At 35.0% G+C, this 72,089-nt stretch overlaps 1 protein-coding gene and 1 pseudogene across 1 annotated transcript; both read right to left on the bottom strand.

The window, feature by feature from the left end:
- Positions 1–14,289: 14,289 nt before the first annotated feature.
- On the bottom strand, positions 14,290–14,618 carry LOC123813542 (annotated as a pseudogene).
- A 39,927-nt stretch (positions 14,619–54,545) lies between these two features.
- Positions 54,546–64,381, bottom strand: NTS (neurotensin). The gene is made up of 4 exons (XM_045830623.1): positions 64,226–64,381; positions 61,979–62,040; positions 57,080–57,292; positions 54,546–54,825 (listed from the first exon to the last, which is right to left on the bottom strand). The coding sequence occupies exons 1-4, from the start codon at positions 64,296–64,298 to the stop codon at positions 54,673–54,675; spliced, it is 501 nt and encodes a 166-aa protein (XP_045686579.1). The 5' UTR covers positions 64,299–64,381; the 3' UTR covers positions 54,546–54,672.
- Between the last annotated feature and the right edge of the window lie 7,708 nt (positions 64,382–72,089).

The raw sequence follows: 72,089 nt of genomic DNA, 5'->3' as shown, positions 1-72,089 counted from the left end.
ATAAAATGTCAATGGCATATTTCACAGATCCAGAACACATATTCCAAAAACATATATGGAGCCACAAAAGACCCTGAATAGGCTCAGCAATCTTGAAAAGAGAACAAAGATGAAAGTGTAATATATCATTCTGGGTGGCGTGGGCCCAGCTGCCACTCAGAGATGCACAGGACCCACACCCATGGATAGGTTCTCCTGTGGGGAATCAGGCCATCCATGTACCTAGGAAGCTATGAGTCTTGCTTTTTGCTAAAACTCCTTCACCTTGAATTGAGGACATTTACTGCAAAGCAACTTCCTAAAAACCATGCTAAACCTTCCAAGGATAAGTATAACCAGTTCAACCACTTTTGCCTTTTTATTTGCAAATATCCCTCTTCTGTGATGTGATTACCAGCATCTTCTCCTTTGTTTTCTGTAAAAGGTAAACACCTAATGCGAACCTGGCATAGTTAATGAGGACCTTCTTGTATGTTCCCAGTAAGACAATAAAAGCTCATTGGAGTAAGGGCTGAGGCTTTTGCTCCTCTTGAGAGAAAAGCCATGCTGTCCCTTTTCCTCCACCGGACTTGGTAGTCCATGTGAATGTCTCATTTCATCCATAATGACATAGACACTGTGGGCTGGTATCTGCATCAGAAAGTATCACACTGCCTGATAGCACAGTATACTACAAGTCTATGGTAATCAAAACAGCATGGTACTGGCACAAGAACAGGAGTATGATCAATGCAACAGAATAGAGAACTCAGAAGTAAACCCAAGCCTTTATGGTCAATTGATATTTGACAAAAGAATCAAGAACATACAATGGGGTAAGGATAGTCTCTATAGTGAATAGTGTTGGGAAAATGGGATCGATACATGCAAAAATAAATAAATAAAACTAGACCACCAACTTACATTATACACAAGAATAAACTCAAAATGGGTTAGATTTAAATGTGAGTCATGAAACCATAAAAATCCTATTAAAAACCACAAGAAGTAAAATTACAGACATTTCTTGTAGCAATACTTTTGCAGATATATCTTTTGGTCAAGGAAAACAAAGAAAGAATAAACAAACAGGGCTATAATAACTAAAAAGGTTTTGCAGAGCCAAACATGATAATTAAAAATATGAAAAAGTAACAAACTTACTGGGAGAATATATTTGCTAATTATATATCTTATAAAGGTTTAATTTCCAAAATACATTTAGAACTCATACAACTCAACAGCAAGTAGTCAAATAACCCAATTAATAAATAGGCAAAAGACCTAAACAGACACTTCTCCAAAGAGGACATGCAAAGGGCCAATAGACATATGAAAAAATGCTCAATGTCACTAATCATCAGAGAGATAAAAATTAAAACCATAATGATATTTCATCTCACACCTGCCAGAATGCCCACCATCAATAAGTCAACAAACAAGTAATGGGGAGGTTATGGAGAAAAGAGAACCCTAGTGCACTATTGGTAGAAATGCAGACCCGTGCAGCCACTGTGGAAAACAGTATGGTGTTGTGTCAAAAGAATAAAATTGAAACTGGCTAATGACCCAGCAATTCCATCTCTGGACATTTAGCTGAAGAAACACAAAATAATAATTTGAAAGAATATACATGCCCCTATGTTCATTGCAGTATTATTTATTATAGCCATGATCTGGAAGCAGCCTAAGTGACTGACCATCAGTAGATGAGTGGATAAAAAAAACTGTGGTACATTTACACAATGGAATACTACTTTCCATAAAACAGAAGAAAATCTTACCTTTTGTGACAACATGGATGGACCTATAGATTATTATGCTAAGTAAAAGTAGACAATCAGAAAAAGACAAATATATGATCTCACTGATATGTGGCATCTAATCATAAAAATAAACACAAACAAAATAGAAACAGAGGCATAGAACATGGCACAGACTGACAGAGGGGAAGGGAGTTGGGGGTTGAATGAGAGGTGACTGGATTAAGCACAAAACATGCCTATAACCACAGACACAGACAACAGTGTGATGGCAGTCATAGGGAGAGGGGGTTGGAGGTAGGTGGAGGTGGGCAAGGGCAGAACACACATAAATAGGGATGGAAAGAGACTTTGCTTGAGGTGATGGGCACATGACACAGTGTGTAGATGATGTTGTGTTGAGTTGTACACTTGAAACCTGTATGATTTTGTGAGCCAGTGTCACCCCAATAAATTTAAAAATGTTTCAGACTCCAAAATAGTCAAGAATCACTACTATACAACAATCTTGTTACAAGAATATTTTCTACACGAATGTATTCATTACATAAGCAGAATTGAACAATCTGTACTTTTCAAATATGAGAAATCAACAAACTTAATCTTACCATTATCCCACTTTAAAATTTTAGGATTTAATTTTGCCATTCTTCCACTTTAAAATTTTAGGATTTAATTTTGTAACAGCCTTCAAAATAATTTGAAAGTACACAAATAATTATATTAGTAAAAGTTTTATGTAGTGAAACAAGCAAAATTATTTTTAATGGCAATACATAATAAATATTACTTTAGCATATAAAAAAGCTGTTTTTTAAAAAATTGTTAAGTGTATATTAATTACATTCTTATAAGACACTTTGTTATTGAAAAGAACCAATGTTTTAACCCTAGTAAATATTTGGGTTTTATGCAATGTTTCTGTGAACAAAGGTAAGGTAAAAAGGGAAAAGCTTAATTAACTTCACAATGTTAACATAACAGCTAAACATTTTGGTTTAACTATTTAGTTAATTACATGTAATTTGTTTTTCAGTTTATTGAGGAAAATTAAAGGCCTTTATAATGGATGTTATCTATGAATTAATAAATTCATTACATTTTCTACTATATAAAATATAGTTGATGGCACAGACATATTAATGAGTTGAAAGTGCAACTTACACTTTATGCCAAATGTAATAGATATTATGTATCATCTTGCACTGTCTCTTTTATTCAAATGTTTAACTCAGTCATTACTTATTTGACATACATGATTTGTAAAATAGGTTTAGTAATAATGTTACAGAACAGAACAAGGGGGGCCTGGGACAATATACTATTACTGAAAGAAGGCCCCGGGTCCGTTATGTCCGCCGCCAGAGGAAAGACATCTCTCAATGCCAGAGATTCGTGAAAAGGAAAGGAAATGTTTATTTAATGCTATACAAACTTAAAGTAGTGACCTAATGTCTTTATCAAAAATCCCAAAGTCCCTTAAAACACCCACAAACACAGTCACAGTCCTTCCTTCCTTCCCCCTTTGCCCAGTCCAGAGTACCATATCTCAGGGAAGGAAAACGAAGTCCATGGCTCAGACAGTCCTCTGGTTCTTAGTTAGTCCTCCTTCTCGACTGGGAGACCTCCCTGGGTTCCCGGCACCCTCGGCTGAGTCGCCAGGATCTCTGCTAAAACCAGGTGGTGGTTCCCCTTCTAAAGCTGCGGGGGTCCCCACTCTGTCCAGGCCTCGTGGTTCTCCCTCTCAGGGATGCGGGAAGGGGAGAGTCCTCACTCTGCCAAAGCCATGTGTTTCTCTCTCCTAAAGCAGCACGGTTCTCTCTGGGATTCAGGAGTCTCCACTCCATCAAAGCCGCGTGGTTCTCTCTCTCTCTGGGATGCGGAGTCTCCACTCTGCTAAAGCTGTGTGGCTCTCTCCTAAAGCAGCACGGTTCTCCTTCTCAGGGCTGCGCATGGTTCTCTCTCGGATGCAGGAGTCTCCACTCCGTCAAAGCCGCGTGGTTCTCTCTTCTCAGGGATGCGGGAGTCTCCACTCTGCTAAAGCTGTGTGTCTCTCTCCACAATGGCCATGATCCTCTCTGCACCTCCACAGCCACGTGGTTCTCTTTCCTAATGGCCGCCAAGTCTGGGTTTTAAATCCCTGCCACCAATCTTCCTCTGCAGCCTCATTTCCGACTCCTCCCACACTCGGCTTCACTTGCCAGAATTCGTATCCTTCCAGGTTTACTGATCTGCCATCATGAGTCTGGGCAGGTGTGGCCCCATGTCCTGGAGCCAATCTTCTCTGAGCTCCCACGCAGGTGCTGTAGCTTGGGGGATCTGCCCCCAGGCACGTCTTGGTGGGGAAGTTACTTCCATTCCCCTGGCTCAGAGATGATCACAGCTATTTAACATATCTAAGCGACCAACCAAAGGCTATAGATATGTTAAATGACCACACCAGAGGGTAGCTGCAAGGCCTTTGCTATGCAAAACAGATTTCAATGGCCTTGCTCCATTTGTCCCTTCCCCCAACCCACACCCTGGTTGGGGGGATGGAGACATCTTAAAATCTCCTGGACACCTTAAGTTCTGGACCCCATTTCAAATGTCCATTTGGGGTCCCCCCTCTTGGCTGCACCCTGTAACAATAATACATACAATATTGAATTTTTGTGAGCATCAAAATGAAGCTTTCAATATTTAATTACTGTACCTATTTCATAACTCAAATAATAACATAATGAAATTTTACTTAATTGGACTTTGCGAATTGTTTAGATTATTTAAACCATCGGTTTAGTAATTACACATTTGAAATAAAATAGTCAAAGTAGTGTTACCTAGGTTCCGACACTGACTTTGTTCTGCAGATCTCAAAAAGTAGGTATGGTGGTTATTAAGAACAGAAAATGTATGATAATACTACAGGCAAGAAGGTGTTTGACTGTAGTCTTGAGACAAGTTGCTATACTTACTGTAGAAAGTCTTCAAGACCCTCTTTGATACTCACCAGCTGGACAATATCAAGTCTACTGACTTGGAAACTTATTCCTTCCTAAAAAAACTCTTAATGCTCAGGTGGCAAACACAAGGCCCATGGGCCAAATGCAGCCCTCTACCTTGTTTTTTTCTGGCCCAGCACCTAGTTTCTACCCAGTGGCAGCACTGAGCTTTCACTTAACTGTTAAGGAGTAATTACATTTATGCAGTCCTAAAATTACATTTGGCGCTTGGAAGGCAACCTCAAGGCTGATGTGGCCCCTGGCAAAAATGAGTTTGACACCCCTGTAATGTATTTGGGTGACTTTTATAAATTACAGTTTTAAAAGTTCCTAAGAGAGACCCTGGCCAGGTAGTTCAGTTGTTGGTTAGAGTGTCATCCCAATATACCACGGTTACCGGTTCAATCTTCTGTCAGGGCACATACAAGAAGCAACCAATGAATGCATAAATAAGTGGAACAACAAATCAGTGTTCCCCTTTCCTTCTCTTTATTTCTCTTTCTCTCTCCCTTTCTCTCTTTGTCAAAAATCAATAAATTTTTAAAAATTTAAGTTGTTATAGGAACTGGACATACCTTCTGCTGTTGTGTTTTCCACATAGCTAATTCAAGTGCACAAAAAGAGTGAATAAAACTGGACATCACTTACAGTCTTGCTACTCAGTTTTGGTGATGGGGAATGATTTTGACAATAGAAAATCAATTCTTACTTTATCAGCTCCATCATCACAGAGTAACTTTAAGATCCAGTTGAACTCCCAGGGCCTCAAATTGTATTTAATAGTGCCAATCCAAGCCACCTGTCTTCATCAAACCATTATTTTGGTTCAATGGAAAGGGTATATCAACTTGTCTACAGATAAAATGAAGTGGGAACTCTCACATAAGCAAGATCAGGCATAAAACTTAATCTTACCCAAAAATGCATATGGCCCTGAAAAGGTGTGTGGGTAAAATTATTTCTTTTAAGCTAAGTGTAGTTTTATAAACTAAAGTGTCATATCTTATATAAATTATAATATAAGTAAATGTAATTATAAAATTAGAGGTTCAGTGAAAACCAAACCAAGTGGTTAGAGACAATTCTTTCAACATGTGACTTTCATATCAAACTATTATTTTTGACAATTCAGTTTAATAAGTTAACTATTTGGGCTCATTCATGTCATAGCAAAGAAACACTTGTGGGGGAGCTTTGTCCTCAGAGTCCCCTGTCTGCCAGGGATGAGAATAAGTCTACCAAGACATGATCTGCTTGGGGATGAAAGGTGACTGATCTCTCACAGGAGAAGGACCAAGAGCCTTTTCCTCGATGGCTTTTATTGGGTTTGTTTACACAGGAATTCAGGTAAAGCTCATTACTCGTTGCCAGGAAGTAAGAATCAAATAACAAGGAACTCTGAGGGCCTATTTTGAGTCAGGGTCAGATAGCTAAAGAGCTGTAAAAAACTTTAAGGAACAAACTTACTTCTTCCTCGGACCCTTATCATTTAATTGAGAGCATTCTAAACAAAGCAAGTTTCACAGGATTTTACATATTCTTTCTTAGGCCTGATCACCCTGGGAACCCACCCTTCCCAGCACAGGGCTGCACTACCCTCTGTCATTGTTTCAGGCTTAGGTGGAGCAAGGGAAGTAAGGCAGCTAAGAGATTAGATTATCTCTCAGACAATCTTTTTTGATCTTTACTATTTTCCTCTGTGTAATCAGGGGAATAGGACAAAGGTATTCGATGAAACTATCTTCCATTTGTATTAGTCTTTTGTGAGTCTGCCAGGGGCTAGCTAGTGATACACTGTGGCCACCAGGCAGCAAAACAAAATAACCGAAACAAGTTGTATCTCCCTAACATCAGACTCTAATCAATGTAGTCACTGAAGCAATTTTCTTGGATACTGAATTGTAGCTTATAAAGCAATTACTGCACTTATCATCACAATAAAACTGCAAGATAAGAAGAGCAGGATATTATTTTTACACTTTTACAGAGAAGTGAAATATTAGTCCTGGTCTGAGGGGATTTAAAGGTGAATTTTAATCTTTTAATAAGCATAAGACATAATAAAATTAATAAATCAACATCAACACTTTACTTAAACATAGTTTTATAAAAATCATGAAGCTCATTGTTTCAGTTAACTTTAAAGAGAGGTAACCTAGAAGAAAATAAATATTGACCTCAAATTCATCAAGCAAAAGACAGAAAAATTCAGAAACCATGGAAAATGGTTAAAGTGAGTGGGGGACCTGCAGGGGTTGCTCTGTGAACCTACAGCGCTACTTAAAGTGCTATGAGTGTCAGGCTTGAAGAATGTGTTCAATGACACATGTCAGTAAAGTTTTCTCCATTTGTATAAGATAATAAAATAGTCTTAGATGAAAGATGCTTATGTATTTTTCTCTTAAAATCTAATCTAATGTTCAAGATTTGAAATTATAAGAGCTCTTGAGATGAAATGGCAAAAATAAATGAATGGAAGAAGAGAGAAAGAAATTGAGATATAGGGGGAGGGAGAAAAAGGTAGATAGGTAGGTAGGAAGGAGTGAGAAAGGAACAGGCAAAAAAATCTGTTACTTAAAGCCTAAAAATCAAAGATTTAAACACATTTGCCCAACTTTATAGTCCATACCTCTTTTATTACTATCATGCCTAGAAAAATTAATAGATCCCTGGCTGAGTGGCTTGGTTGCTTGGAGAGTTGTCCCATACACCAAAAGGTTGCAGGTTCTATTCCTGGTCAGGGCACATATGGGAGGCAACCAATCAATGCTTCTCTCTCATCAATGTCTGTCTCTCTCCCACTCTCTCTCTTCCTCTCTCTCTAAAATCAATAAAATGCATCCTTGTGTGACGATAAAAAAATAATTTTCTGACTATAGATATTTTGAATTGCTTAAGAATTCTCATGGCTTGAATATAAATCCTGTGATTTTAATTAAAGTTATAGAGAGGTTTCTCTTTACCATTTATCAGGCAGAACTTCAAGAATAAGAATATAGTTTGGATGCTGAATCTACATATTGTATTAAATGGTTAGTGGAGATAAATGACATAGCAAAAGTAACTGAAGCTTCTCCTCTGTTTTCATTCACTTATGTTTTTTTTTTTAATTTTAAAATTTTAGGAGGATATGTTTATACTAAAACATAGACTGTTTAAGATTATGCAAAATTTGACAATCTAAGACTCAGCCTGGGCATTAGTTAATCAAACTTAGTTAAATTGAATATTCATGCCACAGCTACTTGTTTTTAGCCTTAAAAATATACTTAACACTTTTTGAAGGAGGCTCAATTTAGTAAATAAGTCACCATAAAATTGCTAATTCTAAATAAGTTTTTCAAAGCTTAATAATTACTGACCAACACTCACTGGACAGCAAAATAGAATTAACCTTGTTTATTAAACAAATAACTTGATGTTTTCCAGTTAGTTTTAAAATATCAATTAACTATTGCTCACATATAATGCTGTTATTCACAATACACAGTCAACTGTAGAACTCAATGTGAAGTATTATGACAATCTACCTCTGAGGAAATGAGAAAATTGATCTGTAGAGAAGTTAAATGAATTTGGGAGATAAGTATACTTGTTATAAACTTATATAAAATGAAATATCAAAAAATAATGAACACTTAATTTAATTTTATATTTAGAGAAGTGGTGAATTGTACTGTAGAATTTGTTACTCAGCTAGCCTGACTCAGCTAGACAGAATCTAGTAAAATAATTGGGGCCAAGTGAGTAAGTTCCAAATTTACAAAGAAAAGGAGCAACAGAAGCCAATAAACAATAGTGCCCCACAACCCATGGCATACTTTAGTACTTTAAACTATCTTGAAAGACTGTGTACCATCTGCTGTCCCCTAAAAGTAAGAAATCTTTTCACAGAAAGATTTCAGTTTGTATTGTTACCATGTGATTTGTCTGGAGTCACTCTTTTCACAACAGATAGGTTCTGGTTTTTTTCTTTTTTGTTTGTTTCTTTGTTTTGCTTTTTTATTCAGCTCTGCAATAAAAAGGAAATTCATGGATTTCTTTGACAAAACAGAACTAATTTCAGCTATATTTAGAGAAAGGACACTAGGATAAATATCAATTTTTTTTCTTCTTTGGTAGCTAACTGATATTTTCAGGACACATCGAAGTATCTCTTAAGGGCTGTTGTTCAACCTCCAAAACTCTGAATTCCCTTCTAGCTGCTACTGAATGCATGTCTGTGGAGAGAGGAAGACTGGCAGGGCAATTTCTGCACACATACCTCTGGCTCATGCCCCCAAAAGACTCAAGTATATCAAACTTCTGGGACTTTTGCAGTAAATAAAGTGCCACATCCTTATCACAGAAAGACCTGCAAGATCCTTGACCTTGTTCTTTCACAAATAATAACAAAAATCAAATAAGGTTAATCATATAAATAGCCCAGAAAACAAAAATAAAAATTAAGCATAAGCATAGCTCATGTCCTTGCCTAGAACCAGGGAGGATGTTATCACTGTCTCTTTGATAACTGAATTCTGAATAACCCTCTTTAAGTGATCTGCTCTAAGAAAATATACAGGACAATGAAATAATCACTTATCTTTTAAGCTTTGACAGTGGCAAAGTGCTTTCACCTACATTCTGTCATCATTTTGCCTGACCGACCAATGATTCCATGCCTGCTTGAAAACCTGTAACCTCGAAAATCAGTTTCCAAAATAGGAAGACCTCCACAGAGCAATTTGTAACTTACTTCAGAATTGACTTCTGTGCTGTTTTGTGTCAACTCAACAAAGCTTCCAACATGGTTTATTCCAAACATAAGTTGGGCAGTGATAAAAGAAGAAATAAAATTTTGTGACTTTAGATTATATTTCCATCTTATATTATGAAGTATATGTTTTCTTAGTCTTTGTTTCACATTTGCATGGTTAGCATTGGCTGGTGATAGAATGAGGCCTCATGCTTCATTGTCTAATTATGTAATTTGCCCCCTGTGGTTTGAGTTAAATCTTACCCAACAAGCTGAAAACGGAAAATTGTAATGACATTTTTGTTTTCTCTACATTATACCAAGTATTGCTATTTGATTAAATCAGATCCATTCTAAAGATTAAATGTAAGCTAAACAGTGCTCTGTGAGTTTTCTCCAATCATTAACTATATTTCAGTAAGATTTTTAATTTCTTTGACAATTTAAAAAACTTGACCTTGAGTTATCTGAAATGCAACCATAATTCATGTATCTGTTATCTCAGCACAAACAAAATACCAAAGCTATGGAGAAGAGATTCTTATGTCAGTGTAAACAGCTCATCAAGTTTCTTCCACACAACTAAGTCATCGGGCAATCTATAATTTCAGTTCTCTGCCAGTGTGACAGATGGCAACCAATTGGTTTGACTGAAAATTTGATGCTTGTATGTTTGCATAGCTAAAGAGAGTTTTCAAGAAATTATTGCAATTCCCACTGTTTTTTCCCTACAAAAAGTTGAAGGCTATGTCCAAATAGAAAAAAATATTAAATACATGAGAACTACCTACCATTTAGATCTATTATATGTCATTTGGAAATTTTAGTTGTGGTATTTATTACTACTTTTCATGAATCTGGTTTTGTAAAAATCAGACTTCTATTAACCTTTTCACTATGTGTCCATGGACTTAATTTCATAAAAAATAGTAATGTTCATTGTGCTCTGAAGAGTTTCCTTTTATTGATATCATGGTCAACATTTATTGACTGGGATGTATACATATATAAATATAAGAAAACTAATGATCTAGATGTGTCTTCATTATCTAGCAAGATAGTTATCGTAAATCTTGACTCTAATTTTTAAAGGCTGTAACATAATGAATTAGTATGGTCACTGTTTTTATGCCCGTGCTTGCAATTTATGACTAGTTTGAAACAGCAAATTGAGAATTGTTCAAAATTGTGAAGACTAACGAGCATAAAAACATTGTGTATACTTTTTATAAATACTTGTTTTCATCAACTGAACCTTGTACTTGTCTCCAAAAAAAAAATAAATAAAACTGCATTTGTCTTGAGCATGACTTTAAAAGAAATCATATTAATTGAAATGGGAAGAAAACATCTATTTTGTTCTTTCTATTCTTTTGTTTTCAAATTATGTGGGCATATAAATACAAGCATTCCTTTATGAGAGTAAAATTGATGAAACTATAACCAGAAATGGTTATATGCTGAATTAAATGTTTTATGAAATAAAAGAAAAAGCTCACTCAAGTTAATAAAATGACTGAACTTTTAAAAGATAGGGGAATATCTCCTGAGGACTATTTAACTGCAGATACTTGGGTTAGTTGCACCATCTAGTGGTCATACTTCATATCCCCTCAAATAAATGCCTCAAAACTCCTTATTCTAGGTTCTGCTTTGATATTTTTAGTTTATCATTTAAAAAATTGAGAAGTCTCTGAAACCCATTTAAATACTATAACCACATATTTACTTAAAAGTAAACAGCATAAATGTATAAGTCAACAGTTGCACCATGTAAAAAAAGTTTTGTTCTGTTTCATCCCCACTTTTCTGTTTCAGTATTAATAATAAAAAATAACAGAAAGTTAGAAAACAATATAACCTGAAAAAATAACATATATGTAAAAGCATGCAACATTTTGTCAATACTGTCCAAGGTTTAAATGAAAACACTAGTGGGTTTTGATATCATTAGTTTACCAAACTTCATAAAAAGTATTTGTGCTTACTGAAGAGAAGCTGACAAAAAAGCATTTTTTCTCTAGATAATAAAATTAAGTGACAATTATATTACCTAATAATAAAATTAAAACTTAAAGTACATAATTATTTTTCTTGCAAGTCATGAATCAATAATTTGTGAAGCTGTGGGTGTTTTTGTTGGAATGAAAATTACCCTGAGTAGGTACAGGGGCAAGCAAAATTAAATCTGAACTTTTAGCAATATTTTAAATTTTAAGTTGATGGTTAAATTGCATTACTAATATCCTAAAGTAAAATATAAATATCCATGTGGATTTTAACTAGGAAAATTCCAACTATTTGTTCTTATGTGAAATGTTTACAGAATGAACAACTCTTTTTTAATGATTAACATTTTTTCAACTTTTGTAACATGTTCTCCCCAAAAAATGGCACAATGATTTGGATCCTGCCTAACTTGAGCATTAGTCATATCCAGTTCTATTCCTCCCATATTGTCTTCAGACTCCAAATCATTAAACAGGGCCCAGAGGGACTTTCTACTCCAACAAATGAGACCAATCAGAAAAAGCTGGAAAGGATTTAGGGACCCCTGCACTGCTGGGGCCACCAACAGCTGCAATGGCTTCAGGTGAATAGCAAACAGGGTCAAAGCCAACTGGCTCTGAGAAAGACAAAAAGAAGCAGGCACACACAAGGCACCTGCCACACCCTTAAAGCCGTGTGCCCTGGAAATAAAATTTCCCTTTTTGCTTACCCTCAGATTTCATTCTCTTTTTATTCCAGACCACAAGTGTTATTTAACTACACTAGTTTAAACAATAGCAAGTAAACAACAACAACAATGCATAAAAATGTAAAAGATTCACTATCCCATGGGCCATAAATGATATTTAAGTATACATGCCACATTAGTAATGGTATATATGTGTTGGTAGATGCCAAAAGTACAGGCTTTGGTATTTAGAGTAAAATTGTCTACTCAAAAACTTTTCAGAGTTAAGAATGATTACTAATGGTTGTTCAAGTGAATCAATGAACCATCTATCAACAAAGACAAAAATACATTTAGAGTAGGGGAAATTACACTACAGTGCAGAAACTATAAATCATACTGCTTAGTTCAAAATAATAGGTAATAGTTAACATGGTTCCAAAGAAGTGATTTGTAAATTAGTCCAATATATTCAGGAAAGTGTCCAAGGAAGCTATTGCTAGGACTAGCCTACACTCTGGTTTACCCAGAATAGTACTGACTTTCCCAGTTTGTGATACGTTCTAGCCTGCTTCCTTCCTCCCTCTCTAAGTCCTCATCATTTTTCACAAATAAGGAACAGTGATGGAGTACTCTCAGTCCAAATTTCAGAAGGAAAGCACAAATGTTTTGCCAATAGTAAGAATATGCTTTATATATTCCACACTTACATGTTTTTGGTTGGTGCACGTCTAATCAAATTTGACAAATAACCATGCTCAGCAAAATAATATTTTTTTAAATAAGGTTAAACCTTTAAAATGAATTTAAGGTAAGTAAAACTGAATATTTAATATTAAGATTCCCTTATTTCCTCATAATTTCCCCTATATTAATTATTCAAAGTTTAACCCTAATAAGAATATCTCTTATTAATATATCCAACAAGGTTTGTGTTATTATGCAACTGTACAATGACTTAGAAAAGTCCAATGCAAACAACTGTTTTTTCTTTCTTTGTAGTTTTTTCCTTTTCTTTTTTTGCCAGAAATGAGGGTCTCATGGAGTTAGGTAAACTATGAAGCACTAAAACATCGCCACATTTAAAAGTTTTCTTTTAAGGATGAGCAGGCCCCTGGGTTTTTCAGTGTTTCCGAGAGGGAAAACAGACTCTGTATAAACACTAAGCACCAGCATCAATATAGAATCAGTAAAGATGAATTACTTGATAGATTGATTGGGGTCCTTGCTCGTGGCTTTATTGTATTTGTGCCTAGAGTTTCATCTTTCTTTCAATATTTAAATATGAATTAAAGATTCTGGTCTTAAAATAACATTATATGTTATATTTCTATCTCTTGTAGAAAATCTATGTGTCTGATTATATGCTGGCCCTTTGATACCAAGTTGTATCATACTACTACTTTTATTTTTAATACCTGTTTAACCACTAGGTGGCAATGTAATGAAAAGTACAAACCAGGAAAAACTAAAGGGACAAGTTTTACTTGGAGAATTATTTCTATAGCTTTAATGAATGTTTGATCCATAAATAAAACCCTGTTATTTATATTCATCATCATCCTACCAAGCCTTTAGGTATCATGTTAGGTTATAGACAAAAATGGCCTCATATACATACAATTCTTTTCTAACTACTTGACCGTATCAGGAACCTACTAATTATAATTCTTTCCTTAATTTTTTCAGATTACTTTTTAAAAATTTATTGGGGTAATATTGGCTCACAAAACATACACGTTTCAAGTGTACAACTCAATAAAGCACCATCTACACACTGCATCATGCATCCATCTCCCCAAGCAAAGTCTCTTTCCATCCCATTTCACCTTTTTGCCCACTTCCACCTACACCCTCACATCCTTTCTCTCTGGCTGTCATCACACTGTTGTCTGTGTCTATGTGTTATGTATATATGATCTTTGGTTAATCCCTTCACCTTCTTTCATCCAGCCCCCCCCACTCCCCTTCCCTCTGACACCTGTCAGACTGTTGCATGTATCCATGCCTCTCTTTCTATTTTGTCCATCAGTTTATTTTGTTCATCAGATTCCACATATGAGTGGGATCATTTGGCATTTGTCTTTCTCTAACCATCTAATTTCTTTTTTTTAAGCAATTGATAGTCAATTTATTTAAAAGAATGATTTAGGCATCTGCAGTGGTGACTTCAACCTCAACTCCTGGCTCAGTACTGATGGAACTAATCTGTTTAACAATCTCAGAAGGGCTGTGCAAGTCAGAGTCACTAGTCTTAGAACCCTCCCTGCAGGGAGTTTTTCTTGTAGTGATTCTCAGTGTCTTGGTAGGCATCTGAACCGGTCCTTTCACTTTGAGATTCTTTTCCTTTGCGCCTCTGATCAAATCAGCACACACTTTCTCCAAAGACTTCACATTCAGGATGGTTAGGGTAATTCTAATTCGGTGAATCGTCACCTCTGGTTCCACCGGTGTCTTTCGGTCTCTTTAAAAGCCATTGCTGTGGTGTGGCTTCCTGAACCACTTGTTCCTCCGTGGGAGCGAACAGCGGTGAGCCAGGAGCAGTGAATTGCAGATCCAACTTCTACTTCCCTGAGCATCTAATTTCACTCAGCATAATAATCTCCAGGTCCATCCATGCTGTCATGAAAGATAAAATTTCAGTGGCAAATGTAATTTCAAAGAATAGTAGAAATGTGCATTGTCTAATTATAAATATAAACAAGATTTTTCTGAACTAAAATGCATTTTAATTGAATTATCATGTGTAGCCTATTTTTCAAAACAGCTAAAAGACAGCAAGAATGTCTTTTTCTTAAATCTTTCTAAATCAGATTTCATCTTTGCTAATTCCAAAGGCACTTGGAATGATACAACATTCTGAGAATTTGGAATTTGGATATGAGAATGGAAAATGGTTCAGGCTGCAGCCTGAGAAGAGGGTCTCCAGAGTTCGTGGAGATCTTTGTTCCATAAGTCCCATTGCCACCCGTCCCACAATAGCATTTGGACAATCTTCCTGCTTTCCCCATGCAGCCTTAAAAGCATACCTATGCTATTTACTTTTCTCTTCCAATGATTCCCTGAATGCTTATTTTATCTTTATTTCATCGATTTCAGTGTGTTCAAGAAAATGGAGGGACTCATTCATGGTGAATTCTGTAGCAGCACACATTTCAATGGCCTTTCTTAAAGTCATGTTGGTAAACATATATGACTTTAGACGATAGAAGCAGATAAAGCAATAGTATTAACAGAGCTTCACATTTGAAAGGATAAGTGATATATTCATGTTTATTGGAATCCTGTATATCAGTGTAATTCTGGTCCAGTTCTTAACTTTTTTAAAATATTCTATTTATTTATTTTTAGACAGAAGGTAAGGGAGGGAGAAAGACAGGCAGAGAAACATCAACATCTGGTCGCCCCTCATATGTAGCGTACTAGGGACCTGGCCCACAACCCAGGCATGTGCCCTGACTGGGAATTAAACCAGTGAATCTTTGCTTCTCGGTCCAGCTCTCAGTCCACTGAGCCACACCAGCCAGGGCATTTCTAGGTTTCCAAAACTGCCTTTAACAAATGGTATTATTTTGATGTGAAGAAAGATTCATGTTATAAGTTTCTTCTTCAATGGCACTAACTGTTACACACAATGTATATTGATGAGCTGACACCATACCTGTTCACATTACAGCTATATAAGGCTGAATGCACCTGCCACCCATTTACAGACATGTCCAATCCATCATGCATACTGTTTAGAAAGAGACTAGAACAGGCCTGCCCCATATCTACTCTATTAGGGAGATCGGGTGCATGCACATGGACACACATGCAAGTGCGTGTTTGGAAAAGAACATGTGCCTGTGAAAATGTGAATTTTGGTTTTTGTGTCTGTATATGAAGCATGAGGTGTATGTGTAAGAGAGAATGTGTAAAACAGTGTATAGCGAGAGCACAATAATATTTCAAAAAATTAGAGTTTTTGAAAAATATCACAGGAATTGTAAATTGGGCTGTATGAGAAATTTGTATGTGGAACTCTATTTATACTGACAAAAATAAATAATAAAATTAAATGTGACACTTGAAACTAATATAAAATAACACTGAATGTCAACTGTAATTGAAAAATAAAATACAATAAAAGATAAACTATATTTGATAAAATGCTGTACTCTTCACATAACTATTTTGCCATCCTGCAACCACAGTCAATGACAGCACATTATTCATTACACCACATCAATCTACAGCTAAATTTTGAGTTAGTCTTTTTTTATTACAGGGAATACTCAAAATATTCCCAGTTGTATTTTATACAAACCTCCTTTTTATAATAACATATTGACATTAAAGTCCCTTTTATTGAAACCTGGAAGTGGAGGAGGGAACAGCCTTGTTTCACCATTCCTAAATTGGTATAAATTTCCTCTACTTCCTTTGTGAAACCTGAAGAGATCCACTTCTCTTTACATTTAGGGCTGCCTTTATGTTCTTAAGAACATAAACTGGGTCTAGCTGAGTGTTACATTGTGTTTCATAGGACATAGATGAAGAGTTAGAATGATTCTAAGAGTTATTCATACAAGTCTTACAATTTTCCTGCTTTAAAGGTGTTAGGTGACCTAGTTCACTGCACAGTACAGCAAGAAAACATGAAGGGGTTCATTTCAAATTGACCAGACAGTGGTCTTCCAGCATAGTTCATCTTTGTACCTTGCTAACAGACCCAAACAAAGCTGTATACTTTTTTCAAAGATGGTTTGAGATTACTTTGAAGAGGACCAAAAAAAAATACCCAGACTTACTTGCATCACATCTCATAGATTTTTTGAAGTTGTCATGCTTTTTTGTAGATCATTAGAAATATTCACAAAACTTGTCAATTGTTTGTTCATAAAAAGAAAGATTCTGTCTCCAATCTCAGCATGTTCACTCATTAAATTATACAGAAAACTAAGGTTGAGAAGGCTTAGTAAAAACAGGAATGGGTCATCCATGACTTGTGAAACATAAAAACAGAAGCAAAAATATCCCGTTTGTACCAACCTAACAAAGTCCACTTCATATGCATTTTGTTTTATACAGTGAAAAATGTACAGGCTTACACAATGAATAATAATCTTTTTATAAATCTTGTGGGTTTTCAAAAGTCAAAGTATAATAGAAAAGCACAAAAATCATAAGGGTACAGTTGAATTTTCTGAAAGTGAACATAGTCATATAAATACTACTCCTCTTAGTTAAAAATATCCCATTACCAGCATCACAGAGCCATTCCTACTTCCCCTCTGTCCAGAGGTTGGCTACCTCACTTCATGATGCCGCTGCTTTGACAGCCATTTGTTTGGCCCAGTGGCCTGCAGTGCATGACCTACGTAGCTGCATGCAGCCACAAGCAAACATAAATGTCTGATATGCCTTCCCCAACAACACTGTGATCAACAACTTCCCCAGACTTCAACACCTTCCCTGTATGTGCCCCTTCAGTAGCCCCTTGAAGCTCATCACAGCCCTCTTTTCTCTGAATTGACCGATCTTAGCTGAAAACTCCAAAATACCAAACCCATGGACCTCATGTGCTCCAGGTCCTGTATCTGTCTCTCTGACTGGACCTTCCTGTGTGATTCTCGAGCTATGCCAGGTTCTTCCTCCAGCGCCAGTGAAAAATAAACTGTTTCCTTTTGTGTGTGTGTGAACCCAGGCTCACCATTTGGCACCCTGTGCTTAACATAACAAGTGTGAATATGACAAATTCTTAAAACTGTCTAATCATGACCCTCACCGTCTTTCCAGAAGGTCACAATTGCTGGCTAATAGAAAGACGAATACCATATGATCTCACTTACATGTGAAATCTGATTAAGAAAATAAACTAATGAGCAAAACAGAGACAGAGGCATGGATACATAGAACAGACTAACAGCTGTCAGAGATGAAGGAGGTGGGGAACTGGAAGAAACGAGGTGAAGGGCTTAGCTGAAGAACATGTGCACAACACATAGACACAGACAACAGTGTGATGATGGTCCGAGCGCAGGGGTGGGGGGAGGCTAGGTAGAGGTAGGTAAAGGGAGAAAGAAAGGGGGCATTTGTAATAATGTGAACAATAAAAATAAAGTTAAAAATATAATATAAATAACTTTAAAAAACTGTAAAAAAGAAAGGTTGCTTGAAGCTATGTACTTTGTGAGTGTAAATTTGAAGATTTCTGAACTTTAAAACCTAGGACTTTCTATTTAATAATGTTTGTATGCTAACTTCAGTCCCCATGTGTTGGTAGTGATCTTAGAACTTCTGCATGCTGTTATCAAAAATCTTTTAATTCATTCCTACTGAAGTAAACACGTTAGAAGACTTTTCTATCTGTAATTTATGATCACTGATAGCACGTTCAAGCAACATATCGAAGATGATTTTTTGAGGTAATTAGATTTAGTTTTTTTAATTTAAGTATTGTTAATATTCATTATAGTATTAGTTATCATTTTCATGTGTACAATACAATTATTTGACATTTTTGTGCCTTACAATGCAATTAACAAGCAAGGGAAACAAAAGCAAAAATAAACAAGTGGGAATTCATCAAACTAAAAAGCTTCTGCACAGCAAAGGAAACTATCAACAAAACCAGAAGACAGACTACTGAATGCAACAATATACCTGGAAAAACTGTATCTAATAAGGGGTTAATGTCCAAAACATATAAGGAATTCATTCAATTTTATAACAATAAAAAAGCAATGTAGTCAAATACGGGCAGACCTCATGAAAAAAGATCTCTCTAAAGAAGATACACAGATGGGCAACAGGTATATGAAAAGATGCTCAACATCACTAATTATCAAGGAAATTTACATCAAAACCACAATGAGATCACACATCACACCTGTCAGAATTGATACTAGGAGGAAGGCAACAAGTAGCACCTGTAGACAAGGATGTGGAGGACAGGGAACCCTGTGCACTGTTGGCGGGATTGCAGACTGGTGCAGCCACTGGGGAAAGCAGTATGGAGATTCCTCAAAAAACTAAAGAACAGATCTATCAAATATGATTTTGTTTAAATTTCTATTTTATTTTCATTTTTTTTTCTAATCAAGGCAAGTACAATGGAAAGCCTACCAGGTAAGCAAGCAAAGATTAAGTGGTTAATTGATGTGCCTGTCTGCCTGATAGATATAAATCATGACACATGATCTAGGGTCAATATTGATTTTTTAAAAACTTATTTTTGAAAAAATATTGAAAGCTACATATATATGTAAAAATGGCATCCACAACTGGTATATAAGTTGAACAAATACTCATCACATAGGTAGGATTCCTATAGTTTTGTTTTATGGGATACTTTAAAGTCACAAAGAATCCTCATGTAGAGAAAAATTTCTACATTGATTTCTCTCTGGAATATTTATACCTTCAAAGTCAGTGTGATCTAAACATATAAAATAGTGGAGAGAAACCATTCAAGAGGAAAATAAGTGATATTAGTCTTTAAAGTTTTATACAATCATGCGTAAGCATCAGCCTGTCCTACTATAATATAAGGCGAACTTTCATGATCTAGCTCTTGTTCTCACAGAGTTCCTTCTGAATGAGAAGTCCCACTGTATGTGTCCCATCAGATTTGCACACTAGTGACAAAGTATCCTACCAAAACACAAAGAAAAGTATACATGTGGTCTTTCAAATGTATGTTTAATTTTGTATATATTCACTAAATTTCCAAATAAAATAAAATAATTAGATTTTTAAAAAGAATTCAAATTATTCCTAAATAATTGAAAAATTACTTTTTATTTTATTTATTTAAAAATAATTATATTTCCTCACCAAGTTAATTTTATTTAGAGTTAAATTCTCACCTCAATAATTAATGTGTAATAATTAATAAATATTTCTTATATTTTTAATAACATGTTTAAAATTTATCTTGCTCTGGCTGATGTGGCTTATGTGGTTGCAGAGTAATTCCATGAACTGAAGGGTCATGGGTTTAACTGATCAGGGCACATGCCTGGGTTGTGGGGTCAGTCCCAGTTGGGGCATATGTGAGAAGCAAAGGACAGATGTTTCTCTCTCACACTGGTATTTTCTCTCCCTTATTTCTCTTTCCCTTACCTTCTCTCTAAAATCAATAAGTATGTCCTTGGGTGAAGATAAAAACTAGAATTATCTTAACAATATTTAAAGTATTTAATTTTCATAATGTAAAGGGCTACCTGTTGGGAACTGCCCTGCCTGGTTATCAGAAGCTGTAACCCCTGCCAAGGCTAAGGCTGAGGGAGTGGCCTTGGACCATAAATAAGCCAGCAAGGAGACAAAAGCTTATCTCCCTGGCAGGAGGGCTGCTTCTGCTGCTTCATTCATAACTGACCCCCAATGCTTGGTTGGTTAGCCAAAGACAGGTAAGATTCCCCAAGGAGGGGACGACTTAAGACAAGCACGATCACATGGGAGGCCCCCAAAAGAAGAACTTTGGGGACTACAGCAAAAGGTGGTGATAGACCCTCGCCCCTTGGCTTTGACATAGCCTGAGTCCTCCTTGTCTGGGAGAAAATCTCCTTATCTCTTGGTTGCCTTAGTTCCCTTGCTCCACCTAAGCCTGAAACAGTGACAGGGTGGTGCAGCTCTGTGCTGAAAAGGGCGGGTTCCCTGGGTGATCAGGCCTAAGAAAGAATATGTAAAATCCTGTGAAACCTGCTTTGTTTAGAATGCTCTCAGTTAAATAATAAGGGTGCAGGGAAAAAGAAAGTTTGTTCCTTAAAGATTTTACAGTTCTTTGACCCTGACTCAAAATAGGCCCTCAGACTTCCTTGTTACCTATTGTTTGATCCTTACTTCCTAGCAATGAGTAATGAGGTTTACCTGAATTCTTATGCAAATGAAACCAATGAAAAGCCTCTCCGGTGGGGGAATGGGGTGCTCTCCCCACCAGAGAGACTGGACATTTCATTCCTACTTCCCCACAGGACTTGGTTGTCTCTGTGCATGTTTTTCTTGCATGTTGATGAGCCATCCGCAGCGTTTCTTGATCACTTCCAGCTGGTGAGCACGTGTCAGCTACCTTATAAAATCTAACAATGTTTTTATGTACTATTCTACTTCAACTACCTTTAATGTAAAAATTTGGTTTTATATTGTTAGCTAAATGCTATCTGCATGCAGAATGCTACTACTCATGCCATATTTTAAGCACCAAAGGAAGAAACCATTTCTTGTCATTTTATTTTTCTATTAAGTCATGCTTAGTATTTGTAGAAGTCATTTATGAATTACTTAAATTGTCCACCTGTAACCATATTCCATGTTGCAGGATTATGACTGGCTAATCTTACTTTCACAAAAACTGAGCATGTATAAAACCTATATGAAGTTATAATTACAGATCTATTAATAAACTCAAAGGCTTTGCTTACATATTAGTGATATTAGTGTCTCCTGGGAAATAAACTGAGGCTACTGGAAGAGATAAGCAATATTACATGAAAAAATAAGTAGTAGAGATACTTAATGCCTTATCAACTTAGGCTCAAATTCAAAGTGCCCATAGTCTGAGTCTAACATATATATTTAGTTTATAGATAGTCTCTTGAACTGTCTTCCCATCAAGAAAATGATTATTTTAAAAAATATTTTCTTTCTTTATATTTAGAGAGAGGGGGAAGGAGGGAGAAAGAGAAGGAGAAAAACATCAATGTATAGTTGCCTCTCACACACCTCCACCAAGGACCAGGCCTGCAACACAGGCATGTGCCCTGATTGGGAATTGAAGCAGCGACCCTTCAGTTTGCAGGCCAGTGCTCAATCCACTAAGCCACATCAGCCAAGGCAAGAAAATGATTATTATAAAGATTTTATAAAGTTGATATTTAAATAGCAATAGTAGCTATAGAAGGAATGTATCCAGGGAGATTCTGGTTATTCATGTAGATAATTCTGAAAATTATTTAAAAAGTTTAGATTTTGGGATTTTATGAAATGGTCTCAAGTGGTCCAGGACTAACATTTTATTTTACCTTCCTTACAAGCTGAATAAGTTAGTGATTTTAGTTAATTATTGTCTCATGGATGCTAGCAGAAAGCATGAGACTTCTGGTTCAAAGATTTTTTAAAAATCTCATTGCTCAAAACATAGCAAACAACATGAACATCAGCATGTTTCCTGTGCTGTGAGCCCCAAGTTCTGTGAAGATGACATAGAGGGACCCAGACAGAAGCTATGTATGTGGTAGGTCTTCACAGCAACTGAGGCCGCCTAAGCTTGGGGAATCCACTGCTTTTGTAGAAAGCAGGGGCAGGCTTGTTTTTCCTTTTATTTTGATAGCTCCCTAGAGACATAAATGATTTTTGTTCTTTGTTCATTGCATTAATCTCAGGCAACAAGTTAGAGTTTCAGGAAACAGAAGTATAAATCTTTAGTGATTCATGGTATTGACAATTATACTAATTCTAAAATGGTCTAAATTATACTCCGTGACATGTATGTCAGATAAGAAGCAAGTCTAACTGAATTAATTTTGAGGGTCTAAAAATATAAAAAATGCGTTATTTCTCAAAATACCTTTCAGGAGAGTTACTGTACCATAAAGACTATGGCTTTATAATGTGCAGTGTGTGTCAGATCCATCTGAAATGCTGGTTGAGAAAGCAAAGTTGAAAGTAAGTGAGGTGGGTAGATTTCCACTGAAACTTAACCATGTTTGTGTGCATGAATAAATGTTTATGCAATATTTACTGACAGAGACTGGATCCATATTGTAGTGTTACGAGTTCTAGTTTGCTTTTCTCCTTCATACACAAATTTCTTATTTCCACAGGTTTTTCACAATCCAAAACAGATTATAATGCCACAAAGCAAACTGGTTAAATGTTTACTGGGTATTTCTGATGACAAATTGTTCAAATATCTTGGTGTTTTATTGTCAGAGAAGATCTGTGAATACAACTGTAGAACCAGCTGTTTTGTTGTTAGGGAGACAGTAGAAGGTTATTTCAAGATAATAAATATTAACATTTGACATATATTTTTATCAAATTATTATTGACTGGTAACTTTTATATTTATCTGGAGACTATTTATCATTATACCTAGACATTTAGATTGTTAAACCTTTAAAAACAGTCAGATTTTTGTTTAATCTCTTATCTCTTAATTATTTTGTTATACAGTTTTCTACACATGTAGCAGAAATTACACATGGAAGTTTTATTGTGTTATCAATAAACTGGTATGTGCAACTGAGTATCTAAAATGTGCATCCTTGTCATAATATAGATTTCATGCTACGACCCATGATTCTGTATTTTTGTGTATACATTGAGACAACTCCCATCATATGTAGTGAACTTTAGAGAACTGCCTCAAAATCGCTGCCATAACAGAATTTTTATGCTGAGTGTGTCCAAAGAAAGCTTAATATTAGCAACACAACTTCCTTAATTTCCATATAGAAAATACTTATTCATAAATTTGATTCTTTCATTGCAATAAAATTTATCTTTAACAGTTGAACTGAAAAAAAATACCTAAGGGTGCTTCTGTGTATGATTCAAGTTAATTCTCTTAACACAATATATAGCAATTCCCAATAATTAATGTTTTTTTTTCTTTATAAGGGGGAAAAATCAGATTAAATGTAAATTCTACATATATTTGTTTTTTCTCCTTGAAATTACTGAATTTCTTTTTTTTGCAAAGAATGTCAAAGATTTGGTTCTTTTTTAAAAAAAGATTTTATTTTTTTTCTAGAGAGGGAAGGGAGGGAGAAAGAGAGAGAGAGCTAGACATGAGTGTGCGGTTGCTGGGGGCCGTGGCCTGCAACCCTGCCATGTGCCCTGGCTGGGAATCTAACCTGCGATACTTTGGTTCACAGCCTGTGCTCAATCCACTGAGCTACGCCAGCCAGACACAAAAAAGTTTTTAAAAATTGTAATCTCTTTTGTTTTCTTATTCCATAACACAATATTTTAAATTTAAAAATATTAATTAAAAAGGACTTTAGAATATCACTATACAAATAAAGAGCTATCATCCATTTTAAAGGTATATATGAGAGAGATTTTAATCATAAATAATCTCAGCTTTTTTATAATTTGCAGCAGATAAAAATAATTCTTGTGTTTAAAATTATAATTTTAAAAAGTGATTCTTCAGCAATCATATATATGTCAAGGAAAAGTATAAAGTATATTAGCATATGAATTTTTAGTTATAATTGCTGGGTAGATATTATATATTTTTAAATGACAATGCAAATACTTTGGAATTTATAATTTGTAATTTCTGAAGTATATGTTTTTCAGAATATAAAAATGTATCTACATATATAATACTGTGTTACTCTGTTATGAAATTGTTATTTGGGCAATTCTCAAAAGGGCTATAGAATTATATCACTCACAAATATAAACAACAATAAATAAATTATATAAGCAAAACACATTTAAATTTCATGATATATGTAAAGAAAAGAAAGCAAATTGTTTTGTAGCTTTTCCAGTACCATTCTTTTCTGCATATCTGCTAACAGGTTAATGTGTATCTTAAAATACAAACAAGGACCCGAAACATTACTCTGACATTATTTCATAGGATTATAACACTGGGCATCAATGGCTATTGCATCTTTTTTTTTTTTTTGACCCATGATTGTATGAATAAAACTGCCCACTAACAGATGTAGAATAAACATTGTTTAGAATGAAACATTTTACCCTAATTCACTGTAGACTGACAATATATCAAGTCTCACCAAATTTAAAGGACTGAAAGAATCCAGGATTTTCTCTCTAACAGCAGAATTAATCCAGAAAATGAAAATTTATTTTTAAACGTTATTTTTAATATTCATTGGCTAAGTCCAGCAAGAAGTCAATCAGCAAAGAGTGTCCAGGGTACAATTCTGGATTGTGGGTAAGAGAGATGAAGCACATTTAAAAACAAAGAGTATAATAGCATTCTACCTCGTTAATCTCTAAATCTTCTGAGAGAATTTGCCTTTCTGTTTTACATGAAATTAAATAGAAAATTGAGACTCTGTTTAATACATTAATCTAAAAATGTAGATAATTGAAGCCAACATACTTTTTGATTTGAATGATTGCACTATTTCAATTATATTCTCTCTAGAAACTCCCTTGGAATTTTAAACAAAAGACAAATTCATCACATGAGAAAATGACATGAAAATTATACATCCATATTAAATTATGTTCCTGACAAGAAAAGAACACATTCAAATGTCTCTCTTATCCTAGAACTAAAAAAAAGAACAAAATTTGTTTTAGTTATTATTGTTTTAAAAAACTAAGACTTTATTCTATTAGTAAGATTCTCAGTATTTTTTCTATTAAGTGATAATTTCCATGAAACAGATTCTCATATTTTCAAAGTGCAAATTATTGAACTATAGTTACTAGAGATTAGTAGTGAACTATAATAGTGAATAAATAAAATCCAGATTTTTACTTAATAATTTCAACTTATGCAACTATATTTTTTATCTTTGTAACCCAACTAACAACGATAATGACTAATAACCTAAAAAGAGAGTTTTAAAGTGTGAAAATGAAAGCAAATTGAGAGGAAGCAAATAATCTTGATAGGAACCACATAATATATCTAAACTCTAGAAGTGGCAAAGAAATATTTAATATACTGTGTGTTCAAAGGATTGACAGGGGCATAGTTCATCTCTTCCCGCCTTTCCCTTAACACCTTGTCTCCCATCAGGGACAAAATATAAAGTATCTCCGCAGCCATGGTGGAGTCCAGATTTTAAGACTTTCATTGAATGATCTATGCTCTAAACTCAAGCATTAGATGTCTTTGGCTGAGTTAGTAAATATTATATAATAGCTTTCATAAGAAAATAATTGAACTCATATTTTTTAAAACACAAAGTTTTTCTTTTTTAGATCAAATGCTTTTAATCTACTGACATATCTCACCAAAGTCTTGTTTTTCTGCCTTTAAATCATTTACATAATATTTCCCCACTCTGAAATATATCCATTTCTGCTGCATGTAAATATAATTCCATATAATTAATTTATTTTCAGCTACAAACAAGTGAGATTAGGTGTCCAAATGTTAAAGGTATGTCTTAACTTTCCATTTTATTGTCATCTTTAGCTCCCAGAGTGGTTATTGATTTTTATCTACTTCTTCTACCACCATTCTCCTTATAAATGCCCCTTTCTCCCTTGACCACAAATTCTACTAGACAAGATAGTCTAGGTTGCCCAGTGGAATGATCCAGACCTTCACATCTCAGGGATCTGCAGCCCAGACCCCCATGCTCTAATCAGTTCACCGTTGCCGAAGTGGTGCTGGGCAAGAGTCAGGAGAGTCCCCAGGGCATCAGTGGAGCAAGTTCAGTAAGTAGATCCAGGCCTACTGCCTCATAGAACTGAGTCAGTTACCTCAGGCAGTATCTCAACGTGTCCTGCTGATTTTACCCCAAGTTACCAGTGTTATGCAGAACTTGGAATTTAGTAGCACTCTGTTGCAAGTTAGAAGCATTCTTCCCTCAAGGAAGAGAATTTTCTGACCCAAAAATACCTAAGCAGGAATGGAAAGCACACATTCTCCAAATTACAAATGGGTAACTAGAAGTAATGGTGACAGGAAACACCAACCATTGGTTCCTGGACCAATGTTTGCCTGTTAGGGACACAGTATTATATGCACCTTGAGCGCAGGCAATGTGTAGTTCACTTGTGCCCTACAGATCAAGCTTGATCCCTGATATTCCATGTTCATTTTACAATGTTCGTAATAGTTTATTGATGCCTATGTCTTTTGATATAGTAGATTTTAAAATTTCCAACTTATAATGAACAGTTATGGCCAATGGTCAGTTGCTAATTAATGGTTAAATGCTCTATCTCTACCAGGGATATCCAAACTTTAGGCGTCTTGGGCCACACATTAAATATATTGTGCCATGTAATCACCAAAACAATCTCTTAATGTTTTAAGTAAATTTACAATTTTGTGTTGGGCCACATTCATAGCCATCCTGGGCTGCATCCAGCCCACAGGCCACAGGTTGGACAACCCTGATTAGATCTAGTAGCATGTAAGGGGCTGCTATTTGGGTGATGCATATTCCCCTCTTGTACTTGACCTCACCTTTCTCCAGAAACGTAGGGGTCTACAATGCAATTTTCCTGATTGAGTTTGCCAAACGTTTCAGATCGCCACTTTCTTTACCCTCAATGCTACCTGGTTGCATTGTTCCACTTGCAGGGCCACCTGTACAGCATGCTGGGGCTGTGGCAGAACTCTTGTCGTTCTGGGTCCAGCGCAGAACTATTAGCTTTCCACACCACCTGATAAACAGGTCAAAGCACTATTATAGGACTTAGGGCCCAGAAATTCACCTTTTAATTTGGAAAAGAGGTCCCAGAATGACGCAGACCACTGAACCATAATAATTTCATCCATGTGGCAGATTCTTGAATCTTTCAAAGGTTTATCTCTTACAGACTGGAGTGCAAGTATTTCCTCAGCCTCTAGAGAATTCGCAATGTCTTCATCATCAGATCCAACAAACCTAATATACAAGGGAATATACAGATTGCCAATGTCCTATTAAACTACACCAGATAGAGATTAGATGAATTAACATGGCCCAAAGGCAAGACCATGAATATATACTTGTCCATTCCAAGTGAATATACACTTTTTCTGATTTTCCTTCCTGACAACTATTGAAAAGAACATATTTGCCAGGTCAAAAGCTTTACAACATGCACCAGACACCACTTTAATGTACTGTAATAAAAATAGCACAAATTTGACACTGCAGTTGCAAATGAGGGTACTCTTTGGTTGAGTTTGTGATAGTCTGCTGCTATCTGCCATAATCCATAGAGTTCTTACAGGGACTTACGGTGACTTAAATGACAGTTGTGATGATAACTGCTCCTTTGTATTCTTTAAAATTTGGAGAATGGCACTAGTCTGTGTCATTCCTTTTAGGATTCAGTTTTTCCTTTTATTTGCTTTCTTGGCTTGGGGCTGTAGATTCAGGAGTTCACACTTGGCCTTGACTACTACTGTAGCTCTTATTCTATAATGCAAGAAATCCAAGTGACAATTTTGACAACTTGAGATTACCATTCAGCTATTGGTGGAATGACCACCAGCTAGCTCTTTAGAACCACTGGACCCACTGTGACATGGTACTGGACCAGGACTCCAAGAATACCTGGTCACTACACATGTCTTATCTAAGATAGGGTATAACAGTGTTTTGGATACCCTCAGCACATAACTATGACAGAACTTGTGTCAAAATATTCTCAGAGGACAATATTTTTGTTTTCCCCATGTACAGTTATCTGAGTAAATGGTTGGATACTGTTTGGGAAAAGACAGGAAGGGATATAGACTTGCCTTTTGCTGCAGGGCTCTTGTTCAGATGAAAGATTCTTGGTCTGATAACAGATTCAAACCTGGAAACTAGGCATGAGATCATGATGTTCTTATGGAATCCTACCTCAGGCTTCTATTCATCTATTCTTTATCTCATTTAATTATATTTTTTAAATTTACACCTTGTAGACTGCTCATTTATCATGTCCCTAGGAAACAGTGTGTCTTTCATATGTGTTCCACATATGGACATAATGTTTCTCTAACCATCATTCCAAGCTTGCTTATTATTATGAGAATTTTACCCAATTTTTCTGATATTTAACTGGTACCACCTGGCCTCAGTTGTTCTTAGATTCTCTCATTCATCTTCATTGCTATTGATAAGCCTAGATATAATAACATCTTCTATACTCAGACAAAGATTATAGAGGACAACTGACACTGAGTTTTTCAATAATTACGCTAAAATGTTCTGCTCATCCCCTGAATATTCCTTATCTCCTTGGTAAATGTTTGTCTTCCTTCTCAAGCAACATATAACATTTGGTGCGGTTTTGGATTTTATATAGCGGATCAATTCTAACATACTCCTTTCTCCAAGCCTTTTCATGACTGGAAAATAATGGAATTAGATACTGTGAATAACATTTTTAAAATCTTGCTTTAATATGACTAGGATGAATACTAATGAAAGTCAACAATAAGGCCACTGTTTGCTCCCACTTTCTAATTCTAGGCCTTGTGGCCTGTATGAAACTATAAAAATACTCTTTTCCAATTTATAGTAAGAAATTCATTTAAGTAACTCTGAATTTATTTCTGTATTACCAAAAGGCATACATTTCCAGAAATATGTGTACACATTGCTATTAAATAAAGAATAGTGGAGCTGGAATTCTTACTTAGAGTTTTGAACTGTTCTCTCCAAACTGCCCCTCCCCATTCCAGTGTTTAATGACCTGAGTCTAATTTTGTCTTTGCCACTTACAAGGCACTCACTTTCCATCTGAAAATAGCATCCATTCTAGTCATATCATTCTGCGATCCTACTAGGTATGAGCTAGGAAGAGTATAGAATTTTCAAAGAAAATAACACATTTTATTGATCAATGAGTGATTTTTCATTGATTCCAATCACAAACCAACTATTATAATAATAGTACTTCTATAATTACTATGACTATAGAAATTATATACTTATATAAAATTATGGTTGGTAAAGCCATTATAAACACCATTTTGAAATCACTATAAATAAAGAAAAGTGGACATTGTTATCTCCATTTTACAGAAGTCTGAGACATCTTTGTTTTCCTAATCATATTTAAAAATTAATTTCAATTCTTAAGAGTAATAAATCCACAAGCCAGATTACTTAATATGACAGTAACAGTGACAACTTTTGTAAAAAAAAGTATTATAAAGTTACAAACATTGAGTTAATTTGTTTATTTTTATGTAGAATAAACTTGAAGAAAATATTAAACATTTACCTCAAAATTTAGTATGATTGGCCAAAAAGTTTATTAGTTTTTTTCCTGCAAAACAAAAGACACATTTTTCATTTTTTATTTTTCACAATAACTTTATTGATTTGGATAGTTTGAGTATGTTGGCTATTCCCTGCATAGTATAAAGTTGATTGTTCTCAATTAATGTCTCAATTTGATTGCTATCAACTTCAACTGGTCTGCCTGACCATGGAGCATCATCCAGCAAGAAATCTCCAGCATGAAACTTCACAAACAACTTTTGACACATCAATCAGTCACAGCACCTTCTCCACGCCCTGCACAAGTCTTTTTTGTGTGTTTCAGTTGTGTTTTTACCTTTCTTGAAATAATAAAGCATAATCTGCCAAAAAGTGTTGATTTTTTTCTACCATCAATATTAAAATGGCTACAAAAATTCACCAATTTTTGTTTCTTTTTTTAATGCACACTGACATGACAGCTGTCACAATACAATCTGACAAAATTATTTTAAATGAAGTTAATGACAACCAAGCACCACTAGAGCCATCTTACGGAAAAAAAGAAAATGAACATTTTTGGCCAATCTAATACTTTAAAATAGAAACAAAATTTTCTACAAAACTGAGGAAATATTATCTGTAAGCTGTTCTATTTCTGCATTTTAAAAATGTGTTTGCATAGTATAAAATATATGTAGTAACATTGAAATTTAATGGCATACTATTTATGTCAAACTACCCATTGAATAATTTAAATATTACATTAAATTTAGGCCAAAAATAACAAAATGACTGAGTGCACACATATGCACATCAATAATAAACAAACAAACAAACTTCAAAAAGAAATGAGCTTCAGAGATCTGTTTTACTACAGTTCTTTGGATCAGGAATACCACCTGGTGGTCAACCACATTGTGCTTCTCCAGTTGTTCCTTGATGCAGGTACCTCTTCTGCCTATTCCTTCTTCATTTTATTTCTTATTTTCTGTACAATCTTTCTTTCTTTTGAATTTCGAATTTTCAATAAAAGTAAATGAAAAGTATTTTAAGCCCATGGGAACATGTTTACTTGCAAAGAAAATGACAGGTGTATAAAAACAACACATATTTTTAATTTTCACTCTGGTTTAGACAAATTAACCCTGATAGAATAGAAAATAAAATGTAAAGAGAGTAAGAATTCAACAAAATGTAATAAATGAAAATGTTCATAATCTATTACTTGGTATTTGAATAGGAGATTAATTTTGATAATTATCAATGTCCATAAACACTTCTATGGTAATTTAATTTTCTGACAAAAAATTATTGCACTCTAAGTGAAAATTCATAGCTATCTAGTTCAGCTACATAAAGACTGAGGTAAGCTGAATAAATGGCTCTCAAATATGTTCAATTACTATTGCCCAAAGCAGCAATTTCAAAGGAAGCATTGTCCGCTTGGGGGAATCAATTCTTAAAGGGTTTTGAATTGGTTACTTCTAAAGCATCATTACCTTCCTGGCTGATCTAGAAGAAAATTAGAACAAAAAGAAATGGTTGCAGATTTTTGAGGGGAAAAAATAAAGCAAGTTTAAGTAAAGCCTTTCTCTTACCTTGCATTGGAAAAACTACCTCTTTAGCATTTTGGTTAACTTTTGAGTCAAAAATATCTTACCAATAAGTATAAATGTCATATTCATTTTTATGAAGCTATTAGCACTATGAGATAAGCCATATATAAATGTTGAATACAGCTTTAAGGTTTGTGTTTAATCCTGAAGTGTTCACCTCCTTTCATGTCTATCTACACTATATTCCTATTATGAAGCAGGGAGAGGGCTCTTATATTGTGCTTCATCGTTAATAAGTCAATACCTGTTCTGTTTCTGGGATGTTCTTTTCATGCCTTAAAACCTTCTAAAGTAAAAAAAAAAAAGTGTTACTTTGCCGAATGTTATACTGCAAAAGGAAAATTACAAATGGGAGTAAGTTAAAGGTCATGTGACAGACCATCCTGCATTATCTGGCTGGACCCAACGTGATTGCCACAGTTCTCATCGAAAGAAGGCAGGAGGAGTAAACGGCAGAGGAGTAGGTGATGTGATGACTGATGCAGTAATTGGAGGGATGACTTTTGAAGATGGAGAAAAGTGCTACAGGACTACACGTACAGAGTAGGACAATCACTTGAAGCTGAAAGAATAAGGAAACAGATTCCCCCTCAGGGCTCCAGAAGGAGCCAACCTGCAGACACCTTGGCTTAGCCTATTAAACTGACATCAGACTTCTGGCTTTCCAATCTGTAAAGATAAATTTGTGTTGTTTTAAGCCACTAAATTGAGGGGGAGGGAGGTTGCTGTGGCAGCAATAGAAAACACACACATTATTTGTAGAACAATGACTATTTTCACTACAAGTGAAATAGCCCTGAAATTTCCCTGAGGATTTTAGTTCTAAATTGATTTTGAAGCTTTAGCATAACAAGCCAAGGCCATTTAATGGGAGACATACTCTTGGTAAGTCCTAGACAATGTAGTCTTTGTAAAGAAATTGACATCCATGATTATGGTGTATGCTTGTCTATAGGTGGGTAATAAAGTAGAAAATGAGCTACATACACTTTGGTGGGCAGGTCCTGAACCAGTTCCCCTCCTACCTTCTAGGGAACTACTGCTCATTGTTGTAAGCAGGTGGAAAGAAGAAAAAGAAATAGAAAAAAAGCAAATATTAAAGTGTATGCAGGAAACAAGGCATACGAGACTGGTTTTAATTATCTTCTGAGGAGTGACGATATGCTCAAAAGGATGATGATGACATTAAAGGACTTCTGAGAAACGTTTGGGTTGAATTTTGGGAGAGAAAGAAAATAGAACAAGGGAATATTTATACGCGTGGACTCCTGAAAGCTTAATCAGTAACAAACCTAGTTTCTTCTCCTACCTTCTCCTATACAAGCTCATGGAACAAACAGATGAGTATATGTTATCTAAATAAGATGCCAACCTCTATGCAGATTTTTAGTGCACACATTAGCCCTTTTTTAAAGAACTTCTTTCCCTATCAGAGTCCAGTGTGTGCATAGGCATGAGGCACAGGCATGAGGGATGCAGGACAGAGTCAGGGTTCACCCCATCAGCTGGTGGACCACTGAGCACACACCCTCCCCTAATGGAGCATGGGGGTCTCTGTGACCCCCAGGAGAAGGAAAGAATCCCTTGCCTGGGAAGACTGAAGCCCCATTCTCTGATGTTCTATTTTGTCTCCTCTTCAGGGTAACTAGGAAAACTTCTGTGTGGCACAAAAGTGTATCTTAAAACTATGGATTAAGGTCAATTCTAGTTAAAAATACCAAACTCAGTAACATATAAATGACAAGATATTTTCAAAATTTTAGGTCAAAAGGAGGTTAAAAGTAAAAAAAAAAAAGATACATTTAGTTAGCCACAATTCTGTTTAATCAAGATTTAATTCTACTAATAAACTCTCTAACCAGAAAGCTTGAATTTATCTGAAAATCCATTTTATTCTCTGACAAAACAAGGAGTTCACAGCAACTCACTGACCTTTCAGTTAAAGTGAGTTTTTCAGTAGGACTGGAAAAGCTTTAAGGCTCAGATGCGGTATCTCTATGCTTGCAAGCTCCTCTGATCTTTTTCTTTATCCCCTTCCTAAATCTGGTCAGGATTCTGAGGATCCAGTTTTACAATAAACTGGTAAGTGTCGAGCACATAATAACATATTCATAAGTATGTGTGTGGCCTAAAATGGAGTCAGTCTCCAACCAATTTGCAAATATATAACCGCTCTTGGATCAATTTTAGGATAATGTAACAAAATGGTTACGGGTATTATACTTATCTCTTCACTCTTTTCCCTATGTATTGACTATGATGAGACTTCCTGTCCAAGTATAACAGATTTGTTTTTCATTGCACTTGTAACCACTAGGTGGCAATATAATGCAAACAATAAAAATCATTTAAAAGGAATTTCTCTATATTTGCTTTGCCTCACAGATAGTCTTATGCTTCCCTAAAATTTTAATTCAAAAATTAGAGCCTATAAACTAAATTGTATTTTGCACCTATTTTGTATTTATTTCTGCCTCCCATGTTTTTAAAATTACAAATTGCTTAAGAGAACTTATCTGCCTTACACACTTGAAAGTGAAGTTACTTCTAGATGCGTAATTACAACAGAAAGTTATAGTAATGATAATTTTAAAATGAAACTTATAAAGATGTAAATAAAAATACTAGAATATGGAAATATAATGTATAGGTTCTCTTCTCCAGTAAGATCAAGAAATAAAATTTGTGGGTTTTTTAAAGAATAAACACATAACACTATTCCCAAATACTTAAAATCTTTAAATGTAGTCTTTTCTTTAACTCATCTTTTATTATTCTAAAGGAGGATCTTGAAGATCCACCAGGATACATGAGAATTAAGTCCCGAGAGTCATAACAACTAAAAGCAGCTGTCAACTGAGGAACACAGGTAAATTCCAGAGTCTGGGAGCTCAAAACTTTTAGGCTTACTGATACTAAGCCCTTTAACCTACAAGGCAGATAACATATAGTTTAGATAACCTTTCACACTTCTACCAACATTCCCCAACTGCCTTTCATTATTTATTATCCATTTAAAATTGTCTGTGCATATTAATGTCAACTCAATTTTGCTACTATGAAAGTACTGGAAAAAATGAAGACACATTCAGGGTAAAAACCCTAAAAATTCTTTAGCAAGAAAATGTTTAGGACTAAACAAATTTAGCAAAGAGGCAGGGTACAAAATCAACACCAAAAATTAGTTGTGTCTATAGTAAAAGTAAACAATCCAAAAAGGAAATTAAGAAAACAATTATATTTGCAATGGCATCAAAAAGAATAAAAATACTTAGGAAGTTATCATGAAGGTGAAAGGTATACAATGAAAACAGAAAAATATTGCAGAAAAACTAAGAAAGACATAAATAAATGTAAAGACATCCATGTTCATGGACTGAAATACTTAACACTATTAAACATCAAGACCCAAAGCAATCTACAAATTTAATTCAATCCCTATCAAAATTTCAATAAAGATTTTTGAAGAAATAGAAAAATCCTTCCAAAATTCATATGAAACTTTAAGGGGCCATAAATAGCCAAAACAATTCTGATAAGGAAGAAAAAAGTGAGAGAGCCTATACTTCATGATTTTAAAATTTACTTCAAAACTTGTTGAAACAAGTTGAAAGTTGTTGAAACAATGTGGTACTTACAAAAAGACAGACATATAGACCAATAGAGCAAGACCAACAGACTTGTTTATCAAGATATTACAAAGTTAAAGGAATAATGACAGTGTGATATTTCTTCAAGAAGAGAAAATTGAGCAATGTAACTGAGTAGAGATTATAGATAACCCAAGGATAAAGAAACACTTGATTCTTTATAAGTTTGGCACTATAGTGTAGTAGGGTAAGAAAAGCCTTTTTAATAAATGATTCTAAGAAAAATGAATATTCATGCAAAAAAAGAAAATTCATTTTTCCCTCCACATTTAAACAAAAATCACTTAATGGTTAAGTGGGATGTCAATAGGAAAAGTAAAATGCTAGAAAATTAGAAAAAATTTATAAGACAACAAAAGAAGAATCATAAAGAGAATATTTACAAATTTGACTATAATAGAATTATAAATAATTATTCTATTAGAAATGCCGTGGAGAAAAGAAAGCCTCCTCTATAAATAATGCTGGGGAAATTGGAAGGCCACATACAAAAAAATGAATCTAGATAACTGTTTGTCCCCACGTATAAAAAATTAATTCAAAATAAATCATAGACTTAAATATAAAATCTGAAACAATAAATCACATAGAAGAAAACATAAGTACTAAACTTATAAACATTGGTCATAGAGAACATTTTATGAATTTGACCCCCAAAGTCATGGGAAGTAAACTCAAACATAAATACATGGAACTATATCAAACTAAAAGCTTCTGCACAGCAAAAGAAACCACCCAAAAACAAAGCAACAACCAACAGAATGGGAAATGATATTTGCAAACAACAGCTCCAACAAGGGGTTAATAATCAAAATATATAAAGAAGTCATACACCTCAACTCCAAACAAACAATCCAACTTAAAAAATGGGCAGAGAACCTGAACAAACATATCCCAAAGAAGATATACAAACAGGCAGCAGGTCTGTGAAAAGATGTTCAACTTCACTAGCTATTAGGGAAATGCAAATCAAAACTACAATGAGATAGCACATCACACCTCTTAGAATGTCTATTGTCAACAAGACAGGTAATAACAAGTGTTGGAGAGGTTGTGGAGAAAAAAGAACCCTCAGTCACTGCTGGTGAGAATGTAAACTGGGGCAGCCACTATGGAAAACATTATGCCAGTTTCTCAAAAAATTAAGAATAGAGTTACCATGTGATCCAGCAAACCCTCTTCTAAGTATCTACCTGAAAAATTCAGATAGATTTATTTATCTGCAAACATATTTACGGCCCTATGTTCATGTGGCAGTGCCCAAGACATAGAAACAGCCAAAGTGTCCATAAATAAAGGATTAGATAAAGAAGATGCGATACACATATGATTTCACTCACATGTGGAATCTAATAAACAAAGTGAATTAGCAAGCAAAATAGAGACAGACTCAGAGACAGATAGGCTCACAGCTCAGGGTGGGGTGGACGGGAGGAGTGGAGGGATTGAGCAAAAAAGTGAAAGGACTCATGGACATGGACACCAGTGCAGTGATTGTGGAGGAGGGTGGAGGTGGGAGAGGGTATGGGGGATAAATGGTAATGGAAAACTACAATAAAATTGAAAAAAGAAAAAGTGATGTGGTATTTATCTACTAATTACTACTCAGCCATAAGAGAAGATGAAATATTGTCATTTGTGACAACATATATAGACTTGAGAATATTATGCTAAGTGAAATAAGTCAGGCAGAAAAAGCTAAGAACCATATGCTTTCACTGATATGTGGGATATAAAACTGAAACTCATAGATACAGACAACAGTGTGGTGGTTACCAGAGGGAGAAGAGATGGGGTCATAGTAAAAAATAAAGGGGGCCAAATACATGGTGATAGAAGATTATGTTACTTTGGGTGGTGGACACACAATGTAATAGGCAGATAATGTACCATAGAAATGTACACTTGAAACCGATATGATGCTACTAACCAATGTCACTCCATTAATTTTAATAAAAAAGAGTTTACAATACCACAAATTTTATTAAGAGATTTATATTACAGTGCAATAGAGTGCATTATATATCTTATTTTCTTCTTAAATTATTTTTAACTTATTATTGATTTCTAAATGTTAAAAATTAAAATGAGGATATTTAAACAGCCAGAAAAGATATGCAAGAATGTTCAGCTTCATTGATCATGAGGGAAATATAAATTAAAAACAAAATTCACCCTGGCTAAGGTGGCTCAGTTGGTTAGCCATCGTCCTGCAAACCGAAGAGCACAGGTTCGATTCCCACTTGAAGCACATATCTAAGTTTTGGGTTCAGTCCCCTTTCAGTGCATATGCAGAAGGCAACCAATTGGTGTTTCTCACTATCATTGACGTTTGTCTCCCTCTTTTTCTCCCTCCCTTTACCTCTCTCTATAATCAATAAAAGGAAAAAGTAAATAAATTTTAAAAATTAAAAAAATTCAGTACTACTTTATATGAGAATAGTTAAAGTTAAAATGATAGACAATGAAAAGTATTGGTGGGGATGTAGAAGTTTTCATACATTGCTTGTGAACTTAGAAATTGGTATAACAGCTTTACAAAGCAGGTTTTCTTTCTATGGAAAAATTGAAGAAATGCATAATCTAAGAGCCAGCAATTCCACTCCTAGTATATGCTCTAATTAGATGAGTATTATTGTGTGCACCAAGAAAAACATGCCAAAATGGACATAGCAGCATTACTTGTAGTAACAAGGAAAAAAGAAAACTATCCAAATGTCCATTGAAGGGAGAATGGATAACATATATGGTGAAATCCATTTGGCAATGAAATTAAGTGAACTACAGTCACATCCAACAGCATGAGTGAATCTCACAAAATAGTGCCAAGGAAAAGAAATCAGGCACATTGTATGTAATTTTGTGTATAGACAGGAAAAGCTAACAAAACTGACTTTGGTGGTTAAAAACAAAACAAAAGAAAAGACAGTGGTTACCTGGAGAGTCAGGGAAGTGATTAACCTCAGCAAAAGGTCATGACTAAGGATTCCAGGTTAGCATAATGGTTACACAATGATATACTTTAAAAAATGTTTCCCTGATATTTCCAGTACCCACCTGGCACCATACATGGTTATTACAATATTATTGACTATATTTCCCAACCGTACTTTATGTCCCATGAGTTTTTGTGACTACCAATTTGTCCTTCTTAATCCCTTAAACTCTTTCACCCAGTCCACCAACCCCTTCTCCTCTGGTAACCATCAGTCTGTTCCCTGTGTTTACAAGTCAGTTTCAATTTTGTTTGTTTATTTTGGTCTTTAGGTTCCTTATGTAAGTGAAGTCATATTGTATTTGTCTTTTGCTGACTGATGTTTCACTAAGCATAATACCCTTAAGGTCCATCCAAGCTGTCCCAAATGGTAAGATTTTTTTTTTATGGCCAAGTAACATTCCATTGTATATGTTCACCACTGCTTTTTCAAACACTTGTCTATTGATGAGCACTTCAGTTGCTTCCATATCTTGGCTACTGTAAGTAATGCTGCCATAAACATAGAGTTCTATATATTCTTTCAAATTAGTACTTTGAGGCTTTTTTGTTTTTGTTTTTTGATAAATCCACAGAAGTAGAATAATCTCTGGGTCATAAGGCAGTTCAATGTCTTTAAACTTTTTGAAGAACCCCCTTACCATTTTCCACAGGGGCTGCACTAATCTGCATTCCCACCAACTGTGCATGAGGGTTCCCTTATCTCCACATCCTCACCAACACTCACCATTAGTGAATTTATTGATGACAGCCATTCTGGCAGGTATGAGACGATATCTCACTGTGGATTTAATTTCCATTTCTCTGATGCTTAGTGCCATTGAACATCTTCTCATGTCCACTGACCCTCTGTATGTTCTCTTTGGATGTGCCTATTCAGATTCCCTGCCCATTTTTTAATTGGATTGTTTTTGTTTTGTTTTGATGTTGGGTTGTGTGGGTTCCTTATAAAGTTTGTATTTAACAACTTAACAGATGTGTCATTAGCAAATATGTTCTCTCATTCAGGTTGTCTTTTCATTTCATTGATTTTTTTTGTTTTGTTTTTATTGTTGTTATAGTTTTATTTTCTTGGGCAAAAACTTTTAGTTTGATGTAGTCCCATTTGTTTATTTTTTCTTTTGTTTCCCTTGCCTGAGAGGATATATCAGGAAAAAAAATATTGCTAGGGAAAATGTCTGAGAATATACTGCCTGTTTTCTTCTAGGAGTTTTATGGTTTGGAGTCTCTAAGTGTCTTTAAGTCTTTAATCAATTTTGAGTTTATTCTTGTGTATGGTATAAGAAGGTGGTCTACTTTCATTTTTCCCCAGTAAAATTTTTAAACATAAAATATACATTTATTCTCATTTTGCTCTTATTTGTCATTTACTAAGAATAATAGAAATTCATCAAAATCAAAACCAAAAATTTACGAAGATTTGTAAAATTAACCCAAGTATAATGCATTTTTAAACTTGAAATTTTAACCCAGGATATAGCCATTTCATGTTCAGTCTGAGGATTTGGTCACCCAGCTTCAAGTTGCCCCCATGATTTTCCATGTCATCTTGTTTTATTTTCTTCATAGACCTACGTACTAAGTTAAATCTTTCTGTTATTTCATTGCTTCTTTATTTATTACTATCTCTATCCCCAGGTCTAGAAAATAAACTCAAAGGAACAATGACCTGTGCTCCTAATACTAACAGTGTTGTCTGGCATGTACTAGGAGTTCAGAAAACATTAAGTTGATGTTGGTGCCTTTGACATTTCTCAAAATATACACATGAATATTGTCAAGAAATATAACAGAGTTGTCTGCTTAATTGAATATATTTTACATGTTACTTATGGTGATATTCAATCTACATTAGCATATCAAAGGCTTTCAGAATCTTAAAGTTAAGTGAATGTTTTAACTGTGCTGACCAGAGCATTTTTGAAAATGCGTGTGGAATATTTTCTAAGGGTAACAGGCTGGACAATTGCCCCAAATGAGCAATCTGAAAAATAAATCCTAAAAAACTTATGGCAAACTCAACAAAGCATGCAGGAGTTCTCAGACTGTAGACATATTTGGTGAAAGTGACTTCTTAAGTCCCTAATTCCTCATGGAAGACACAGCAGAGTAGCTGGTTATGATGTTTTGCCAACCCTGGAAGAGGCCCTTCAGGTCACTGGAAACTCAGAATGGATGTTTTCAAACCCCTTGCATACTAAACATGTCACCATGAAACCTCAGCATAACTACCTTATTTGGTGGCAAAACGTTCATGTTACAGACTGTATTTCCTGGATCTCACCTCTGAGTTTGCAATATAAATGGTTCCAATGGCCTATGTTATAATTATGATCAGACACTAAAAATCATGGGAGTCTGCTGAACTTACAATGTGATAGCAGTCCCAGGACATGTAAATTGTGAGCTATGTCTTGCAAGGAATGACCATACTTGACCGTACTTGGCCCATTGACCTCCTCCATCAGGAGAACATTTAAAAAAAAAGCAACAATATCACCTTTAATATTCCAGGGAACTAGTATTACATGTAAATGTTTTAGCAACACTAAGCTAGGCAATGCAATAAATGTGAACACATTAACTGAATATTTTTATTAAAAATGTATCCTATGTAATCTTTGGGTAAAAATACATTGACAATGTTTCAATTTTATGTATATATTTTGTTTTCCTATAAATATAGTCAATGCCAGTTAACTTGATATTTTTAGGACCATTCCAACCTAGAGGTAAAACTTGGGTCACTCTTTATTATTTCAGGAAAAAAAGGTTCAAAATATAGCAAACCTTGTATTTTGTTCAATTTTTCTTTTCATATTGTAAAGTTAAGTGATTCATCACTTCCTGTCATTGAGCTACAGAAAAGAGAAAAGCTTTCTTTCTCCACCTTTAAATTGGCATAAATTTCCCTGCTCCATTAATAAAATTACAGAGACTATCTTCCTCTACATATTTATGGCAACCTTTCTGACCCATAGGCCAGAGCATTTGGGGGAAGACATAATTCTATCCCTTTCCATCAGTTAATGAGTGTGACCTTGTTGCAGAGGCAGAATGCTTCTAGGAGCTACTTCTCTAGCTTTTAGCCACAAATAATGGAGGCGACAGAAGGTTTTACATCATTACTGAAAACTGCTCTACACTGATGCAGCATACTGATTGTTTCAATAAGAGCTGCAGTGAATGATTCTCAGAAATCGCCTACTGCCAAAAGCATACAGATGGCGTAAGTTGAAGCATAACCCACCAGAGAGATGAAGAGATTCGTTTCAAAGATGTAGACAACAAATACTGGGTACTTTTCATCTTTGCATCTTGCTGAGGAATCCAAATAGAACTGTGTACTTGTTTCAAAGGTTATTTGGGTTCCTGGAAAGAGAGAAAAATAAAATTCCCTATAGTCTCCTTGCATCAAATCAGAAATTGTTTTGAAGTTGTCATGCTCCTTTGTAGATCATATAAATGTCCAAAAAAATATGTTGGGTTTTTGTCCATAAATATGTAGAGATTCTGACTCTGACTGTGGTCTCAGCATGTTTACTCATTTTATTATTTCTCAAAATGGGATTGAAAAGCTGAAAAAAATTGAAAGGGTTGTCAGTGGCTGGTGGAAAAACACATTAGATTGGAATAATTTTAACCATTCTCCAAAGCAAAGTTTATTTTTAAGTTTTCACTAGAATATCTTCATTCCAAATTTTCATTTCTATAGCTCTAACCATCTAATGCTAATATGCATGCAATGAAGGAAATAATGTTTAAGTCGATTGTTACGGGAATGAGAGAATTTCAGTGAATTTCAGCCTATTTTGCCTTTCTATTTTGTTTTAAAAAGTAGTGTTTTCTTTAACTAATGACTTTCATGTTTCTGTCTTCACATAGAACTGCTTACATGCTCTTAAAGATAGTTAAATAATTACATATGAATGAATATGGTTCCAGTCATTTTTCCTCAATAAAGCTCAATGTGCAATCTTTAGTTCTCTTCTTTTTACTAACCTTTCTTAATTAATGTCAGCAATGCATCTGGCATTGTTAGGTAGCTGCTAGGAATGAACAGCCAGAGGGGAAACAAAGGCAGGGCCCTCGCCATTACAACCTAACAAAGAGCTTAACATAGGAGACTAGAAGCAAAAGGAAGGCACGTCTCACCAATTAGCTCAGCAGTCCTGAGCTCGGTTTGATAAGATTTGCCAAACTCCTGAGCATCACAAGCCAAATAGCGCAGGAGGAGGGGAGAGAGAGTGTCTTTCAGATTGTGCTGAGAAAAAGGGCTTCTGGAACAACCTTACTAAGATTGCCGGGTAATCTGAACATCACAAGTGGGAACTGCACAGGAAGAAGAGGGCGGCCTATGATGGGAAAGGGGGCCTTTGCAATGATTTCAGTAGGACAAAGAGCTTAACTAACTGAGAAAGAAAGCCTTTGTAGCTGGACATTATTCCCAAAGGGAAGAAAAAGGGGCACCTAGAAGCCAGCTGCGGTATATAACCCTTGAATCCCAATAGTCAGTGTACTTAGATTAGGTGAGTACCCACTTACAGCCTCAGCCCAAGTCTATAAAACAAACTTACTAACTTACTAATGACTTTCTTTCCTCTATATGTGGGGCATTTAGACTTGCCAAGTGCCTACTTGCAGCTCCATGACTGTATGTATTTCATACATGAATTTGCTAGTCATGTCCACTCTATGTGTTTCTTTGTTTTTTGAATTATTCTCTTGAGGGAGACAAAAACAGAGAGGTGGGGTAGAAGGACCTCCTGACTCAGGTCTCTCTCTCTCCTATTCGTAACAGTATCAACTACTATTTATTTCCTTTAAGCTCTGTTTCCTATATTCAACCACTTACTAGGCAATTTACATTTAAGAATATCAAAGGATGTTTCCGACATACATAGAACCCAGTATGAACCAGTGTCAGCTCGTGAACTGTGACTTGTTTATGGGTTGAATTGGGACCCCTGTGAAAACCATACGTGGAAGACCTAACCCTAGTTAAATTTTCCCTAACACATTTTATACTTTCCCAGTGTTGAAGGTACTATTAATAATTATGGACAGAGTACTGTGAGATTCCAGAGAAAGTGCACCTTATTTAGCACTGTGATGATAATAAACAACTCCTGGGAGTGGTGGAACTTAAGTTGAACTACAAAGAGTAACGTGTAAGTGTCAGACAAGGGTTAATGGCATGTGATGGAGAGCACATTTAATAGAATGAGAGGCATAGAGAATATGTCCATTCATGGAATAGCATGAAGTAATATGAAAGTATTAGTTTCAGAAAATATATATGAAATGGCTAATCTCACATTTGCTAAAAATTTGTTGTTTAGTTTTATACCTTCAAATTAATTAAACAATACTCAAAAATTTGAACACAGAGCTGACAGGAATTTTTAGGAATATTCTATGTTTCTTAGCTTCTCTGTCTTATTTTTCTTTGTTGTGCATGATGGATCATTTATGTTACTTTATTTTATTTCTTTTTACTTTAACTTTTATTTGATTTGTTGGTCCTTGTCAGAGAATGCTCTCTGGAGAAATAATCTTGGGTCTATGAGACAGGATTTATAAGGCAAAAGGGGAGTGGAAGTGATTTGATCGTGATTGAGTTTAGTTTTAGTAACAGGAAAAATTAAAATTATTAGCAGCTGAACAAAACATAAATATTTATTTTCCATGAAAAATCCAGAAGTACCTGATCCAGCAAAGGTAAATGGGCCTTGTTTCTGAGGGACCTAAGCTCCTGCCAGGTCACTGTTGACATACCGAGTGTGTTTCTCTAGATATTAAAATGGAAAATGATATCTGTGTTCCAAGAGGCAGGATGGAGGAAAGAGCAAACCTAAGTACAGAGAATTAGTTTCAGTTGTCTGTTCAAGGAAATACTAGGAAGCCGCCATGTCAACACATCCTATTTTAACCCAGTGGCCAAATTTAGTCTCATAGACACAGCATGTGATCTGGAAAGATGCTTGTACACAGTAAGAAGTATGTCTTTAAGTCAGTCTCCCCCATGATGGGCACAGTGCCTCTAAGAGTATATACTCAGGAAATATCTGTTAATTAAAAGAATAAATAAAATAATAAAATTAAACTATTTTCCATCTTGATGAAATAAATATCAGAACTTTTGGAAAAACTTCTGAAAATGGGACAAAATCTAAGACCCCAAAGAATGATGTTCTCAGAAAGCTAATGCGGAATTGATATTCACTCTAGTGTCTTCGTGACTGTTTCCCAGAGATTTCATAAAAATATTTTGGAAATTCTCAGTCTCATTTTGGCACATTTTAGATCCCAGGAAGACATTTCAGGAAGAAAAAAATTGAAGATCCCTCAACTGTTCAGTCTGTAGGCAGCTTTGTCTTAATTAAAAATTGGTTAAGAACAGCTAGCGAGTCTGATTGCTTCCTTGAATATAGTTAAACAGCAGGCTTCTATCTATTAGAGGAGTGGTAAGTACTTAAGTGAGCAGGAATTAGCTTTACAAGCACTACACTGAAGGTTATTTGACACTCATTGAATTTAAAGCCAGAGACATGAAACCTCTTCTTGTAAATGTCAGCTGCCTTGTCTTTCATTAGGCTGTGCCATGGTTGATGCAGCCGCACAGTGTATTGCTTCACACTGCCTTTTAAAAGTTACCAGTGATAAGACGGTAAGAAATGGCTTAATTTTCCTTACTTTATTTTTCCCCAGGACCTTGCTGAGAAAAATCAAAAATTCTTATTTACCTTCATTTGCTCATATTTCCAACTGATGGTATTTCAGCATTTATCTGAATTATTGCCCTAAAGTGAAAATCCATGTATTGAATACACTGTAAAAGTCCAAAGTATTTTAAGTTGGAACAAGGTGAAAATCCAGTGCCATCATTTGCAAAATGCTCAGACACACTGAAAGATTTTCTGTCACAGAACATCTAACTACATTTAGGCTATTGTTCTTAATCAGAGAAAAACTGGTTCATGTTAGTCTTGGGCGACAATGCCCAGCGGAGAGAATCGATTTGTTTTCCAGGGTAGTAGGGCTTTATAAAAAAATATTAAGCTCTGGATGCATGCTGCATAGATATCACATAGCTAGGACTACTCTCTCTGAGAAGGACATTGCTGTCTATGCTATTGATCACACACTGAGCTGGGTAAGTAAATCCCTGGAGCAACTCTCTCATTAAGATGCTGATGGCACTGCATTTCGGAGGGCCTCCACAGCGTTCTGAAATAAGAACTTGAGAATTGCTATAAGCAGAATCCCTGTACGCATAAGGGATCTAACAGTTGAGTCTACAAAGGGGTAGATCTGGTTCTTCCTAGAGGGCATGTATCTACAGAGTTAGAGTTATCCACAAAGGAGCTGATGAGAATGAAAGACTGCAATCATTGTCTGCCTTAGCTGTGCAATGATCTATTCATTTAACATCTTCATGAGGGTGTACTGTGTGCCAGGAACTGTGAAGGGAAAAGAGATGAACAAGGCATAATAGCTAATTTAAAGAATGTTCAACTATTTTCAGAAAAGCATGCAGTCTATTATGATACCTTGCAGTGAATGTGCTGACAGAGACATACTCCATGTATTACAGCAGTGTGCAGAAGAAACACAGAGACCTAACTAACTGTTTGAGTGTTGAGGTGCTAAGTTAGAAAATTCTTCCAGAAAGTGCCATTTTATATTAGCCTCAAAGAAATTGGGACACAATTGACTGGGCAAAGGTAGAAGTAATTCTGAAGTAGAAAAAATGTCATGACAAAACTTGTGGAGCTGAAAACACAAGAAAAACATCTGTGTAAATGCGCAGAGTGAAAGTGAGTGAGGGTGAAGCCGAGACTTAGTCCACATCCTACAGATGTGTGTGCACCACACTAGAGGCTGTGTGGCTTGTTCAGCTTTACTTCAATAAAGGAATTCACAGCACAGGCAAATTCAAGCTCATTTTCATTATTTTTATGTTTCATCAGTGTGCACAATTTTAAAGCCCTGTATATTTCTGATTCTATGAAATAAAATGTCTGAACGCTTTGTTATATCAAGTTCCCCTGATTTCAAGAGTACTTCTATACCTTCAGCAGCCATTCAACCATCACTCAGATTGTTGATTTGAAAACCACAGTTACCAGAATGAAGGTTTGCCCCAGACGTGGCTCCCCAGCAGACTCCCCATCTCAGTGTGGGATGGAGGCATTGTGGAGTAAGAAACAGGGCAGAGAAGTTAAAGAACAATGGTGCCTCCCTATTCTCTCCTCAACATATTTACATTTGTGAGTGGTAATGGAGGGCAACATACTAAAACTTTGTTTAATTATTTTAAGATTTCTTGCCCTGGCTGGCGTAGCTCAGTGGATTGAGCACGGGCTGGGAACCAAAGTGTCCCAGGTTCGATTCCCAGCCAGGGTACATTCCTGGGTTGCAGGCCATAACCCCCAGCAACCGCACATTGATGTTTCTCTCTCTCTCTCTCTCTCTCTCTCTCTCTCTCCCTTCCCTCCCTAAAAATAAATAAATGAAATCTTAAAAAAAAAGATTTCTTGTACTTTCACATATATCACTTTATAACCATGTAAAAAAGACTGGGAAATGTTAGCACAACTTAAGTTCTCTTCATTGGTTTCCTAATCCAAGTTAATACTGGTTTGTTTTTGTTTTGTTTTGTCTTTTTTTAGCCTGGAACTTTATACAAGGCAAATGTATTTAAAACCAAGCATAGATTAATCAGGTAGAAAATAATACCTAATAGCAAAGTGTTCCCCAAATTTGACTATTCAAATTATCAGGGTAGCTTATTAAAAATAAAAATATCAAATTTCACTCTCAGAGACTGATTTACTAAATCTACAATCAAGTCATAGAATGTATATTTTTAACTCAGATGAATAAACCAAATTTCATTTCTAGTCTATAATCCTCAGTAACAGCAAGTTCCAACCAAGTTTCCTGCCCTAACTTGGGACTTGTGCCCTCCATTTCTAAGTAAACCTAACCTAGCTGATTAATTTGATGGTTTGGAGTGGACTAGCTTTATTTGCCCACAAAGTCTTTCTTGGTGAAGAGTTTATTTAAGGAATAAACAGACCTTGTCTCTAATCTCAGATCTGTAATTAATTAGTCCTGTGGCCCTAAAGCACGTCACTTCACTACTCTCCACCTTCATGTCTGAGAAGAACTCAAATACATTGTATAGGAGGGGTGGCAGATCTCCTTCCTTCACAGCCAACCAAAGAGAGCATGGTTATGACAAGCTCACATATTCCTCTTCAACAGGAGGAGAGGCTGTTTCAGAGGGCACGTTCCTCTGAGGCTTCACATGCAGGATCAATGAAAGGGAAGAAAAAGCAGAACCTGAAGGTCAGGGAAGAGGGGTGTTGCAGCAGGGCTTGTTGTAAGGTCCTGCAGAGCGAACCCACTCTGTCCTGTTCGCAGCTCTAACCACAGTGCCTACCCCAATATCTGGCATAAGCACAGGGTATATTTGTTGAGTAAATGAATAGATGAGGCTAATTTGTTTTAATATTTCTATAGCTGCTATGAATAGTTTCAAAGTAAGAGATTCCTGCCTTCCAGTTAAGGTTTGATTCCAAGAGGAAGCAATTACAATTATGCTAATAAACTTACTATAGAGAAATAAAAACATCTGAGAGACTCATAAAGTTGTCATCCAGAGATTTTTTAAAAATTATCAAAATGGGTACTGGAAGGTAATTCAGGGGAAATTACTTAATTGCAATTTTGTCCAGAATCAATTTTAACTTCCCAAATTAATTATAGCATAGACATAAACTTGGAATTAAATTTCTTCCTTAAAATTTAAATTTTCATTTTTATCAATTAATAAGTTAACATTTTTTAAACACTAAATACCAGAGTTTTATTTTTTAAATATTTATTTATTGTAGAGAGAGGGGTAGAGTGGAAGAGAGGGAGAGAAATACTGATCAGTTGCACAGAACCTGAAACTCAGGCATGTGCCCCAACAGGAAACTGAACTGACAATCTTTTGGTTTGCAGGCAAGTACTCAGCCTACTGAGGCACATCAGACAGGGCTAAATGCCAGAGTTTTAGCAGAAACCTTCTTTGTTCTGATAGTCTAAATTAAGACTCAAATTAGTATCCAGTTGACATTTGAATGAAAAAGCAAAGTTCTTCAACCTGGCCAATATCTACATGTGGACATCCTGCATAAGGACATCCAGAAAAGAGAGTGGGTGGACACAAGGTTGACCGTGTTCTGGTCTTGTACCCAGGCACAAAGCTGTGTCCACTGGGAGGAAGTTTACCTTTTTCTAGTTTACTCTAACAATAGCCCTCATCCGTATGAGTGTTTTATATTCTCTAGCTATCTGGCCTGAGAAGAATCAGCTTATTTGCAATGTTCATCCTAACAGGAGGCAAAAGACAAGAAAGAGTATAAAGTTGTTTTTTTTTTAAGACTTCTTAGTATATTTTTAAATTAAGTAAAAGATTGAGACTTGTTTTATAATACCAATTGTTGTGTTTCACAAATAGCAAAAGATTGGTAAAGGGCCAAACAATGTAACTTTATGTTATCTTTAGTACAACAAAGGAGTTCACATTTAGGGAAAACAGATGGCTTATTATCCAAAATCTTCTTTTTGGCATTAAATAAAAAGCTGAATTATATTTTTCATATACAAATAATTATGAATGGATAATAACTAACCTTTCATTTGTTAAAATGTAAAAATATTTCCATATTTGTTATGGTACAAATATAAAAACATAAAATAGAATTTTGTTGACATTTTATTATGGTCATTCGATGAAAAACAGAAACTTATTCAAAAGAACAGAAGTGGAAATACTTAGGTATAATTTAACAAACATATGTAAAAGGTAATGCTTTAAGAAGTCTTCAAACAGTTCTTCATTCAATTACTGAGATGTATATATAAAAGATTAGAGTTTATTAAAATATTTAATTTGAGAATGTATACATTAGCACATTAATAAAACTACAGAATTGAAAATTACATATTTAGGAATATTACATTTATTTTCTTCACCCACTAAAAGATTCTAGTTAAATATTTTAGACATTGTATTAGACATTATTTATATAAAATTTCAAATATAGAATCTCACCATCTAAAAAATCAAGTGTGTCATCAATGTTGCATTCTTAATGAGAGACACACAGGAACTGAATGACAAGGTCACAGACTTTAGAGTTAATTTGTAAATTATATTGTAAATATTATTGTTTCTAAAGTGGATACCTGAAGCAGACATTTCCATACAGTACAACAGTTCTGAATGTGATTTACATTGTCTGTGTTGATTAGAAGCATTCGGGCTCCAAAATGATGGGGGCTGGATTTAGTACTTTCTTTTAGCTTTGTTGAGATAAAATTGACAAAATTAAAGGACAAAGTATACGACATGATGATTTGATATACATATATATTCCAGTACCGGTTTATGTTAGTGCTTTCTTTTTATGTTTCACAAATCCATTTTTTCCCATTTCAACTAATACCATTTTCACCTAGGCATTTTTGTGTGTTTTTTTTTCTCACAACAAACCTAAGAGACCAACAGGAGGGATAATTCCCCAGGGAGGAAGGTAAGCTTCTACACCTCAGAGGCTGTGTCGCCTCACAGAAGACCAGGATCTTCCGCTAGATCCCTGAGCTCATACCCAAACTCGCGAAATGTAATCTGAGCTGAGGCTTTAAAATCTGTAGAAAAAGTATGTCTAGTACATCTTATGATAAAAGAAAAAAATTCTTCAGATGCTAATTTATTCATTCATGAATCAAATTATTCTGACAAATAATCAGGTCTTGTGCTAAACCTTGGGACACACGTTTGAATAAGAAAAGCCCCTGTCCTCACAAAATGTGCACATTCTAGTGGTGAATGGCAGGTTATAAACACGTAAACAAGTAAATGACTACAATTTCAAGCTATACTGGGTACTATGCCAGTGCCCGCCAGCGGAACAACAGCAGGAGGACACTCACTCGAAGCGGGTTTGCTGGCACCAGATATCTCACTGTGTGGGAAAGCATGGGGCCTCTCGATCACTGGGTGCAAACAGAGGCCTTCTGGAGAACTCAGGCTTCTGTTAGAAGACTTGGAGAATATTTCAGAAGTGGGGTTTTGTTCTAGCTTGGATGTTTTAAGACAGTAAAGACAATTCTAGGATTGTTGATTTTATGCAGGAGGTGGAAGGATAAAGCAAAGTAAAAGCAGTAGTGAAGAAGCAGCAGTCATTGAAATGATGTGGGAAAGGAGGATATTTAATCATTTTTGTACTTGATGGTGTTCTTGTTTTGTTTTTGCTCAGACATGATTACAAAGCAGTCTTGCTTATTGTCTTGTGCCATCCTTGTTGGAATGATCCCATCAGAAGTTTCACTTCCATGAAATTGTGTGTGTTTACCAGGAAAACGCCACAGCCTGGCTGTTGATGCCAGGCCAGCTCCCAGGTGAAGGCTTTCAGTGGCTGCTTTTTTTTTTATATGAAGAAAAATAAAGCAAACTAAATGGTTACATTGACTCAGAGATAAATATTATTTAAAATAGGATGTTAAAAAAAGACCTTATTAACTGAGGGAGTGGAGGGGGTCTGAGCAAAGGTGGGCAAAGGGAAAAAAGTGGGGGCAATTGTAATACCATAAACAATAAATTTTTTTTTAAAAAAAGGATAGGCCTTACCCTGGCTGGTGTAGATCAGTGCAATGAGTGCAGGCTGTGAACCAAAGGGTTCCTGGTTTGATCCCCAGTCAGGGCACATGCCTGGGTTGTGGACCAGGTCTCCAGTGGGAGCCATGTGAGAGGCAACCACACACTGATGTTTCTCTTCCTCCCTCCCTTTACCTCTCTCTAAAATTAAATAAATAAAGTCTTTTTTTAAAGGAAAGGCTCCATTGTACATACATACATGTGCAGATATCTAAATGATGTGAAGAAATAAACCATGGAAAGACCTGGAGAAGATGGTAACAATTAAAATAATTATTGATATGTTGTATCAGTGAAGCTGAAAAATGCAGTGCCTTAAATGTTAAAAATGCATTTCTTTATCAGGTAACAATCTGGTTGGTCCAGGATGGCAAGACAGCTTTGTAGTACAAAGTAGCTAAGGTCTTAAGCTACATTGATCAGTGCCTTCCTCAAGAGAACTGTATCCATTTGTATAGTTAACATAAATTCACATTTAAGACAAAAATTAGAAAAAAAAGTCCAAATTCAGGAAAGGCAGTTTCTCCTTACATTATAAAAGAGCCACGTGTTGTATATTTTTCCCCCAACTCCATGTCTGAATAGCGCCAACTACCGTCCTTCCGGGTGACCAGGGAGGCTGGAAATACAGTCTCTAACTGAATGTCTGTCCTCTATGATCAGGAAAAAAGCATTTTCTGCCTGAGAGCCTTTCAGAAAAAGAGGTTTCAGCAGCTGTTAAGGTAAAATAAGCAGAAACAAGATAGATGCATTAGAGGAATAACAAGAGTTCAGCGTGACTGGAGGAGAATGAGTGACATTAAATAGAGAAGGAGGCAAATGCCTGATTTTTTGAGGCTAAGACAGAATTTGGGTTTTATTCAAAGTGCAATGGAAAGACATTGTGGGATTTTGAGAAGGGATATGTGGCCTTATCTAATTTTAAAAATTAACTCTGCTATGTGAATGTAGATAGATAAAAATGATAACAGGAAGCAGCTAGGAAGAAATTGCCATTGTCCTAGGGTGAGAACTGTGGCTTAGGGCAGAAGTAGGTGGACCCTGATCAGGTGCTCAGCCAGTTAAAGAACCATCCTTACACCCATGTTTGCAGTTCGATTCCCTGTCAGGGCACATACAAGAATCAACCAATGAATGCATAAATAATTGGAACAACAAACTGATGTTTCTCTCTCTCTTTTCCTCTCTTTTCCAAAAAATCAATAAAAAAGAAGTAGGTGGATTTGAGATGCATTTCAAGTGTAAAACTCAAAAAAATATTTAATGGATGAAATGGCAGGTGTGTGTTAAAGGGAGGAGTTAAGAATGATTGTTCCATTTTCAGCCTGAGCAGGGTGTGAGAACGTTTACTGACATGAGAAAGTGAAGGAGTGAATTTCAGAAAAGAATGGGCTTTTTCTCTAATTGAAATAAATAGTTCCTCCACTGAAATGGGCAAATTGAGTGGTAAATGCAGAATGGTAAAGAAAAGGTACAGTTTTCTCCTCCCTGTTTTTAATTTTTAGTGAAATAATTAGAAAGTCATCTGATGTGAGGAGAATGATGAGTGCTGCAACTTAAGAAGGGAGGAAAGGCAATAAAATGAACTTTGGTGAGAATTAGAGGCAACAAGGCAGATAAGATAAGAGTGCTGAGCAGCACTAAAGACCTACTTGAGATTTGTGATCACACAAATTTTAAGCATGACTTTTCAACAGCATTGACTGCTTTCCTCCAGCCCTGTTCAGCTTCTCAGACAAGGCCAGAATTGGGGGTGATTTCAGTTTAATAGTGTTTTCACGGGCTAGCATAATACAGGACAGAAAATTGAAGGCCACAAGAGCATGATTTCAATTTGGACAATAGAATCTAAGTCTAGTGAAGAGCAAAGTGCAGGTAGGAGTAGAAAGTGAAGAGTAAAAATAAAAAAGTGGGGACAATGGATTAAATGGGATCATAAATGCTGGACTGAGCATGTTAGATTGGATGAACTGGAAAGAAAAGATGATGTTTAGAGGGTAGAGTGCTTAATACTGATGTTTTGGAGAGACTTAATTCATTGGTAGTGAGAAGTTCTGTGGGATGACCATGGAAGAAATTGGATGAGATGGAATAGGTACAATATTTATTACTGGAAGTGAAGATGTCAGGGACTGAGAAGGAAGATTATTGAGTAGATCTTGCAAATTTTTGTGAAAGTCCTCAAGGAGAATGAATGAAAGCAAGGGGTTAATTAGAAGATTAGCAGTTTTTCCAGACTACAAAGAGTTAATACATGAAGCTGTGTTATGCTCTATAGTTTTTGAAGGAAAAAGGAAACATGGTGTAAAAGTGGCCAGAAAAACTGTTAAATGCATGTTATGAATATGTTCTAGGTAACACTTTTAAGCATTTTACATATATCAAACTATTTTATCCTCTTCCATACTTCATCATTCCCACATTTTTCTAGTTGAGCAAACTCGTTAAATAAGTAGTCCAAGGTTACTAGTGAATAGTGGAGTTGAATCTGGGAACTGCAATCACTACAAAATAGTTTCCTTCTTAGAATAATGATTTGGGCACTTTTTAACGTTGAAGCTGATAAGATGGTAAAGGATGTGGTGGTGGTGGTGGTTGTGAGAGAACATGGCTTTAGCAGGCGAACTCAGAGATCATTTGGTTGCTTTTGCATACTACTAAGTGAAGTTTAGCCTACAGGATGGGCAAACCCATCAAAGGATATGGAGTTCTGAGGGCTTAATTCCAGAACAACTTACACCCTGATGTTGTCTTTCACAGATGCCATGGACTAGGTTGCAACCCTGTGAGGAAAGATCTTCTTAGATGCTTGTGAAAGAGTCTAGGATGCCAGTAGCAAGGTGAAATGTAAGGACTGTGAGAGCAGTGACTGTAAGTCACTGAAAATATGGACTCAAACATAATTTATGATGAGGTAGTTGAAGTATTCTTTTCGCCTCAAAAATTCCCAATTGGAGAAATATTAGTCACAGTCCTCAATGAAGCTGAAGATACAGCTATCATTTACTAAATCATAGTGGGGGGAATGAAAATAAATGGTAACTCTTCTGATGGAAGTAAATCTTCAGAGAAATGTGATTCTGATGACTTATTGTCTCTTTACTGTATATTAATTCTGTTTAACAAAAAATTCAGTTGAAAGTCATTTATTACGATAGATATAATTATTAGTACTTTGTTAATTATTCTTTTAAAATGATCTTATTTTATCATTATTGCTTCCCATACCAGAGAAATTTAGGAGTTGAGTCTTGGAAAAAAACCCACATAATTTCTCTCAATTTAAAAAATATGTATCAGTCAAATAATAAAAGAAGTACTATTATTTTTCTGGGTTAATGATGTATAAGCTAGACTTTGCCATAGGACTCCATTATAATTTCCCACAGTTCAGTTTAAAATGTCAAACATTTTGACTGTTTAAACAATCCATCAAATTCTTTGCAAAATTACAAAACATGTTATATATGACGTAATTAATATCTACTCCAATTATACAGAACACATCATGCTCAAGATGTAGATTTATTTGAAAACATTTAGTCCAATTTCCATTAGTGCAGAATAATTACATCCAATAAAGCACAATTGTAGAAGAGACTATGTAATTGTGTTCTCTCACATTCCCACACAGATATAATTTGATATTTAATTAAAAAGTGATAAGTCACAATCACATGGAAATAAAATATTTATCCTCTCAGTAGTAGTAAGAATCTCTTTTGAGTATGTAGGGTCTTCTGGGTTTATTTGCATATAGCTGCCGTTTCAGAATGTAAGGAATTTTTCTCTTTATAACTTCTTCCTTTTCATTTTTTTCATTTCCATTATCAAGAACATCTTCCTGAATTAACTGCAAGAGAGACAGAGCATTAATAAAACTTACAAGCATAAAATCTTTCATTTCAGAGTATTTTTCTACATCTTACCTCATGTGCTATTTAGACAGTAAAACATATATGAATGAGATGTATATGAGGTGCAAAGCAATTAAGTATTGTTTTTTTTGTTTGGTTTTTGTTTTTTGTCCAAGAACAAATAGCTATCAGGTGGCTGCGAAAGAATGAAAAATGTTTTTTTCTGATTCTCTGTACAGTGTTCTTCCTAGTTCCTCAAACTAGCCTTTATAATATGTCAAGACCACACACTAATACCTCCAACTGAAAGAACATACCTAATAGAACTTTGAGTATTTTTCAGGCTTCAATTCATGTTAGACAAAAATATTATAGAAATATAGTATAAATCACAACAAATAGTTTTGAATCTAGTAAAACAAAGAGAGATCAATGATATTTTATGTTCAATTAAGTTATTTATAACTTGACTAAAATCCATCCCAAAGATCCATTTCTCAATCATAGAGAAAATATCAACTAAAACACTTAGTCATAGAAATTAACATATGTAAAAGTTCTGTTTAAATAGTAAGATCTCCTTAGATTGGGATGTTTGATAATTAAAAGCAAGTTCATATACAATAATTAAAGCAGTTACTCTGTAGATAGAATATTGCCTAAAGATCTTGTAAAGTATGTTCCATTCTAAACTTAGTTCCAAACATGTTTTCTAATAATTCTGCTCTTATTCAAAACTTTGAGCTAGTACAAAATATCTAGGAACTCTTTGTAGAATTTTGCACATAATTTACATAAAATTTTAAAAATAAATAGTTGAGATAAGAATTGTATTCATATTGGTGAGTGACTTCTAAACTTTGGGGTGCCACACTAATACTGACAGAAGACTAAGTTTTTCATCATAATGCACATGCATTGAATTGTATCACAAGTGCCAGTAGTACTTTATTTCAATCCATAACTATTCAATTTTAGAGGATAAAAGAAAGCTAGTGTCAAACAATCTCATTTCTTAATCTTTTGTTTCTCCCTGAATACAGTCTGTAATTATTGTGGCATGCTCTGAATATTACCATGTTGTTATTAATCACTCAGTAAAATTTTAAATAGCCCAAGTTCTTATCTTATGTGCACCTGATTTGTCTGTATAATACTTTGAGTTTTTTTCCCATGGATATAAATATAATTGACATTTCCCTATGTTAAAGTTAGTATACTTCAAGTGCTAATGACTTAAACAATATTTCAAAGGCTAAACCAGTTAGTTGAAATACGAATTAAGGGATGATTCGTTCAACAAGTAAAACTATAACTAACTTCATGGTTATTCATCTAGAATATCTTTCCTGTGTGAGTTAAGTTAAACATGAGACTGTCTCTGTTTTATCTTTCCTCATTTCCAGAGGGCATTTGTGATAGTTATAGAGATTTTTATATTAACAGAGAAGGCCCCCTCAGATCCCCAGAGTTGATGTAAGCCTGTAATATAAAACATTATGCAAATAACTTTAGAGATTTATCTGAATAAAAAATGTTTCCCTTGTTGGGAAAAAAATTTAAATTTTATTTCCTTTAAAGCATCTGTCACTCTCCCAAACAAATAGGACCTTCCCAAACCAGAGGTGATGGATGACCAGGGTGGTATTTACTACCACAGTTCCATGTGGCCCTTTGCTGTCGTTCTGTGTGATAAAACCTGGCTGTCTTGCCCATGGTAGCTTTGGTTTAGCTGCTACAGATGCCTACAATCCACACATTCAATGAAATAGGGGCATATATATAGATACAGATATATGCACATAAATATGGTTTTATTAATGCATACCCCTATCATTCTGATTTTATTTGCCTAACATATTCAGATACTAATAGACCTTTCTGTGTTTTGTGTTTGTTTAGGAAAAAAAAAATGACTTAGGGCTTCTAAGAAAACAGTTTGATTTCTCTAAATTTCTCAGGCACTGCTACCACAGCCACCACCAAAAATTGCCTAAACAAACCATTTATTTAAGCATTTGGATCAAAATCTGCCTCAAGGCATATTCCCTTTTTAAGATGAAAGAAAAAATAATTTTCTCAACTGCAAACATTTAAAAGACACTTTGAAGATCTGAGGGAATATTAACCTCAACACGTAGTTTATTCTTCTTTAATATTTATGTCTTCCTGTTAGATAATGATCAAAATTTTAAAATGGTACAAATAAGAGATAACTATAATTATATGCATGTTTTGTTTTTGTTTTACCTCCCAGTGTTGGAAGGCCCTGCTGTGACAGATATTTCGGATCTGGTATATTGTCAACATTGCTTCCAAGCTAAAATCATCTAAGCCAGTGGGAAATTTCCTTCTTGTAATAAGGGGCTCTCCTGTCTCCTCAGCTTGGCTGTTCAGGTTGTTTACAAGACTGCAAATACTCAGCAGAGTCATTTTCCAAGAAGGAACACTTGCCTTATTGACCTGAAACATAAACAAATAGGTATTGCATTTAAACCTTACATGAATACAAAATAAATTTATATTATGCTAAGCCTTTATATTTTAGGGTTTAATTGTTACTTTACCCTGTCATTAATTTATTACCTTCATATCACAAAATTAAATAGAGGCAATATCTCATATTATCTATTAAAAAATAAAGTCAAACATACCATACACTTATATATGAACAAAACAAGAAAGAAAAAAGAAATGACAGGAAGTAGAAATATATAAATATATATGTCACATCACATAAAATATTAAATATCACATGAAAATATTAAATATACCTTTCTCTCTTTCTATTTATTTATTTTTATCCTCACCTGAGGACACTTTTTTCATTGCTTTCAGAAGGAGAAGGAGAGCAGAATGCAGAGAGGGAAACATTGATATAAGAGAGAAGCATCAACTGGTTGCCTCCCGTATGCACTTGGACCGAGGATGGGTGACATAGGGACCCAGATGGGTGATGGAGGATCAGGGATCAACCCTGCAACCTAGGTATGTGCCCTGACAGGAAACCAAAACTTTTAGTTACAGAATGACATTCCAACCAACTGTACCACACTGGCCAGGGTGCCCTTCTCCCTTAATTACAGTTCAGTTTGATATCTAATGGAGAAGGGACTAAGATGTCACCAACAGATTGGGACAATAAGAGCAGTGAGAAACCACTACTCTAGTTCACACATTAAGAGTTATCACAGGCAGCATCAAAGCTCACCATATATTTGCAAACGATAATATTCTCTAGATTTGTCTGATGTATCAAGAATAATCAATGAGAAAAGATAAGAACATAGGAGAACTTAAATGTGAAATAATTGGTAAAAATTAATAAACATTTCAAAAGGCTTAGATGAAAGAAAGCACAAGTTTTTCCTAAAGGACATAAAATAATTTGAATGATGGCAAATCCATCATGGGTAGGCTTGGTAACGATAGTTTCAGCTGTCAATTCTCTCTCTATTATCCAAATGTAATCCAAACATAAATTGAACTTTTAATTTGGAAAATATGGAGACTGGAATTTAGAAGAGGCAATTTATCAGAATAATTATAAAGTTAATTTGGAAGTATGAATATGTGAGCATAACTAAAAAGATTTAGAAAAAATAAAAAAGTAATAAAGAACTTTGTTTTACCAGTTATTAAAATGTTTTTTACAATTCCAGGAATTAAAGGAGTGAGTTGATGGAGGACAAAACAAAACATAAAACTCAACAGAAGAGAATATAGTGTTCAATAATGGATCCAAATATATATGAGTGTATTGCATATAAAAATGTTTGCATTTGAAATCTTTGAGATATGTGGAAATCTGGATGTATATCTAGTTATAGCTTTTCTTGACATATTATAGTCTAATAATACCCAGATGTGTTAAATATGGATAAAAACATAGTAGTGTGTAAATACATAAAATTTATTTTACAAACCTGGAAAGATACTATTAAACAAATATCCAACCAGAATCCATAAACAAGAAGATAATCTAAATACATAAATGGGTAAATTATCTCTCTGGGAAATTAATACCCTGAACTAAAATCAAAGCCAGCTGTAGTGTAAAAGCCAACACAACGTGTTAGTACGCTTAACAAAGGTGGAGCTCCTCAAAAAATAGGTGAATACCTCAATTTAAAAAAGAAATTTAATTTAACTTTGAATACTAATGTGAGCAAACATGTCACAGAATCACATATGAAAGAAGTATGTACAATGATGTTCAGCTTGGCTACCATTAGATCAGACTTTAAAAAATACAAGTACACTCAATGGTTCCTGGGGACAGAGACATTTCCTTTCATAAATATTTTTGGGTCTGGGTGTAGACTGGCATAACCTCTTGATGGATGTTTTGGCAATATGTATTAAAATTATAAATGCCCATACCTTTGATTAAGGTTTTTATCATAAGGGCAGGAAAATCTGTGAGTACAAAGACATTCACCATGATGTTTTCAATGGTTTGGAAATTCTTTCAACTATGTCCCCTGAGTATGATTAGCCAGTCATTACTTGAACTTTTCTGCTATGAAAACTTAGAGTCAACATGATCCATTGTGTGGCTACAACACCTTATACTCTACCAGTTGCTGGGATGAACATAATTTTACATTTGCAAAGCTCTTCAGAGAGCATCTTAAGCATTTTCTACAGTGTATTTCATAGGACACTGGTTCTGCACTCACTGGTTTTTAAAAAGGAATGCCATTATCAAGTACATTGGAATCCTTCAGTTTAAAGAAAAGTGCAAGTCTTCTGAATGTAGGTCCCCTCAGCACTTTTGACTTTCAAACACTCGTTATAATTTTTCAATGGTACCAATAATGTATGCAATGTTCTCTAAATTAATTTGATCACATAATGCTTTATTCATAAAGTATCTGTCAGGACTACTGTTGATTTTTTGTTGTTGTTGAGGAAACAGTTAATCATTTTCCCTTTGCCAATTAAAATAGTCACTACATCACTCAACACTATTGTTGAATGTCACATTAACTAACCCCTGTTATACCTAGAAAGCACAGCAGAGAAAGTAATCTTGACCAAAGGGTGTCTAAGTAATGTGTTTGAGAACATTTAGTGTAAGGTTTAAACTATTTCACTCAGGAAAGAGACAGAGACCCTCTCCTTGACTAAATCTGAGCCAGGCTCCTCTGAGCTTTTGGGTTCTGCCTTTGGTCTGCTTAGTCCAGTTTTAGCAAAAATCCTCCTGTGTCAATATAAAGAAAATTCCTCACCCATGGTATGGATCACCCCAGATATATCTGGTAGTTAATCAGATTTCCACCCTCAATATCAGAATCTTGTAGAATCATCAAGGAAAAATCCTCTTAGCTTTAATATTTCATCTTAATAAATTTTATTCCACTGACCCCACCCTGCTCCTTCATTATAAATGCACACTTGTCCTTATTGGATTCAGTGTTGGGTCCGATCTCTGCAAAACCCTTGTTGTAGCAGGTCCTCTTGAATAAACTTTTTCTTACTATCTTTAACAAATGTTATTGATAATTTTTCATTAACAGTAAACAATCTTAGTAAATCATTTTATACAAATGTTTATAATAGACCCAAACCTATAGATAAGAAATTTAGAGTAATGTTTCTTCCTCTTTTTGAGATAAGGGAAACTGAAGTATTTGTGGTTCCTACTTACCATTATTTGATTTAATTTTCTAATACTGAATAAAATCCTAGTCAAATTTCTGTTTCCTCAATTAAATGGAACCTAATCTATATGACTAATACTACCTATAATATACTGAACTTAGATGAGTTCAACAAATGGTGAATTTAAACATTTCACTAAATTTGAAATAATTGAAGTCATCTGTGGTGGAACCCTGAAGTTTCTACAGTTGAATGCAAAAGGTGAAGGTTATTAATGAATCCTAGATTCCCATTGTTAGTTCATAAATATTTATTAAATTTGTATTGCATACAATGCATTGCTTTTATCATAGAAAATTACATCATTCCAGCAATTTTTTGGAAAGCCTGAAGAAATATTGTACCAGGTTCTCTTTCTTGATAAAAGCATACCAAAGCATGAGCAAACATAATTCTACATATCCAGTAAAAATTGGTGTACCTAAAACACACATATCCAAACGTGAGCTGGCAGGACCTGAGCCAAGCATTGCTTCTAAACAGGAGTTTGGGACACTTACTTTCTCACCAGGACATCTGTTGAGTCTTCCTTCAGCCTTGGCATCCCAGTGTTACAGCAGTGAGTGTCTCACCCAAAAATTTACTTTTCTTTGAGATATATCTTTTGGCTGGAACCCTGTTCTCTAACTCTACATTTATATACACATTGCATAAATAAACATAGTGTGGTAGCATAGTAATCAGGTGTACTCTAATTAAGTTTTATTCCTAGGTACAGGTTAGGGTCTAGGAACCTTATTTTCAAGACCCCAGGAAAGGAATAATAGGGTCCAGTATACAGTTTTACTTGATTCAATGAAAACATTGAGCAGGTTCAGACAACACTTCTATTGTATGAAGAATTTAAATCCAGGCATGAATTTAATGTAAATGTCTAAGAGATCACAAACTCCAACTGCAGCATTTAAAAATAAGAAAAGAAAAAAAAGGCAAATAATGGCAGCTACCACTTGGTTAAGAGCAAATAGTCCATAATCACAATTGCAGGAATAAATCTCCAGGCTCCTGTTTGCCAGTCCGTGGCTCTTCACTCTCTACCATACATCATTCATGGGTTGGCATGAACTTTCATTTGTAATTTAGGAACTCCATTTTACTTTCCCCAATAAAATGAAAAAGGTAAAATGTGTTACTTAATCCTCATTTATGCATATAGTGGGAAGCCAGTGTACCTTTCATCACACACAACTTGATAAGAATGGAAACAGTATTCCTTTAAATACATATCTATGTCCACATAAATAATATGTGACTATTTAATTAAAGTTACAATATACTGATTGATGGTCACTATAATTTTTTCCCTGTCACATCAACACCTTTAACTCCTTTGAACTTAAGGAAGTTTCCCAGAAAAGGAAATGCCTCCCCATGAACTTTTTAGTCTTTTCTGGAAGTTATCACTATAGGAAAAGGACACCATGTTTATAATGAAAGTTCCTATGTTTTTCAATCCTTGGTTTAAAAAAAGAAAAAACTTACCTTTGATGTATACACATCAGTCAATAAATCTGTTTCTAATGCTTTCATTTCCTCTTCTGAATCTGAGTAAAATCAAAACCACATGTTTACTATATAACCACATTTCATATAATTACATTTTAACCTGCAGATTTTAGATTAATCTAAAAAATAGTCTGAGGCATGCTGTCTTTTCTATGTGTGTATTCTATTTAAAGTGATATTCAAAAAAATGTATAGTCTTATTTTAGACTAAGAAGAAGCCAGAAAAATCAAAGCACTTCTAAGAAAGTGAACACCTAATTATATGCTGAGAGGGCTGCTGATGATTTGGAGTTGTCTATTCTATAAATCTCAAAATTGAAAGAGTGATTATATGATATAATAGTAATATCATCAAATAAGTTGGCTAATTTTCAGTGGCAATAGTTTACATATACAGAATATATGCACATTGATATTTAAAAAACAACATAATGAAAAGTGTGTACAAACACTTTTTAAGACAAGAGAATTGCTTTCTGATAATTTTAGAATAAGAAAGACATTCAGATTTATTTAACTTGAAATACTATTTTACAAACACACATAGAAAGTTTGTTTTTCTACTTTAAACAAGAATTTAGAATTATGTATACTGAGCAATTTTATCATAGCCCATTAAGAAAATTATTTAAGCAAAAATGATGTCCATTAATACATGTACAATAGCATTAAAATGGATTTCTGATTTTTTAAAAGAATATCTTCTCCAGTTTCCACTAATAAATATTCTACAGAGAAAAAAATCCTAAAAATACTATAATGTAATAAAAAATAAAGTTAAAGAACACTACAATATTATGACTTAATTCAAACTCATTAACCTAGATGTCCTAAAACAAGGACAGTTCCTTGTACTTTACACTCTTATTAAAAAGAAGTGTGACGCTTGGAGAAACCATTGGTTAAACTGTATCAGGAACTAAATACACCAGAGATCATTTTCTCCTATTTTCTAGGGGCCCAATCTGTGTTCAACAAGGAATGACAAATTCCCTTAGCCATTATAAAAAAATGTATACCAAAATCAACATAAATTTTGGCTTATCAGAGCAAAAAGTTTCAAAACTTAATGAACAAAGTACTTAATTAATAACACAGTTTTCTAACATGCCATAAGTATACTTCTATATAAGTGTAGACAATTTGGTATTTATCTCACAAAAATTACAAACTTAGAAGTTCAAGGTCTTTTTAAAGTTCAAAAGAATTAAAAATTTTAATAGTTAGCATTTATATCTTCTAAATTCAATTTTATAATTTAACTAAAAGCATAGAGAGAGCTTAAATTAAACATTTCAATGTCTTATTTATAAGATAAAAATTATAAAACAGGTTAAATGATTTTCCTGCACTTACTGTTTTTTTATTTTGATATGATCATTTAATTATTTCAAACATTAAATGAAGTTTATTATAATCATTATATTTCTTATTACCCTTCTAAATTTAATTCTCATTTTCAAGATAAATTATTGATGGCTATTTAGAAATAGATGGCTGCTCCTTAATTATCACATGCAAAACACTCTAGGTAAATAATTTTCTTTAAAGAAGAAAGTTAATTTTCCAAATCTATTTTTTATCAACTTAAATGGCATGCAAAAAATAATTAACTAACAGGATGCCTGTTATTTCTCACATAGAAATATTATATGAAATGTATTCTTAAAAAGGACTTGGAAAGTTTTTGTATCTTCCTAGAAATAATTTATTATGAATAATGCTTTCCTCACTTATTCATTAATCATTGACTTTCATATCATTATCTTAACACACATACAGTTAAAAAATAAATTGGGGAAGGGAGAAGCCACTGCCTCTTAAGAGAATAACTGCGAATGAGGCAAAGCATTTTGAATGGAATGGGTTTTAATTAAGGGTTCGCACTTTGACAGGTACTGCATCTGTACTTCTCATTAGACAGGGACCAGATGAATTTCAGTTTCAGGGCTTTTTTTTCTCTAGTAATTATATTCCAAAGAGGGACATGAAGTGTTTCATTAAAATCCCTTTTATTGCTTTGCAGATTTGAAAACAAAAATATTTCAGTTCTTGTAATCATAAAGACAGAGAAAGCAAATATTCAGCTTCTTTTTATTAATAAAGAGCAAATCTAAAATAAGGGAGAATCTCCTCCCTGGATACATTAATGTAAGCAGCAATACACTACAAAAAAGGAAAAAGAAATCACTTCAGGGAGTTGTGAAACACAGCTGAGCTTACCTGAACACAGACTCCAGGAGCTGAAAGCCAGGAGTACCAGGCATACCAACTGGATTTTCATGCCTGCCATCATCTCCTTGAGATTCCTGGGGAGCGAAGTTCATAAACGTCAGAGATAGGCTGAAAGGGAGGCTCTCTCTAATGCTTCCTCTTGCCTTCAGCTGATTTTGAAAGTAACTGAAGTATGAGTTGCTTTGGCCATTCCTTATATATATACACATGTGCAGGAGGATGATGTCATGAGAGTATACAGGGATTATCTTTTCAGGATGTACCCTCCCTCCTTTCATCTTCATCCCTCCCCTCTTCCCACTCCCTCCTCCCCTTTTCCTTTGTCTCCCTCCCATTTCTGAACCTCCACTGAAGGTGATGTCTTCCCTAATTGCAGCTACTACTCCAGATTTCTGATGCAGAAGGAATCATTCAAAAGCGATTCCATAGAGAACATAGTAGAAAAGAACTTCCAGTACAATTCTTTACCCATTTCCTTTCTTTCCTTGACTCTTAAGAAGTTGTCGTTTTGATGTTGTGAAACACAAGGTGTGTCATTTCTAATAAGCAACAACTCCAGATGGATGCCTGATGTGACTGATTCTTTAGGTTTGGAAGTTCTTACAGAGTTAGAGTTCTTTTCTGATAACTCACACTTTTGAATGTTTTGTGGTTTCAGGACTAATATAGATCTTAGATAATACATGCTAAAAGAAGGAAGAAAGTAAAAGATCAGCAGAGAATCAGTTATAATATTGGGGGTAAGCAAAATACTTTAGATAAGACAAAAAAATAGAAACTACTAGTAACCTTAAGGAAAATAGGATATTATTTCCTAATAAATTAAAAAGGTTTTATAATAAATAACTGGGAGAATGACCTAATTGTGTATGCTGACTTTTAATTAGTTGTCTTAGGAAAATAATTTCATGATTTTACGAAATCTAACTATAACTTATGTGATAACAGGTGGAAAATATTGTATCACCAATTGCTTTGTTCTGATACTTTCCTTTTTTTTTCTGTCATTCTTGATTCCTGTTCATTGTATAACCTCTTTCTCACTGCTTTTCACCATTGCATCCATTTCTTTCCCTGTTATAGTAATAAAAATGAGACTGCACTTCCGGAAATGAGACAATCCTACATAACCACCATTCACCAAAGTCACATTTCTAAGAAAATGTCTTCACATATTTTGTAAGTTAAAATGATACTCATTCTTTCTCTAAGTTCTCAGAAGAAAATTGCTCAAAATGTCTTTTGGAGTGAAGTGATTCTCTTCCATTTGCATTAAAGATTTCAGGGTACACAAAGTCAAGGAATGTGTCAGGGTACACTGCTGTCAGGAATGTGAACATTTGAAAGTAAAGCTTTGTGTCAGGCTTGGTCACTTTTGAGATATTATCAATCATGTAGTAACCATAAAGGAAAGAAATCTGGATTGCTTTCTACTGAGAGTTTATTTATATGGTATATGCCTATGACACTAACTTCTCCATTTTGCCTTAAACTTAAGGAAATAATTTAATTTAAAACATTTAATAATTATTTAAACTAGCAAAAGTCATTCATATAATTTAACATTCAGGAACTTAAAAGTAGCTGATGGTTTTATTCTTTTTAGTTTGCCTTACAAACTTGTATACAACACAATATTGAACACGACTCACTTGAGGAAAGTTTATATAAAGGCTATTTGATAATTGGCAAAGAAATTTGAAATTTATGTCTGGATTTTTCTTTCTTGCCACCAGGGGGCATAAAAGAAATTTAAAAGGCTTTATTTTCATTTAACATCACAGAATTATGATTTTGCCTAGTTTCTTCTTGCTATTAGAGCATCTTTGTGGTAGAATAATTTTAAAGAAATTATATATTCTTTGCAGGATATATAATTGATTGTTTTCTCTTCTTTTGAATTACAAATACAAAGAATAATCTTTGAAGATGTGTGCTAGCTAGTGGCCTAATTGTAAAAGGAAAGTGTGATTCCTATTTTTGTCAAGTGATTTCTTTAATACATGAAGCTCAGGGAAATGTCAACAACATTTATTTGTAATTAATTAGAAAAAAGGGGAAGAATAAATAAAGACATTTTAAGTATATCCTTTGGATATTAGCTATCAATGTGAGAATTGTTTTAAATATATGACCTGGAAAAAATAGGAGAATATATTAGATGTTTTAAAATCAAATAGATGCTATGCAGTGTTTCTCTTGGGGAGAAACATGTATAATTTTTGTAATAGAATTATATATACAATCATATAATTAATATATTACTGTGATATTACTGTGTATAATTATATAATTATTAATCATATAATTATATTATACATAAGTATATATCTTATCTGTCCTCTAGTTGATATTTTTAAGAATCTGTTATTACTTTCCTTTCTCCCATTAATCTGTCTTTTTATTACAAAGGGTTCAGCCAAGAACCTAGAAATATGGAGGGAAAAATATTTTTACTTTCCTACAACTGGAAACTTGTAGAAGGGAAGAACTGTCACCCATTGGTGTGTATCTGCTTCTTCCAAGCCTTAGAATCCTTAAGTGGCCATTATGTACTTACTGAACTGAATCAAAATACCGATTATTTTAAATTCTTAACATGTTTTTCATGTTTCCATTTGTAACATTTCTTTCAACCACATCTCTAATTTCAGTGATTCAAAACTATTTTTTATTATTAATCTTAATATTTGATGTGAGCCTTTAACTCAGTCAGTTTTCTCAGCATTTGCTCCAGTCATTCTTTACCCCTCTCTCCACAATGGGAAAGTCAACTTGAAAAAGTCATTTAAGAATTGCACCCTGGGATTATGTGCATTCAGCAGCTGAGTGCTTAGGATAAACTGTGGGTTTACATCATTCCTGTAAATGAGTCTCTGGTTTGGAACCTTAACCCGGATTCATCTGAGCAAAAAATGATCTTAATCTCTTTATAAACTAAATTGATTTTTCTGTTCAATTAAAGTCCATTTCTAGACATACAGATAGTTATATACATGCACACACCCACACCTTCATATACTATCTTTTACACAAAATGCATATTACCCAGACCTTGGAGAATTAAGTAAAGGTAAACCACATATCCAATTTCCCAATCTATATTTAACCATGCTTTGTCCATAATCTCTACAAATATCCAGCTCATTTCCTTTTGGTTCTCCCTGTCTCTGCTTTTGCGTCTTTATAGGCAATTAACTTGGAAAAATTGATGATAGATTTCTGTTGTTACAACAGTTTGGTACTTAAACTGCAATTATAACAGAAGCTTTGCCTGAGATTCACATGATAACAAGTTGTATTAAAGGAAAGATATTCCAAATTGTAGTTACTGCTGATCTCCTTATAATCTTGTTTCTCATATATAAAAAACTGTGATGTCCACAAAATTACTACCCACTATGTGTAATGCTCAAACAATTGTCCTTGTAAGTCTCATTTTTATAAAGACTAAAATGAAATCACTACAGAAAAAATGTTTCTAACAGTTTTGTTTTCCTTAGTTTTACAAATTAAAGTGTAATTATATAGAGTAAAAAATGAAATAAATTTTCATCAAAAGAAAAATTTCCCCTTTCATTTATGTTACAGAATCTAAGAAAATTGCTTTAGCACCTCTAATACCCAAACTGAACAGATGCATTTGAACTACTGGGAGTGGATTCAGTAAAACACTTTCTTTATCTTAAAAAAGATATTAGATGTTTAATTTAGAATGCAATAGTTCATATTAATAGCACATTGTAGTTTTACTAGTTTTTTCTACTTAGATTCTTTCCCTAGTGACCCTGGTAAGTCCCATGGCTTTGAATTTTAACTATAGCCTAGTCACCCCCAACTTACATCTTTGACTACCCAGATTGTATCACCAATCGCATCCTCAGCGGCTTTACTTATTGCCTAAAATGAATCATTCGATTCCTCCAAATACCTTTCTAAAAATGTCTTCCTCCTCTAGTGTTCTTCATTTCAGTAATTAAAACCATCATTTACTGAGTTGCAGCACAAATCCAAAAACTGGAAGCCATTTGCAATTTTTGTTCCTCGCCTACCATGTCTAAGTTATACAAACCCTCTGGAGTGCAGGTTTGCCACTAAAATACATTCCAAATATAAGTACTTCTCTTACTACATTGTCATCACCTGGAGCAATCATCGCTCTCCTGAGCTGCAGGAAGAGCCACTTGAATAGTGTCCCTCCCAACAGTCTTCACCCATCTTAATGCAATCACCACATAGTAGTCAAAGAAAAATTTTAATGTAAATCTATATTTGTTATTGTATGCTTAAAACCATCTAAAGATTTCTGATCACACTTAAAACAAACTCCTGACAGTGGCCGGTATTATGCTGAAAGGGCCTCTGCCTCCCTCTCTGCCGGAACCCTACCATTCTCCCCTCTGTCTATACATACACTTCCAGCACAGTGGACTTGAGGCTTTTTCTCAAACAAGCCAACCCTTTTCTCAGAGATCTTCCATTAGAGACTGTAATTAGATTACTGATCAGCAAATACTTATTTCCTGCTTTTTCCAGAGTGAGCGGAATATACTCTCCTATTTTTGACCATTACTTTGACCATGAGGTTCACTTTAGCTGATGAGATCCTAGCAGACATAAGAAAAACAAAGATTTGATAGATATTTACTTCATGAGGCTTGCCCTCTTATTCTTCTTCTACTTCCACAAAACTTTTGACTGCATGGTCCCCAAATGAGGAGAAATAGGAACCAAAGCCAAATTAGCTGTCTTGCAAAACTGCAATGTCAACCAGGGTCACCCTAGGCAACTCACAGACATGTGAAGAGTCTTAAATGATTGGTTTTAAGTAACTGAGTTTCACAGAAGTACAGCATTTTTGTGGTTGTAGTAGACTGCTATCCCATTCAGTCTCTAGAGACTTTATTTTTTCTTTTCTCTTTTTTGTCTTTCATAAATAAAAACAGGTATCTTTCTTTTGTTTTGCTTCTCCCATTCTCAAAAATAAAAAAAAGAAAACACAAAGTTATTCTTCTCCATAGCAGGTACTCAGTAGTTAACTATGACATTCTAAGCATCTCCCCCTGGTGGTTTTAGGGTAGCTACCTCTCACTCATGTCTCACAAGAACACTTTTATTTTCCAACCTGTGATCAGTGAAACCCAGGAAGCAAGTCTCTTCTGGAGAGATTCCTAGTCAAATGGTACAAGACCATGCTTTCCTTAAAGAGAGTTTTGAATATTATTTTGGAATTACAATTGACATTTTCTAAGTTACCATTAAGGAAAAGTGCACGTATGGTGGTCATAGAGGCACATGTAGTTCCCAATTTGGTGAATCAACCTGTGGGGAAAGAATAGGTAAGGGCTAGTGGTTCAAGGCAGGATTAGAGTGAACAATATAGAAGGCTGGGTCTAGAAACAGCCGCTGTACCTGATACCACAGGCCTCTGAGTAATCTAAAGATTAAACCCAAAGTTCACTTATTAAAAACTTGCTCTATGACAGGCACCATGCCAGGCTAATTTTATTTTGTGTAACATAGCATACCGTGAAGCCACATTCACAGAATGATATTATTCCTATTGTGTAGGTTTAAAAAGTAAAGAGCTATAACAAGTTTAAATAAGGATAAGTGTACTTATTAAGTAGAACTTGAATAACACTAAACAATGCTTTTCACTTCTAAAGCAACAGCTAATCTTTTTAATATTAATACTGGATTCAATAACAAGTCCAAAGAAATCTTGTATTAACATGTGGAAAAGTATATGGCATTTTAACCTAAAGGTACACTTAGTAAAAAGTAAAGTTGAATTCTATTCTCAAAATGATTCTACTTCATCACTTTAACCTTTTTGTTGTTGTTGTTCCCTTTCCAGGCTTGTGTGTGTTACACATATTAAACAAATAAATAACTGAATATCTAAGAATCTTTCTTCTTATTATAAAGACTATGGGGTACTTAAACAGACTCTGCATGCATTGAATTGTTTTAACTAGGGCGGGAGATGAAAAAATACAAAAGAAGAACCAGAAAGAAAGTGAGGTTGCAGCAAAGGGCCATCGCAGTGATTGGCCTGGGAAGGAGAACATTTCCCATTTTGTCCTCTAGGTGGAGGCACTAGCACATACAGAATGAAAATAGAATCTTGGGGTACAGGCCATATTGTAATGTAATCCTAATTCATTAAATCAAAGGATATTGGAGATTAAAAGGACTGTATGGAACAACTTGTCTTATACTTTAATTTTATAGAGAAGGGCAAACAGACATAAAATTATGATAACCCCCTTAGATACTCTAAGTGGGTTAAAAATGTCCTCTACTTTCTAATTTGTAATCACACTGACCCTAACTGTTCCAAATCCAATCCCATTTCTTATCCCAGAGAAAGATTACTCTAATGTTTGTCAAACTATTTTAAGAAATCAATTGATCATGGCTCTTCCAGTCAAGATGGTAGCACTGAGAGACATCACTTACCTCTTCACACAACCACATCAAAATTACAACTAAAATGTAAAACAACTATCACTCAGAACCATCAGAAATCAAGTTGAATGGAAGTCTGAAAACTATAGAATTAAACAAACCACATCCACCCAGACTGGTAGGAAGGGCACAGATCCAGAACAGGCTAGTCTCATATCCACGTGTGGAGGCTAAAAATTCAGGAGGGATATCTCAGGAAAGAGGAGTTCCAGGCCCACACCAGGCCCCACAGTCCAGGGTTCCAGTGCTAGGAAGATAAGTTCCCACAAATTCTGGCTGCAAAACCCAGCAGGGATTGAGTCTGTAGAAGAACCTGCTGGAGCCTCAAGCAGTTCAGCTTAAAGAACCCACACAGGCTTACTCAAACTCAATTCCTCTGAGCTCCAGCACCAGGGTAGCAACTTAAAAGGCACCAATGGTATACAGGGAGAGACTGAAGTGTCTGGCATCATGGTGATCAGAGGCCATTGTCCCTTTTCTAAACCCTCCCGCCACAGAACCAACAAGCTAATGCCATATCTGAAACTCCATCAACCTGACTAATGCTGTTTGACCCACCTAAGTGATCTTAGAGACTCCACCCCACCCAATTTACAGGACTTCCCAAGCTGCTTTTGCATATAAATGGCTGGTCTTGGTTCATGCTTCCAACTTCCTAAATTCTATCAAACAAGCAACAGCTGTCCTCAGTGAGCCCCGGGCCTGGCACAAGCAGCAGCCAGCCTAGATTAACAGCTTTGCTTCACCTGGGAATCTCCAAGCCCAGCAGAAGTACCAGCCATCTCAGATTGTTTTATAGCTCAGGCAGGGTGGCCCTGGGCAAAACACAAGTAGGAGCTGACCTTGGTCTACACCACCCAGGAAACCCCAGGGCCAGCACACGCAGTGGACAACTACAGACAACATTGGGGCACCACCACCCTGTCCCTGAACAGCTGATCCTCCATAGGGGCTGGAAGTTGGTGGTAAGAAGTCAATCCTTACTGCTGACTGGCCTGGGTAAATTTCTCTCATGATCTGCCAATAGCAACCAAGGCTCAGCAACAAGAGGGGGTATACACAACCCATACAAAAAGCACACTTCAAGTACCCAGCTTGGGTGATAGGGGAGGCAGTGCCACTGGACCCTACAGGACACCTACTACGTAAGTCCACACTATCAAAATACGGAGTCAAAGCATCTCTACCTAATACATAGAATCAAACACAGGGAGGCTGCAAAAACGAGGAGATAAAGAAACATGGCTCAAATGGAAGACTAGGTCAAAACTCTAGAAACAGAGTTAAACCAAATGCAGATAAGCTCTCTACCAGATAGAGTTCAAAAGACTGGTTATAAGGATGCTCAAGGAACTTAGTGAGGACCTCAACAGCATAA

The sequence above is a fragment of the Phyllostomus hastatus genome, unplaced genomic scaffold, assembly GCF_019186645.2.
Source record: "Phyllostomus hastatus isolate PE091 unplaced genomic scaffold, TTU_PhHast_1.1 phas_contig_152, whole genome shotgun sequence".
Taxonomy (NCBI): Eukaryota; Metazoa; Chordata; class Mammalia; order Chiroptera; family Phyllostomidae; genus Phyllostomus; species Phyllostomus hastatus.
Note: the sequence above shows the minus strand (reverse complement) of the source record. Positions and strands in the feature narration are given on the sequence as shown.

Coding starts and splice junctions, on each gene's coding strand:
- NTS (XM_045830623.1), bottom strand. CDS start 64,298: ATGATGGCAGGCATGAAAATCCAGTTGGTATGCCTGGTACTCCTGGCT. Junction 57,293..61,978: donor CTGATGTGTATACATCAAAG/GTAAGTTTTTTC, acceptor TTTATGTTTCAG/GTCAATAAGGCAAGTGTTCC. Junction 54,826..57,079: donor GGGCCTTCCAACACTGGGAG/GTAAAACAAAAA, acceptor TCTCTCTTGCAG/TTAATTCAGGAAGATGTTCT.